Raw genomic sequence first — 72,089 nt, 5'->3', positions numbered from 1 at the left:
TAGTGTAAATTTTTTACACATGCAAGGAAAAGATTTTCAACAGTTTGAAAAAGAAAGGGAAGATTTATATTTTCATATTACAAAAGTTCTTACAATAATAATATGTCAAAATTTCAGCCTCTAGAGTCATGAATTTGGATTTTCCTTTTCCTTTTTTTAACTTTCCATTGAATTCTTTGCGGATTTCACATCATGCATCAAATCCTTTTCATCTCCCCATCCCTTTGTGTCTACCATCTGCCTTTGCTACCTCCCCTTAAAAGAAAAGAAAATTTAAAAGAAAGAAAAATCTCATCGTGGAACTTCTTCTATGGTGACACAGTCACACAATGTGCCCTTTAGTCCATTCATCTTTATGTGCAAGTGTTCATTTCAATGAATCATTGGTCTGGTTTGGGGCCTCTGGCTTCTGCGCCACAACCGATAATGGTCCCTCCCTGGGACTCCTCTTGGATATCCTGTTGTTGCCCTGTGTCATGGAGAACCTGAAGCTTTGGGTCTGTAGGGCCAGCCAATACTTGTGATCCAGCAATTCATTGATGGGCTGATGTTTGTGTTGACCAACTCATAGTCCTGCTGCTGGCCTGAGTGGTGGCTGGTTTAGTCAGCCCACCATCTTTCCCCAATCCTCACTACCAGTACTGGATTTTTTAAAAAAACTTTATTTATTTATTTTGTATACAGCATGTATGACTACAGGTCTTAAGAGGGCACCAGATCCCATGGCAGATGGTTGTGAGCCACAAATACAAGAATAAAGAGCTTGCTTCAAAGTAGTAGAAAATGCTGTTTTCAAAGCAGGCAAAAGTTGATATTCAAATCACTCACAGTTTTAAAGAGCTGGAGTAAACACAGATGAAGCAATCTAATGGTAGTATCTACGAGAGTTATAATTAGATATGCTCCATACAGGACCATGCTCTGAACCTTGTTCCCAGACCCGTGACTATTTTGGGAGGCCATGCAACCTTTAAGAGGCAGTTGGGTTGGTAGAAAGGGTTTTCAAAGAGTAAACTGTAGAAAGTTACAGTTCAGTTCTAGTGATCTAGAGTGATCTCCACTTCTTGCACTGATATGGTGTGATCGGAGTCTGCCCGTAGCCCAAAGCCTGGAAATGTACCTCACTGGGCATGCCCTGCCATGATTATAGGTAACCTTCTGACAACAGTGAGAAAACATAAATGCTTCCTCTGTTAGCATGGTCCCATTAATGCAAATATAACTAACATGATGTCTAAGTAATAACAGGACCTAAGTATGAAGCAGAAATATAATGCAAGCCTGGCACATTACAGATGTTCAGAGCATGGGGTAGAAAGAAGAATATTCAGAAGAAAGTGCATTTCCTTAAATCAAACATGAAGACTTCAAAGTCAAAAATAAAAGTAAACAAAGCCCAGTGGTTTAAGTTTAAAATGAAGTTTTTTGTTGTTGTTGTTGTTTTGTTTTGTTTTGTTTTGTTTTTTGGTTTTTAGAGACAGGGTTTCCCTGTATAGCTTTGCTTTGCACCTTTCCTGGAACTCACTTGGTTGCCCAGACTGGCCTCAAACTCAGAGATCTGCCTGGCTCTGCCTCCCATGTGCTGGGATAAAGGCATTGCACCACCACTGCCCGGCTTTTTTTTTTTTTTTTTTTCTGAGACAGGGTTTCTCTGTGTAGTTTTGGTGTCCATCTTGGATCTCTCTACATAGACCTGGCTGGCCTTGAACTCACAGAGATCTGCCGAGATTTGCCTCCTAAGTGCTGGGATTAAAGGCGTGTGTGCCACCACTGCACTGTAAAGGTGTGTCTTAATAATGGGAGTGGGGTGAGAAAAAGGTACTTTAAATTTATATTTTCCACCCAAATCAGTGATTAGAATGCAGAGAGAACAACTTAGTCAAGAAAGCATATTCTGTGCAAGTATATGAGGACCTCAGCTCAATTCCCAGTACTCAAAGGGAGAAATAGCAGAGCATAATAGTGCATGCTTGTAATCCTAGTATTGAGAAACAGAAAAAAGTGAACCCCTGAAGCTTGACTGACAGGCAGTCTAGCCTATTTAGTGAGCCCACAAACAATGAGAGACCCCATCTCCAAGCAGTAGGTTGCTAGGAGAGGGAGAGTCGATTTTCATCCCAGTGGTTAAGCCTCTAAGAGGCCATGCACTAAACGATTATCTTATGCACTATAAAGTAGCACTAAGAGAACTCAATACATCACATGAAGCTGGGAGGAAAGTGGGGGATAGAGAAGGAACTAGAGGAGAGGAAATGGGGTGCATCTTATCAAAACATATTACATATGCATGCACATACATACACACACATACACACATGCACACTCACATACACACATACACACATGCACACACACACATAGCAAATGTGTGTACTCATAGCAAACTATGCATGTGAATCTGCAAATGTACTGGACATACACACACACACACACACACACACACACACACACACACACACATGTATATACAAAGAATTAGAAAAGAGAATATTTTTATTTAGGAAATCAAAATTATAGGATACGTATTTAGACAAATAAAATGGGATAAAATAAAAACTAATAAAATAATAAATAATAAATTACATGTTTACTATTGAGATCACTTTTTCCCTTTTGTGCTTTTTCAATCTATGATGCATTTTTCTCTTTTGTGTGTGTGTTTATATGTATGTGTGTATGTGGGGGTTTCTCATTTGTAAATCCATGTATGAGTGAGGCTGCACAGGCATGTATGTCCACATGCTTATGGAGACAAAAATTTTATTCCAGGTCTCCCACATAAACACACTGCCTACTTTCTATGGTTGTGTCTACAGGCAGATGGGTATGTTGTGTCTTTGCATCTGAAGAACAAGGGTTGATATAAGGGTACCTTCCTCTATCACTTCATATTTTATTTTACTTTTGAAAGAAGGTCCCACAACACATCCCTGGCTACCCTGGAAACTTGCTGTGTACACCAGACGGGCCTTAGACTCACAAAGATCAGCCTTCCTATGCTGGACCAGTCTGACTCACTACACGTTTTTGTTTGTTTGTTTTTTATTGAGGTACTCTCATCTAATCTGTACTCACTTTTTTGTGTAGTCTTGCTGGTCAGTAAGCCCAAGGATATATTCCTTTCCTTTGTCAAGCGCTGGCCTTGTACCATAGCTTTTTTTTTTTTTTTTTTTTTTTTTTTTTTACTTGGGTCTTGGGCACCTAAACTGTGGTCATCATGTGTGTGCAGTAGGCGCTTTAATCCACTGAGCAAACTCCCTAGCACCTTTCAGGATTTTGTTATCTATTATGTACACATATTATTTTTTGAAACTATTTAGGATATATGTTATATGCTATGTGTAATATAGCAAGCGAGCTCTAGAAAATACAATAACAAAATATTTGTTGTATACTTAGGCATGTATATGTGCAAAAAGGACTTAAATAGTTATGGTGAAATAGCCACATGACTATAAGAACTGTAGATATTTATGTTTCAACAACTAGAGTATAACAGTTTGTGAATAAATATAAACAGAGTATATAAACACTGCCTCCCTCCTTGTGCTTGTTCACTAGTCTTACTGACATGCTATGTAAGTGTTTGCCTTTTGATCACCAAGACCAAGCTCACAAACAGAAACAAGTTCACTACTAGTGAGAAAAAAATGCTTAGTGACTTGAAAACTTAGGTAAAAATCTTGGTGATACCATTAGAAAACACTTAAGAATTGAAGCAAAAGTGTGATACATGTTAGGCAAGAACTGCACCGTTTTACTGAAATCCTAGTAACCATGGATATGGAGTTGTAATTTTGCATAACTGTATTCTGGCCTCATTTTTCTTGTAAGAAATTTCTTGATTGTTTTCCTTCCCGTGTGATTCCCGGGTAACAGTGTGGGTCCTAGCTGTTGGGCTTGGGTTTTCTTCTGTGGTGTAACCACTAACAGCTGCTCATCTTCTAACATCTGACTCATGCTCATGTGACAACATCGATTACACTATTTATTTGTCCACCCTAACAGAAAACAGGAAAGCGGAAGTGGAAAGAATAGTTGTTGTGAAATGAAACTGGGAGTGGGAAGGCAGAAGTCAGATAAATTGAATAAAAGTATATACATAAGTGAAAAGGTCACAACGAAACCTTTATGTATAGTTCACATCTGCAATTATATTTTAAAAGAAAATTCAGATGTTCATATTCACTTTATGCAGAGAACAGGAAGAACTGTATTTCTCTAAGTTCTGCATAAATCGTTTCTATCCAATTTCTTCTCCAGTTATATAAGCATCTGCTGTTCTCCATATTTAACGCAATCAGTTTCTAAAAGCATTCCTGTTTCACTCCATTGAAACCACAAGTGAACAGAGACTGAGAGGATGACTCTTATACATCAAAACTTGCCAACACCTGCCACCAACCTTCAGTAAAGGGTCTAAAAACAGTCCTGGACAAAGTGAGAGTTGCTGTGGATATCGCTCTGTGTAAATAAAGTTCTGATTGGCCAGTGGACAGGCAGGAAGTATAGGCGGGACAAGAGAGAAGAGAATTCTGGGAAGTATAAGGCTGGGGAGACCCCGCCAGCTGCCGCCATGAGAAGCAACATGTAAAGACACTGGTAAGCCACAAGCCATGTGGCAAAGTATAGACTAACAGAAATGGGTTAATTATAGATAGAAGAAGTAGATGACAAGAAGCCTGCCACGGCCATACAGTTTCTAAACAATGTAAGTTTCTGTGTGCTTTCTTGGTTGGGTCTGAGTGACTGTGGGACTGGCGGGTAAGAGAGATTTGTCCTGACTGGGCCAGGCAGGGAAACTCTAACTACAAATGGTGACCAACGTGTTTGCAAGAGTTTCCACCTAAAACCTGAGAAAAAAGATTCTAAGACGGAGCTAAAAACAGCTTCCTAATTGTCTCTCTCAAGTTAGTGGCAGCCTGCTGGTTTGAGCTACTATGGCGGGTTCCTGGCATGTGCGTCTCACCTGCAGTGTGGCGGGAATGAGGAGTCTACAAGCAGCACTTTACTCTGCTGCTTGGTAGATTTAGCCTTTGCTAGTTTAAAAAAAGAAAAAAAGTTTCTGGGCTATGCACTGCTTTGATAGAACTGCTTCTGATAGTTGATGGTACACATGGCTCCAGACTTAGAGCTGGCGGTAAACTGTACTACCGCCATGTTGGGAAACTGAGGTGGGTGGAGCCAGCAGCCACAGTGGCATTTCAGTCTTACAAAGATGGATATTACACAGAGAATCTGGTTTGTCTTGTCTTTGGGATTTTTAACCACAGAAAAAGATTTGATCATAAAAGCTGTTGAGTTAAACAAATACGTAAATTTTAAAGGTACCTTGACTTCAAAATTTGGATATAAGGATATGTTGCTTTGGAAAGGAGTCTCTGCTTTTGTTTCCACAGAAAGCCAGAGGCTGTGGATTTGTTCCAGATTAAGATATATCAGGTTTGATCAGCCAAGACCACCTGAAAGGTCTCCTATGACACAATGGCCCAGATGATCCAATATCCAGAATGGTTTCAAGGCAACTGGCTCAGAGGTTCACCCTAATGGACTACTCCATAATCCTAAAATTTTCTTTGTGTCCCCATAAGATACAGCGCCCCCATCCAGCAGGAAGTAGTAAGAGAAACTACCCCCACATTCCCAAAATTATCTAGCTGGCTTTGGAGATGGAATTGGCTCACTCCTTCTCTAAACCCAGACATATTGCTAAAAGAAAAGGTTAAGAGATTCTTGTGTCCCAAATCAGAAGAGCCTTCTGGTGTGGGACAGAGAAAAACCAATATTTTTCTTTAAAGCAGGTTGATTATAAATGTGATCTCTTTCTAAAGAAAAAGAGGGGATATGATACAGATATAATAGGATGAAAGGGTAGATTAATGAACTTACTTCTAAAGAGCAACAACTTGTTTAAAATGTCTTACATTGGTTTAGATTTTAGTCTATTGATACAAACTTAGTTAATTTTGTTATATTGTGTGTATATTTCTACTCTTATTTAAGGTATTATGTTTATATAGCTCATTTAAAATTGTAATGGATAATTAAAAATAGATTAATAACTGGTCATCTATGATAATCATACTCATAGCCATGTTAGTTAAGTCTTCTAGGTATACACAGAGATATTTCAGATAGACAGGTAATCTTCAAACACTTCAAAGGTCTACAGAATATGGCATTTAAAATATTTTTAAAATTTAGACTTTCTGGACAGTGAGACATGTCTGCTCTTGGCAACACCGATTTACTTCAGAGAGGAGAATGGGCATTGAAGACACTTCATATCTTATCTTCACCTTGGCAAAAATAGCCATTTGGGCAAGAAACTGTTCTTGCCTAGACTGCTTGATCGACTGGACATGCATGACCCATAGAAAGGTGACCACTAAAATTTGTTTGACAAAATGGTCCTTCAGGTTCCTGCTTCGCAGAGGAAACTGCCAGACATTCTACAGGACACTGAGAGAAGTGACCGAGAGACTCTAGCCCTGTGGGTTGAGGACAAATGCCCCAACTTTACAAAGGAACATTAGGTGACTGTCCAGGCTGCCAGCTGTCTCTGTCTACTCTGGCAAGACTCCTGAAAAATGCTTACATCCTTCACCCGGTTCTCAGGTAATATATCCGTCTGAGGTCTTTGATGTGGTTGAAGACTAGATAGTTATAATTTCCTCAGTTATGATAAAAGATAAGTTAGATATAAAACCTTAGACTCACAAATATAAGATAGATAGGATATCTTCTTTAATATTGTAACTGTAATTCTTGCTTGATGATTGTTTTGTTATATGTAATTTTAAGTTAAAACCTTCCTTAAAAAAAAAGAAAAGGGGAAGTGCTGTGGATATCGCTCTGTGTAAATAAAGTTCTGATTGGCCAGTGGCCAGGCAGGAAGTATAGGCGGGACAAGAGAGAAGAGAATTCTGGGAAGTAGAAGGCTGGGAGGAGACCCCGCCAGCTGCTGCCATGAGAAGCAACCTGTAAAGACACTGGTAAGCCACAAGCCACGTGGCAAAGAATAGATTAACAGAAATGGGTTAATTTAAGATAGAAGAAGCAGATAACAAGAAGCCTGCCACGGCCATACAGTTTCTAAACAATGTAAGTTTCTGTGTGCTTTCTTGGTTAGGTCTGAGAGACTATGGGACTGGCGGGTGAGAGAGATTTGTCCTGACTGGGCCAGGCAGGAAAACTCTAACTACAGAGATTGGATGGATTTTTATCAAAATTTTGAAGCTTTGAGAAAAATCACTAGAAGGAATTCCTTCACCACCTCTCCATTTTCTTATAACAGACTGTGACTAACATGAACACAGGTACAAATGCACTTGTTATTTACAAAACCAACCTTTGACTTCTGTTCACTTCATCGTCAGGAAACAGTGGTGTAGGTAACAATTTTCCTTATGTGTGAACAGTTGCATTAGCATCCACCATATTTCTTTTTGCTATGATCTGGAAGAATGGGATAATGATGAGCATGACTCAGGGAAGGAGAATGCACTTCAGTTAGGAGCATTTTATGCAGTTCCTATAATTGGAGTAGCAAATGACAACTCCTTTAGATGATCCTGAGATAAGTACATGACATCTACCTTCCATTTCCTAAGACCATTTGGGAAAGGAAATGTTAGAATGTGAAAAAAAAGTGAAAATGCTTTGGGATCATTTAGATCTTATAGTGCTGCCTCATTCTATTCCCTGGAAATCACAGTTTCATCTTTTTATCTTGAGGTATCTTATCTTGACCTTCTACTGTGATTCAATCCCATATTTCTTTATTTGAAAACCCAGATGAAAAACTACGTTGCTTAGGAACTCACAGAGACTGAAGCTGCAAACACAAGGCCAGTGTAGCAGGAACATTAAAAGTTCTTATTAATAAAAACAAACCCAGAGCCAGATATTGGGGTGAACGCAGAATGATCAGAGAAGCAGAACAAGCCACAGCCACCTCACCTTGCCAGTTCCTTAGCTGATCCTGTTTCCTCAGACTGAACTGTGCTGCTCAAAATCCTAAAAGCTTAAACAGCTCTAGTTCCTTTTCCTCAGGCATTAAATACCTTTCTGCTTTCTGCTATCAATTCCTGGGATTAAAGGCTCTTTTTACCAGTCTGGCTGTTTCCAGTGTGGCCTTGAACTCACAGAGATCTGTACCTCTGGAATGCTAGGATTAAAGGTGTGTGTATGTGCCACCATTTTCTGGCCTCTATATTTAGTGGCTGTTCTGTTCTCTGACCCCAGATAAGTTTATTAAGGTGCACAATATTTTGGGGAAACACAATATTACCACAGGCCAACATGGGTCTAGACCAGAACCTCTCTATATATAATATAACTATTAGCTTAATATTGCTATGGAACTCCTGAGTGTGAGAATAAGTGGGTCTCTGACTTTTTTTTTTTTTTTTGCCATCTTTGGGACTATTTTCCTCCTGTTGAGTTGCCTGTCAAACTTTGATATGATAGTTTTTGCCTCATCCATTATATTTTATATCATCATGTCCCATTGTTGTCTCTTGGAAGCCCATTATTATCTAATGATTGACAGAAAGGGAATGATTATTTAAAGCAGCTGAACTGCCTCTGCATGTGCTACACATACACACTCTGCCATTTAATTTGTAAGACTGTCTAGATTAAACTAAGGAGAGCACTTGCCTTTGAGTTTCCAATTTGGTTTTTTCAATGAGAAATCATGTCAGGACATCCATGGTGGATAGTGGAGTAAGTTATCTTTTGTCTTCTCTTTCTTGGATTTCCTGTCACAATCATGCAAAGGGATCATTCTATGGATAGTTCTTTGTATATTGAGATTCAGTGATCATTTCCCCCCTCTCTTTGTGTGTGTATACATCTGTGTGAACTTTGTTACTGTGTGTATGTTATGTGCAGGAGCATTCCATGTATACATCTATATTGGTCAGAGTTGAAAATTATATTTCTTCCTCTAATATGTGTCATCTTGTTTTTTAAAGCTGTAGCTGACTGTTTGGCTATGATGTCTTGAGAGAACATTCTGTCTCTTCCTTCCAGTGTGAAGAATAAAGAAACACCTTTCCATGCCTGTTTTTTTTTTTAATTTTTATTTTACAAAAGCCTGTTTGAAAGAAATGTTTGTTAGCCACTGAGCCACCTCTCTATCCTCTCAATTACAACCTCTTGGCTCTTTGTCAGGAATACTAGAATACACAGCCTTGATGTGTATTTCCCTGGCTTCACTAACAACATTTTAAAACATTTCTATACAATTCTCTCATAATTGATTATTTTGAGTTTCATTGGCTTAGTGCTATGGTCTTGAGTGAGACTGGGACCATAGCAACTAAAACCTTTGTGGGAAGATTAACCTGACAGTGGTAAATAAAGGAGGTAGAGAGCAGAGGATGAGCATGTGATCTGAATGTAATTATTAGATATGCAATAGAAGGTTGGGATGGGAATATTATAAACATTAGAAAGGAAATGAAACAGAAATGTAATGAGTATAATGCAGAAACTCAATACATGTGGAGGATGAAGGAGAAAAGAATGTAAGCAGTACAGGAATTAAAGCTGCTAATAAACAAAATTGCCATCCCATTAGTGAAAACACGAAGTTAAATTTAGGATCCGTTACTAGGGAACAAGATGAAGTAACTTAGGTGAGCTCTAAAACTGTAGTGAGTTTATAAGAGTTATTGTGTTTGGCAAAAATAAAAAAAAAAAACAGCAACTGATGTAGCTAAAGAACAACTTAAGCTCCCCATGCACAGTAAAAATACAATGAGAAATTTTGAGACAGAGACAGGGAATATGAGAAATGTTATAATAAGTATAATTATAAAATAAAAATATTATAAGATTAAAATTATACAATAATCTCCTGAGTAATGGAATGTTAAATTAATGTCCATCTTAATATCTGCTTGGAAGTAGTTCAAAGTAATTGACACAATATCATCCACAGCCATCAATCTGTATGTAAGAAGTTATTTATTTTACCATTTAACTACTAGCCTCAGTATATTTCCTATATTTGAATTTTGGACATAGTGTCAAATATCCCATATTTTTTCCACTACAGTACCTAAAAAATCAAATAACAAAAACAAAGAAAAACAAGATTATTTATAATACCGTATAGTAAAGCAAGCTAGGTTACAGGGATATTGTAGTGGATGATGAGTTTAGAGAAAGCCAACACATTAACAACCTATGAAAAGACTGTTTTAGTAGAAACACACAAAAAAATTAACAATTCTCAAAATTGAAGACTGAAAGCAAAGATGGAAAATAAGAGAGATGAGGAAGTTGGCTTAGGGCAACACAAATGAAGATTGTTTTTGAAGAACAGGAAAGAGGTCAGGACAGAATAAAAGCACAATTACATCAAGAAAATGACCTCTTTGGCCACTCAGCTTTCAAATACTAGTACTAGGGAAACTGAAGAGCACATCTAGGAAAATAAAATAAAATCAAAGGAGTGAGATCAATGAAATTACTAACTTATATGCTCATTAATGAAAGTCATGTCATATTAAGTACTATAAAATGGTTATATAATTTTCAGCGGAATTATTTCCTTTTATCTTTCTTCTCCATTTTTCTCATTGTTCTATAAAAGGTTCTTCAAAAGACAGAATATTATCGAAAAGTGCAGTTTAATTCTTGATTTTGGTTGGCAAGAAACATTTGATGATGCTTTGTCAAATCAAAAATTTGAAATGTGTAAGGATTGATTTTTTTTTGTGTGTGACTCAATTGAAATTTTGATGGTTTTGATTTCCTTTTTCTTGTGTTTTAAAACCGTTAAAATGTGAGCCAAGCAGTAGTGGCACACACCTTTAATCCCTGCCCTTGGGAGGCAGAAGCAGGCACATCTCTGTGAGTTTGAAGCCAGCCTGGTCTACAGAGCAAGTTCCAGGACAGGAACCAAAGCTACATGGAGAAACCCTGTCTAAGAAAACAAAAAACAAAAACAAAAACAAAAAGCAAAAAACAAAAAACTGTTAAAGTGTGTACTTGTGATCCAGAAAGCCAGCTCATACACCAGGGATAGATCCTAATGGGGATGGAGGGTGGGTCGGGGGGTGAGGGGGCAGGAGGAGGGATGAGAGGGGGATCTGTGGTTGATACGTAAAACGAATAAAAAAATTAATATGAAAGAAAGTAATGTGTACTTTTAGTGTTTAACATTATATATAATATAAATATGTAGTTATATCAAAATATCAAGAAAATATACAAAATTTTGATTGCTATTAATCCTTTGTCCACAGTAGAGGGTCCATATGGCTTTGATTATAATCTGCATTTTTTTTACTATTGATTCAAATATCAGTGGCTCACTGAAATAAAATTTCTATGGGTAGAAATATAAAGATTTTTCAAATATTTTGTTCAATTCTCCTTTTACTAATGGAAAAATAACTTGTGAACTGTCAATATGTTTCTTGACTAAAACTGGAAAGGGAGAAAATGAAAACTGGAAGGCTAACAGGATTTAGAGATTTTACAATGAAGTTCGTTAGCCAGATGTATTCAGACCTGAAAAGAGCCTTCAGTGCTTTTAATATACCACATACATTGATAATAATGTAAAAATAGAGAAATGTCAGGCTCTCTATGTAATAAATATAATTGTCACATTAAGCAGTACTGTTCTGAGATTGTCATGTATAATAGGAACTTTGGGTACTAAATTCATGTAATCATTGAACAGCAGTAAAATATAGCATTTTAAAATGAGCACTTAAAATACAATGTTTTTAAATGAGCACTTAAATGCAGCTAAAGTATTAGGAAATACATGATGAGAGTGTTTACAATGGTGACTGTAACTGCAGATCTCAGGAAGTAGAGGCATGAGGACTCTGAGATACAGGTCATTCTGGTAGTATCCAGTATAGCACCAGCTTCTGTCACAAAAAAAAAGAAAAATATTGTGTATTATCTATAAATAAATTCTGAATGATACTTATATGTAGCTATTACTTACTTCCTCAGTCAAAGTAAGGCAAATGATAAGCATGTATTTATGTTTTCAAAATAAACGTAAGAGATTTCCATTAGTTAAGATATCACAAGATACAGCAAAAAATTTAAAATCAAAACAGAGCATATATCAGAGGCTACTTAATTTTGAAATTCACAATATTTAAGAAAATATTTAAGTATTCCACCCATGACAATGTATGTCAACATATGAAATTCAATACCTATAAGAATGTGTTATTTCCAAGGTGACTTATGTACCTGTTTACTCTATCAATAAATCCTGGCTCTGATGTTCACTAGAAAACTACATGCACAACTTACTAAATGTGGAGAGGTCAAGCTGGTGCCTATGCAACACTTTCACTCCTATATTCTAATGTCTATGACATAGAAAAATACTCTGCAAACTACCAAAAGTAAAAAGTGAACACCAATTCAGCCATAAAACCTTTGATCTATAATTTGTCCAGCCTAAAAATATGTTAGGGCAATGATGGTACAAACATTTAGGAGTAACCAACAATGTATGATTTACCTAAGGCCCATTCCATGAGATAGAGCCCATACCCGAAATTGCTTGGGTGAGCAAAAACCAGAGTCCAGATAGCCCAGGAACCTAGGGTAAAATCAAATAAAAAAATAGTAACAAAAAAGAAGACTTCTAATGGTATTCTGTTATACTCCTAAATTGGTGCCTTATCCATTCATCGTCAAAGAGGCGTCCTTCTACAGCGGGTGGGAACTAATACAGAGGCCCAGAACAGGATATTGTGAATAGAGAAAGAGAAACCGTGGAATACATAGCTCTGAATGAAATGTCTTCATCAATCTCTCCCCTCAGAGATGCGGGAACCCTGAAGAAGAGGAGGCAGACGGAGCAAAGGAAACAGAGGGAATGGAGGACACCAGCAGAACAAGGCCTTCTAAAATAACTGAACTCACAGAGATGGAAGCAGCATGCACAGGGCCTACATTAGCCTGCACCAGATCCTCTGCATATGTGCTATAGCTTTCAATTTAGTAAACTGGTCTTCTGAATTATGAAGGAGTGGGTCTCTGATTATTGTCCTTTCAACTGGGTTTTATTTTTCTACTGGCTTGGCTTGTCCAACTTCACTGATGGTTTTCATTTTATCTTATTATATTTTATTTTGTTATATTTTTTAAAAAATAAGGTTATCAGGCATAGTGGAATACCACTTCCTTTTAATTAAAAAATTATTTAGAAAACAAAACCCAAAATGAAAACTTGAATGGTTTTTCATTTAAATTTTAAATGGCTTTATCCTTATTGTCTAATCAACCTTTGTTGTTTTATGTTTGCTAAGATGTATTGCAAAATAAAATTTGAATTGTTCATCAAATTATATTTTTGAAGAGCTTAAAAGGTAGATATAATATTTTGTATATTCTGAAGCATAAAATGATTCTATTTAAGTATAAATTAATTGATTTATTAGTAGATAACAGACATGGTAAATTACATATAAATAGTCTTGTAAATTAGAAGTGAATAGACACACAGAAAACAAATTGTAGAAGCTTTGTGTGGTTCCATCAATACATTCTCTATGATTTAAAATTTTTAATGAAAAACTTTGATCGACTGATATAAATTAATTTCTCCTGTGTTCTATAAACTTTACCCCTTAGAGATGAAAATAAAAGTCTATTCCTCTTTAATTCATCTGTATTATGTGTCTGTGCCAGCTTGACCCACACTGACCTATAGCTGTGAGCTCATGTGACATGTTTATATATATAATAAAACTGTCAAATCTGTTGTTCAGTATGCCTTTTCAAGTGTATTAAATCAATATTCAGAACTGGAAGTAATAAAAGAGATCAGTTTGGCTAGCTATGAAGTCTTGATTTCTTATGGCTACTGTTCCAACATTTAAAAGCACCCCTTCCTCCTACAGAGTTATTGATGGCACTATAGGGGGACACCATCTAGGAAACACATTGTCATTAAGGTAGTCTCAGTGAGTAAATTAATTTTTCTAGGAATTCTTGAATTTTAAGGAGCAGAGTGTTCTCATTGTTATAATGCTTATCAGATAGTTTGCTTCTTGATTTGAAGAAATATGGATTCTAAACCTAGATTAATTAGGCATTATGAATGATTCAGATAAGTTCCTAAGAGTTTGCTTCCTATTAAAGGAGAAGATATTGCTTCATATAATAGATGCCAGGATAAAATAATATTCATACAAATTACTTAGAACAGTCTATCTCAAAAATGCATATTTTATCATTTTGAGTTAGGATATGAGTACGATTAACTAAAAGTTGTCCTTATTAAAAATAAATGTGCAGTGCATAAAACAATAATTTATCCACACCATTGAAAGTATATGTAGACGTTATGATTAAGTGAATAGTTGTAATATTATGTATAACTGTTTATTTAAAAGTGTGCTTATTTATGTATGCATCTAATTCCCACATCCTTCTTAGAATAATAAAGCAAAGATCACCCTGAGTTTATACAGTTCTTTTTTTTACATTCATTTGCTTGAGTATTCTTTGTGATGTAAGTGAGTGAATCCTGGTTAGCCCAAACTCAACTACCCCTAGATCCTCCCCACCTCTTAACTGAATCAACTCTATAAGTTTTATTTATCTCTCTTTAGAAAACAAACAAGCAAAAATTATAATAAATAAAAACAAAGAAAAAGAAAAATAACACAGAGAACACACACACACACACACACACACACACACACATTCATAAAATCACAACACCAGAAACTATAATACAAAAGCAAAAGATCAATAAAACCAAAAAATTGCCAAAGCCAAGCAATATGAAACAAAATGTATATAAAAATATCATTGAGTTCATTGTGTTAGCAGCCATCTACCGCTGAGCATGAGGCCTGCACTTAAGTGTATTTAATAGACCCAATGAGATCCCATTTGAGAAAATAACAAACAAACAAACAAACATACAAAATAATATTTCTTACATTAGGGGTTATCTATTGGAGATAGCTTCTTGGTTAGGGATGGCTAGAGCCTATGTCCACTTCCCTAACCCTGCACTGAGACCCCATCCTGACTAAGCCTCTGAAGGCTCTGTTTGTGCTGCCACAGTATCTGTGAGTTTATATTCACATCAGTCCCATTTTATCTAGAAAACACTCTTCTTATAGTGTGAACCATCACGTCTGGCTCTTATAATCTTTCTGTCTCCTCTGCCACATAGTTTCCTGAACCCAGAAGAGAGGGATTTGATGAAGATAACTCATTTAGGACTGAGAATTCCAAAATCTCTCACTGCATATTGTCCAGCTGTGTGCCTAACAATCTCTCCCTAGTTTCCATGAGAATCCCTAAGACTTGGAAGAAGGGAATGTAGTATAGATGTCCCATTTAGGGCTGAGCATAGTTCTGTCTCTTTGTCTCTACACTTTGACCACTGGTGATATCTGTGTTAATTGTCATCTACCCTTAAAAAAATAAGGAAGATTATCTGAGGAGAGTTGATAGATATACTAATTTATGGATGTAACTGAATCACTAGAGGTTGGTGTAATATTATTTTCATTTAATATGACCCTATTCATAGATTTTCTCCTGACACTTAGAACATCCCTGGTCACATGTTCTTGCCTCCTTTAAAGGTGCCAAGTATGAGCTTAAATTTGTGAAGTAGACATTAAATCCAATCAAAGAGTTGTTACTCATATGATGTTCTTGTGACTGATGCACCATTGGACATGATTTGCCTGGGGACTTGCTATTATAGATTTTAGGATACACAGCTGGGTAAGCTTCGTGATTATTTTTCTTCTCTGGTAATGTGCATAGCAGCTTCCAGCATTATGAATACTAGTAAATGTGGATGTAGTTTCCAGATGAGTATTAATTTGATTTCTCCATTTTCTGTGTTTCAACTGTGTGGTATATTCAGCAGAAGAGTCTTATGGTCGAATTCTGGAGTTTAACCTATAACGCTGGCTAAAGACTATAATGTTTAGAGGTTGACTGGACTTCAATGACCAACATGCAAATGAGGTAAGCAACTTCTGCCACTGGGATTTTATTTTACTTTTTCTTTTTGGTCTGTTCTAGCTAGTAGGGGCATTGTTGTCCCAGTATAAAATGATTTCATTAAAACTCCTTTTATACATGTGTATGTATATATTTCAGGAAGCTTCTACAATAGTAGGCTTCACATGACTTTCACTAAAGGGCCTTGGTGTTAGTCATCATTCCCCATACTTCCTCCTCTACTTTTGGAACCTACATGCTCTAGTCACCTGTCAGAGACTTACCATCTCTGCTATACATATTGATCATTTTATAAATTCTTTACAGTTCACAAAGTTAAGTTATGACTTCTCTAGTAACTCAGTTTTAAAAAATCTCAAAAACACCATTTACTGAGCCCCAAATATATGTAACATTTTTATGTAAATACATTTGTAACAATCAGAATAATACAAAATACGGAAATTTCAATAAATATTGTAAGCTATTGACACTTTGAAGAACATTTTTTTCTGCCCAGCTGTACCATTTCACGTCTTGTCTGTACTGACCTCCAGACCTTTATGGTTAACTAATATTGGAATTAAAGGCATCTTCTACCATGCCTGGCCCTGTTCCTAGAGTGGCCTTGAAATCACAGAGATCAGGGTGGATCTTTGCCTCCCAAGTGCTAGGATTAAAGGTGTGTGTTACCATTTCATGACATCTTTGTCTAATATAGTGGCTGGCTCCTTCCTCTGATCCTCAGATAAGCTTTATTAGGGTACATGTTATATTGGGGGACACAACATATCACCACATTTTCCCTTTTTGTCTAAAATAAAAAATAAAAATGTTATAAATAATATAAGATAAACTATATGCAATAAGTACAATAACTATATAAAATATATAAAAGTAATAAATACATCAACAATGTCTAGTCCATTTGCATTTGACAAATTCAGAAAAAAAATACTTCATTATCTATCCTATCTTGGTGAGTCCAAAATGTACCTAATTCACTTTCTGTCCTAACTTGTATTATCAACCCCAAACTATCTTTTGATATCTTTCAAACTTATACACTGTACACCTCTTAGTGAGTTTCTTTTCTGAATTTGTTAACAAGGAAAACTATAAACTTCAACTGTCTTAGAGACCTAAGAAGGAAATAATATTACCTAGTTAAACAGGAAGTACAAACAAGCAACTTCCAAAAAATGTGAGTTATGACAGAAGTAGCCAGCTGCAATAGACAGTCATCTGACATTTCTCTACAATGTTGGGGCATCTAAATGTGGTGTTATATTGTGTCCCCCAATATATTATGCACTCTAATAAAGCTTATCTGAGGATCAGAGGAAGAAGCCAGCCACTATATTAAACATAGATGTCAGGGAATGGTAGCACATGCCTTTAATCCTAGCGTTTGAGAGGAAGAGATCCATCAGGATCTCTGTGACTTCAAGGCCACACTGGAAACAGAGCCAGGCATGGTGACACACTCCTTACATTCCAGCACTAGTTAAGGTAAGGTGAGGTTGGCTGTGGCTTGTCCTATACCTCTGATCTCTCAGTTTTAGCCCTAACATCTGAATTTTTTTTATTAATAGGACTGGTTAGCAATTCATCTTAAAGGAGACAGTGAAGTTAATGTACAAAAGTAATCACTAAGGCATACAAGAGAAATATTTCGTTACATAGAAACCAGTTAGAGCTTGAGGATTCTCATAAGGAAAGTATATAGACTTGTTTTAAAAGTGAAACAGGAGTTCATTCATTAAAGGTCAACCTTGCAGACTGGGATATTTATAAATACCTTGGTACATATACATCATAAATATTCAATACTTACTGGTAAGAAAGAAGTTTTGCCCAAATACTGCACAAATCATTTTCTGAGTTTTTGTTTCTATGAATATGCTTTGGCTAGTATGGAAAAATCTCATTCTGCAGCTATAGAGCTGTGAGCTAAAATGTGTGCTGCTAAAGAACAATGCAAAGGAAGAAAGTAAATTATTTGTTCTCTTGGAATTGTCATTTTTGAAGTTTTTCATTTCTGTTTTAAATGACTTTGCATCGTGAAGGATCTATTTGTGTCACTTTGTCTGTTGTCCAGTTCCTATTTCTTCTAGTGGAGTCTGGACTTTGCACCATGGCTCTTATTGTGTGTGAGGCACATTTGCATGTTGTAGTGGATAGGCATCCCAGCATTGGCCTGGAAGTTCCAACCCCCACTGAGGCTTCGGTAATGGTCACACCCACAAGGCGGGGCAGAGGAGGAAGCGGAAGACGAAGGATCGGGAAGGACTGGCTCTCTTGGTTCCGGGACGCAGGACGCGAGAGGTGGACCGAGCAGAGTTCTCCAGTGAACGCCGCCGGACTACCCTATACCTTTGCCAGACTCTGCGACCTACCCCTTCATTTGTAAGTTACCCCACAAAATAAACTTCCCTTTTAACTACGTGGAGTGGCCTTAATAATTTCACCAATAGCATGTGTATGCGTATATATGGGACTCAACAAAGAGCAAATCTTACCCATTACATGAGGAAGTTACAGGTGTGTTAAAGGACTCTTTTTTTTTCACATCCTGATGACAGCTTTCCCTCCCTCTGCTCCTCCCTGTCCCTTCTCCTCCCTCACTTCTGCTCCCCCTAATCCACCCATACTCCTTTTCTCTACAGAAATGGGCAATCGTCCCATGGATATCAACCACACATGGCTTATCCTATTGTAGTAAGACTAATGAACTCTCTTTGTATTAAGGCTAGAATAAATAATGCTATAGAACAAAAAGGTTCCTAAACTCCAGCAAAAGAGTTAGATGCAGACCTTTCTCCCACTGAAGGAGTCCCATAAGAAAACCAAGCTACAGAACAGTGACATATATAAGGAAAGCCTATTTCAGTCCTATACAGGCTCTTTGGTGGTTGGTTCGGTCTCTGTGGGCCTCTATTGTCCTAGGTTAGTTGATTCTATGAGTTTTCTTGTGGTGTTCTTGACGTCTCTGGATCCTAAAATCTCCTCACTCTCTTCCACAGGATTTCTGAGCTTTGCCTAATCCTTGCCTGTGGATCTGTGCCTCTCTTTTCCTTCAGTTGCTGAATGAAGCATTTCTGATGACAATAGGTTTATGTATATTTCTATGAGTATAGCAAAATGTCATTAGGAGATATTTCATTGATATTTTTAGTGGTGAAGATAGACTTGAATGCATTCGAAGAGGAGACAACTTCCTGAAACAATGCTAATAATGTAGGCACTAAGACTGACAATTAAGAAATGGGTACTCATGTAACTGAAAAGCTTCTGTAAGGCAAAGGACACCATCCATAGTACAAAAAGGAAAAGATCCTCACCAACCCCACATCTGACAAAGGACTATTTCCCAAAATACATAAAGAAGCTGAGAAGTTAGCCATCGACAAAACAAAAATTTAAAAGATGGGCTGCAAATCTAAACAGAAAATTCTCAACAGAAGAATCTCAAATGGCAGAGATACACTGAAAGAATTGTTCAACCTCCTTAGCCATCAGGGAAATGCAAATTAAAATGTTCCTGAGATTCCATCTTCCACCTGTCAGAATGGTTAAGATCAAAAACACAAGTGACAGCTCATGCTGCTGAGGATGAGGAGCAAGAGGAGCACTCCCTCATTGCTGGTAGGTGTTCAAACTTTTACAGCCACTTTGGAAATTAGTATGATGGTTTCTCAGAAAATTAGGAGTCTATCTTCCTCAAGACTCACCTATACCACCCTTGGGCATATACCCAAAGGATGCTGCACCATTCCACAAGGACACTTGTTCAACTATGTTTATAGCAGCTTTAGACATAACAGCCAGAAACAGGAAACAGCCTAAATAAACTTCAATTGAATAATAGGTTAAAAAATGAGGTATATTTGCTCAATGGAGTATTACTCAGATGTTAAACAAAATAACATCAGGAACTTTGCAGGAAAGTGGATAGAACTAGAAAAAACATCATCTTGAGTGAGGTATCCCAGACCCAGAAAAACAAACATGATATGTGCTCACTTCTAAGTGGATATTATCAATAAAGTAAAGAATATCCATGCTACAATCTACAGACCCAGAGAAGTTAATTAACAAGGAGAGCTTGATGGGTTGGGCCATGAAGGGACAAAATAAATGATCCTGGGAATGGGAAATAGAATAGACATCATGGGTGGGTGGGTAGTGGAGGGGGATTGGGAACAGGAGAGGTTGAGTCTGTGGAGGATGGAGGGAGAAAATACTTGAAGAAATAATTGGAATGGAAGTATATCTTGCAATGAGCTAGAAACCCAGTGCAATGGAAAAATCTCAGGAATCTATGAGGGCAATCCTAGCTTAGACCCCTAGCAATGGGGAATATGGAGCCTGAACTCTTCTAACCAGGCAAGACTTCCCCAGGAGGGAGTGGGGTACTAACCGAGCCACAAAACCTTCAACTTACACTTTGTCTTGCCTACAAGATATGCTAGGGTAAAGATAGAGCAGAAATTGTGGGAGTGACCAACCAATGACTGGTTCACCTTGAGGACCTTGCCACAAGAGTAAGCCCACTGCTGACAGTAACTAGAGGCCCAGGACCTAGAGACTGGATAGCCCAGAGACCTATGATAAATGGCAAAAAAATAAAAAAAAAAAAACCACTCTTAAAGACAACAGAAGTGGAATATATGAGCATATGAATATATGGATGTTTTACTTTCAAAATGTTTAGTGTTTAAAATAATCTCTCTGATCCTCAGATGCATTTTTGATATTTGTACATAACATTGCAGTTGGCACAAAACTTGGTTAAACTTTTCGAACTCTTAAAATGTAATTGAGTTGCTAATCAACTACAAATCACACACACACACACACACACACACACACACACACACACACACACACGAGAAAAAATCTGATGCTGATTTGGCTTTACCTACTAAGGATTTCAAAGAACACTAACAGTTTTATTTGGCTCTCTCTATCAGGTGAATGATGCTCTGTGCTCAGTAATTATATTTTTAAATAATGGAGAAACCATACAAGCAACTGTGACAAATCTGTTTTGGAGACAGTGAGCTTTCATCTCAAGGTGTTCTCTCAAAATGTGTTGCACTGGTATAGTTATGCTCTTAGGTAAAAGAGACATAGCTCTAACTTACCTTAGATAATAAGGGAGAAAAACACTTCCCTTTAATTGTCCTCCAATTCTCTCCATAATATTATGAGGGGTTGCTCAGTTTGCTAGAGAGGAGTACTTATCATAGTCTTACTTTTGCTAACATCTTTTTTTTTTTTTTAATAGATGAGATTTGGGCCTTTATTTCAGAACGTGCTCCATGCAAATATAACTTGTGGGAAGTATACTTTTGTAATGTTTATTTAATGCTATTTTTATCTCCTTACAGTTTATAGGCAGCTGATTCCCATTTTTTATTGAAATAATAAAAATACTTAATTTCATTAATGTACTTTGAGAAAAAAAATAGGATTTAGAAGATATCCAAATGGGAATTCCAGATGCCTGTGATATTAAGATGTTTTCTGTCTTAGGCTGTTCCTTAAGAACAAACATTTCTAAAAAAAAAAAAATAAAATATAAACAAACAAATCAATGCAAGCACCCAGTCTTCAGTTTTGAAAATTTTGTGATGCTTTATACTGAAACTAATTTCCAGGAGTAGAAGAGAGAGAAGCTATGTTTCATTAAGGACTGTCAGGAAATTCGGGCCCCATTAGGTTATCCAACATCTAGCCTTGAAATCATATGTCCATGCAAGTAACAATATATAGAACAGGTAGCTTGTATTTATGGAAATATATATTTAAGTTGTCATAAATGTGAGGGAAAGAAAAGGGTTAGGTATACAGAATGGGTTGGAGAGGGTATCTGAGAGAAAATGAGGTAACTATATTAAAATTTAAAAAAATAAAAAGTAAATTAATTCAAGAAGTGAAAATTCCTTAATTTTTTAGTTAGGCAATTTGGAAAGCATGGCCTGCCAAATGTAATGAGCTCTGAAATTAGGATGCAGAAAATATTTATGGTTCAATTCAATAAACATTCCATATAATAATAGCATGCTAGTATAAAGTATAATGATTAAATAGACATCTCACCAAGAGGGGAAGAGTTATTTATGCAGAAATGCTGCTGGAAGGTACCACTTCTCAATCTTCTCCAAGGATGATGCTGTGGAATATTGCAGACTCAGATCCAAGTCTACTCTGAAGTCCTTCAGTTGGGCCAGGCTGGAAGGATTGCACTAACAGAGATAGAGAAGTCCTTGAGAGAACTGGTGGTCAATGACTAGGGCAGACAGGTGGTTATGATTCGGCCTAGGCACAATGCAGGGAGCCCAAAGATCACTGAAGCCAGGCCCATGCACAGAGTCTCATGTCGTCTCTCTGATGGGTATTAATCATCAGGCTAGAGAATCTGTGTCTTAGGAAAATGGTGGTGTGATCCTAGAGACCATTCCCAGATTTTCAATTTTTGTATCATTTCATTGTGCAGTAGCTTTGTATTACTGGGATTCACAACTTGACTCTGACCCATCAATGTTTCAATACCAATATGGTGTTGGCTCATTAGCATGTCAAGGCCTCTCCTGGTCTAGGCTCCTATCTGAACTTCTGAGCCAAGCTGACTGGGGGCTTGCTTCTGAGGCTCAGATCTCTTCTCTCTCTCTCTCTCTTAAAAATACATTTTTTCATACAATATATTCTGATCACAGTTTCTGCAGTTTCTGCTACCCCTAATCTTGCAGTTTCTCTCCATCTCTCCTTCCATCTGGATCCATATACTTTAGTCTCTCCTTAGAAAACAAATGTGCATCTAAAGAATAATGACAAAATAAAATAAGATTAAAAAATACTAAACATGACCAAAAAAAAAAAATAAGAAAACAAGCCAAAGCAAAAACACACACAAAAAAAATGCATATAGATGCAGGAACACACATGTTCACACACACATAAAAAGCATAAAACCCCAAAACTGGAAGCTATAATATATGTCCAAAGGTCCTCTAAAGTTAAATTAAAAAACAAAACAAAACTCAAATGCTCTGAAATAACATTAGGAGACAAAGAACTTTCAAAGACACTGTTGAGTTCATTTTGTGTGGAGCTGCCCATTATAGTGGTTTGTTTCCCTGGGGAGAGACTTCTTTGTAGAAACATAAAATTTCATTTGCAAGTGCTTATCCATTGAGGTTAGCTTCTGTGTTAGGTATGGATGCCTGAGTTTACATCTCTCATCTCTAGGACCCCACTAGACCCAGGTACTGCAGGCCTTGTGTGCGCTTAGTCAGTTGCTGGGAGTGAGGCCCTATGTGCCCTGTCCTGTTGTGTGCAGAGGCCTCGATTCCTTTGTGTTACCCATCTTTTCCAGCTCTTACACCTTTTTCTCCTGCTCGTCCACAGAGTTCTCTGAGCCCTGACAGGAAGTATTTGATGGAGATATCCCTTATCAGAGCAACCTGGTGGCAAATTCAGGCTTCATATTACTTCAATTCACGTAAAATGGCTTTTACATTTCACAAATCATTTCAGCTATGCTCCTAACAGCTACAATGAACAACAGATGTTACTAACAAGTCAAAGACTTGACAACAAGGAGTGAAATCACATGGATTTTTATTTGGACAGACAATTGTCCAACTGTTCCTTCTAAGTCAATGAATTTTTTTGTTTGTTTGTTTGTTTTTCATGACCGGGTTTCTCTGTGTAGCTTTTCGCCTTTCCTAGCTCTCGCTCTGTAAACAAGGCTGGCCTGGAACTCACAGAGATCCTCCTGTCTCTGTATCCTGAGAGCTGGAATTAAAATAAGGTCTTATATACTTCCCTGTGAAGTACCACTCAGGCTGTCTAACTCTGACAACTGATCTAGGCAAAGATTTATTGAAATAGATTTCCAGGAAAATAAACAATAGAAAACAAGTCAAAAATGAAAATATTTAGAAGGTAAAACACAGAAAATTATAGATTTCTTGATTTTATACTTTTTTGAATAGTGATCAAATGGAATAAATTTTTACTAATAAAGCAATTTCCATTTTAAAGGTATAGAACTTTTCTCTCAAAAGAATCACATGACTATCCCCAAGCATATATACATTTCCTTGCTCATAATTGGTATAAAGTTTTATTTTTAAGTGACTTCAATTCCTACAGGAATGATCCAAAAAAAGGGTAGATTATTGGATATACTTTTAAACTAAAAACCAAGTATTAATCCCAAATATTTTACATTAATATAGGTATTTTATATTGATACAAATTTAAGTTTATTTTTGTTATTATATATGTATATATACATATATATATATATATATGTATATATATATATATATATATATATTTCCACTCTTTTTATGAATACAGTTTAGTAGTTAGTCATCAATAACAAGCAAGCTTGTAGTTATGTTGTATGTGTGTTCCAGGTTAAACAGAGATATATTTTAGGTAGATATGTGGTCTTCAAACACTTTACACACCTTCCAAATATGACATTTAAGGTGTTTTAATAACATAAGGCTTTTCACAAAATTGTGACATATCTATCTGCTTCTGGAAGCACCAATTGACTTTAGTGAAGATTATGGGCATTGAAGAAGTTTCACATGGAGTTTGCTTTCATTTGTGGCAAAGTCAGCCCTTGGCAAGAAACTGCCCTTGCTTTGACTGTTGACAGTATGCTGCCCAAATGGGGCAAACAGAACACCAAAGAAGGGACTGCTTAACTTTGTCAAGAAAATGTAAGACAGTCCATCAAAGAATCCTGCTTCACAGAAAAATCTGTCAGATGTTCTATGTCTGTAGGCCAAAGACAGATGACCCAATTTTGCAGAGGAACCTTGGTTGACTGTCCAGGCAGACAGTTGCTTCTGTCATTGCTATAGTTTTGGAAGTTGTTTGCTCTGTAATTCCTGTTTACTCAGGTAATTTTTTATCCTTCTTTGGTGCCTGATGGGACTGAAGACTAGATAGTTATATAGTCTTCTTCTTCTTCTTCTTCTTCTTCTTCTTCTTCTTCTTCTTCTTCTTCTTCTTCTCCTTCTTCTTCTTCCTCTTCTTCTTCTCTTCCTCTTCTTCTTCTTCTTCTTCTTCTTCTTCTTCTTCTTCTTCTTCTTCTTCTTCTTCTTCTTCTTCTTCTACTACTACTACTACTACTACTACTACTACTACTACTACTTCTTCTTCTTTTTTTTTTTACCAAATTCAGAAAAAAAATCTTACAAAGAGATGTAAAGTTTATAAAGATTTAAAGACATAAAAGCTTAAGTTGTTCATCTAAGAAAATGCTTTTAGGTCTATAAAGATATTTTAGGTTGGGAATACAAGTAATGATAGGAAGAGATTTATTGATATAAATGTTTAGACTCATTATGATAGGATAGATAAAAAAGTAGAATGACGAAGAAATAGGCAGGAGAAAATAGGTGGCGCTTCTGGGGGAGAAGGAACAAGTCTGGGAAGAAGAGAGGTTGGAAGATGACAGACAGTGAAGAAGTTGGACAAATGGTACAGAGGAGAGGTGACTGAACCGCATGGCAGAATGTAGATTAATAGAAACAAGTCAATGTAAGTTATAAGATCTAGCTTGGAAAAAGCCTAACCAAAGCCAAGTTTTCATAATTAATAATAATTCTCTGTGTCATTAATGGGGATCTGGCTCTCCCACAAGAGAAAGTTTGACTACAAATTCCTGTGAATCAAAATTGAAAAAAATTCAATTTGTTGGTCCTCTACCATAATCCAACTATAAAATTGTAATATTATTTCCAACCATGAAAGAAGAGCTGGCACCAGATGGATCTACACATCAGATATTGACCAACCAGGACAAAATTCATGAACAAAAGTTTTTAATGTGCCCACAGCTCATATTTGAATTCCTTGATAAAACAAAAACACAGTACCACTGACATGGGATTTTGCCTTAGGACTCCCCAGGTATAGCTTTAATGGATCTGACCAAGACCAATGTATTCTTGCTGAACAAAGTGTTGCTGACTATTAATGGGCAAGCTCTCTTTAGGACAATTGCTCTGAAATTATCTGGAAACTGATAACCTAGGCAGGGATTCAAGACACGTATTTAACGAGGGCTGAATTCCTCATGCTTGGATTTTAATTCTAAGGTGTTTTGCAAAGGTAACCTGCTGCAGAACTGAAAGATGGATGAGGGTAGTAAAAGGTGGACCATGGGGGGACAGTTAGATTTATGATTCAACAAATGTGCAGAAACATGATTAAGTCCCCCAGTGTGCTACTATAAAGGACAGGCCTTTGATGTAAATGACACACCACAGAGTAATTGTTTCCATCTAAATCTATCATATAAACAAAGGAAAGTCTGACAAATCAAATAAGTCAGGTTTTACATAACTGAGGACTCAGCAGGAATTTCTTCTCATCATATGTAAAGTGTTCACCAAATGATAGTATATGTTAGTCTGATAAGTCTCAATAACCAAAATTATAGCTATATATTATATAAAATGTTATTTTCCCTAAATGAATACTTTCAATATCAATAGAACAGAAACAATATTTTTGCATATTTGGAAATGAAATAGTATATTAACCAACCCATTGTTGAAGTGGGAAATTAGAGAATATTTTAAAAATTGATGTTATAAATCCAAACTTAGGACTCAAAAGACATCTTAATCAGGAATCCCTTGTTAGGCAAGCATTAAGCACTGATCTAGCACCCAGTACCCAACTGAAAAACCCAGTTTTCAAGATTATATGTAATCCAAGTACATAGGAGTCGGGGAATTCCTGAGTTATTGATATTATTATTGCTACTACTATTTAGTTTTTCATACAGGGTTTCTGTGTATAGCAGTCTTGGCTATACTGGAACTCACTTTGGAGACCAGACTTCCCTCGGATTCACAGAGATCTACCTGCCCCACCTCCCAAGTGCTGGGGTTAAAAGAAAAGTGCTGCTACCACTGAGCCAATCTCTAAGTCTTATTGTCATGGCAGAATTGCCTAATGTTTAGCTCCAGGCCACAGAGAGACCCAGATTCAAAGAACAAAATGGATGTTGCCTTAAGAGCAAACCTTTATAAGCACATATACCTGTATGCTGACACACCTACACACATATGAAAATGCACACACACACACACACACACACACACACACACACACACATCATACATATAGGCACACAAAATCCCACATTTGTTCACACTTGGATTTTAACTTATACAGTACTGTGAAAGAAATTTACAGCTTTGAGGGTACAAAAGTTTACTTTTTTATCAGCGTAGAAATCTACAGATGAAAACGGAAAGAACTAAACTCATTGGGATGAAAAATACCAAGAGTCAACCATTAAAATCAGCTGGACCAAGTCTCACAAATGGTCTTCATTTGTTCAGATATAACTGTCCATATAATAAACTACCCAAAGGTAGGGTTGGAGGAGGTTTTTTGTTTATTTTGCTTTGTTTTTGGTGTTATTTGTTTTTTTGTCTTTTCAGGAGAGTGAAGACATCCAACTAAGGAATCTGAAGGTGACTGGACAAATGAGACATCTGAAGAAAAAGGATGAATCATCCAGAGAAAATGTCCCCTCACCCCCAAAAAGAGTAAATTGGCCTATTGGTATATCACATTGCCAACAGGATAGAATTTTATAAATCTTCCCAAATGCTTGCTTCTGATGTTCTCAACAGACACATCATTCAAATGGGCTTTTGTTGTACTCCAAGTTCAATTAAAAATTAAAATTGGCTTTGGAGTTGGAACATTGTTCTCTCCTTCTCTAAACCCGACCATGCTTGTTAAAGGAAAATATAAAATCTAAGCTGGACGGTGGTAGCACACCTTTAATCCCAGCACTGGAGAGACAGAGGCAGTTGGATCTCTGTGAGTTTGAGGCCAGCCTGGTCTACAAAGCGAGTTCCAGGAAAGGCACAAAACTACACAGAGAAACCCTGTCTCAAACAACAACAACAACAAGCTCTGTCTTATATCAGAAGGTACACCTGATATAAGACAAAAGTAAAACCAAAATTAAGAGACAATCTATTGCTGCTAAACTCATAATTCTCTGGTTTTATTCTGTCTAAAATTTTAATAAGGTATAAATCTTATCTCAAAATTTGTGAAATAAATATATATTTTATACTTTTTGTCATGATATTAATGGTCATATAAAGTTTCTAGAAAAAGGCTTAATCTAGCATCCTGTACATGATTTCAGGTTTGAGTCTCTATCAGGTAACTAAGAATTAAGTTTTTGTATTCTGGATGTACTTAACAAATTGTGGTCCTTTGACCTCACTGAGATCCCTGCATATGATATTTAAAATATGTAAGTTTTCTGCAATGAACCATGACAATTCCTAACAGAGACCTTTGAAGTCTCCAAAAGGAGGATGAGGCCCCACAATGATGATTCCACCTGGGTTGTGGTAATGTCACTAAACTGACAACCACCACCCAAAGCATGACATTGAACTACAAACTCCTCAGGACAATTTCAAGGTGGCTAGCTGAAATAATTCAGGCTCGTGTAATACTCCAGCAAGGACCTCAGATAAGCCTTACATTTTCTCATTACACAGAGACTGGCAATGATACAGCTAACTGTCCTAGGAATTGACCATTATTTCAATTTTATCATGGTCCCCTAAAGATTTGCATAAGATAGTTTCTTGTTCTCTTTTCTGCATAGAGGTGATTATAGTGAACATTTTTATTATTCAGTTTTACTAAAAATATAATCAGCTGTTCTTCAGGCCAATATTCCTAAAGAAAATATATTCAATTACAACCAATAAAATACTTGCAAACAGAATACAGACACTTATCAAAAATATTTTACACCATTATCAAGGTGGCTTTACCTGGTAAATGAAAGGATAGTTTGACATACACAAGTCAATAAATGGAAAAAAAAAAAACCACATAAATGGACTTAATGATGAAAATCAGATGATCATCTCAGTAGATGAAAAAAACAAAAGTCTTTAGCACAATTCAATGTGCCTTCAGTATAATAGACTTAAAGAATGTAGGGCCAAAGGAAACAACCCTCTACATAATAAATGTTGTATACAAGGAATCAAGATTCACTAGGCAGTTGTGAAGCATACCTTTAAACCCAGTACTCCACAAGCAGAGGTAGTCAGACCTCTGAATTCAAGACCAGCCTGGACTACAGTGCAAATTCCAGGACAACCAATGGAACTCCATCTTGGAAAGCTAAAAACAGGAAAAGAAAAATAAAAGAAGAAAGAAAAAGAAGTCCATAGTCAACATCATCCTAAATGAAGAAAGGCTTAAAGCAATGAAACTGAAGTCAGGAATGAGGAAGAGATGACCAGTATTCCCACTGCCTTTCAGCATTTTGCATAAAATACTAGTTGAAGCAATAATGCAGGAAAATGAAATTGAGGGGATACAAATAGGAAAGAAGTAAAACCATTCCTATTGGCAGATGATATGATACTATACAATAGAGAACCCCAAATTTGTACTGGAAACCTTTTAGAAATGATAGCTGAATTTAGCAATGTGACAGAATACAGAATCAATATACAGAAATCAATAGTTTTTCTATATACCAACAATAAACCTACAAAGGAGACCATGGACTCACCCCCATTCAGAGTAGCCACAAGGAAAATTGTATATCTATGAATAAACCTGACCATGGAAGTGAATTACCTCTATAAAGATAATTTTTAACATCTGAGGAATGAAATAATGGAAAGACACTAGAAAACAAAAAGTGATCCCATGCTCATACATTAGTAGAATGTTGTAAAACTCATCATTCTACCAAAAGCTATTTACAGATTTAATGCAATCTCAGCTGAAACCCTCATCTCTTTCTTTGCAGAAATAGACAGAAAAGCTATCCCAAATCCATACAGAATCACAAAAGACCCTGGAGAACCAAAACGATACTGAAAGAGGAAAAATGCTAGAGGGATTAAAATTCAATAGCTTAAGAGGTATTACAAATCCACCATAATAAAACCAATATGTTACTGGCACAAAAACAGACCTATAGAAAAATGGAACAAAATCAAAGGGCCCAACATGAACACATACATACAACTTCACTTCCCTAACATTTGATGAAAATACCAAAATCATACATCGGAAAAAAGTAAAACAATTTCAAAAATGGATCAGGGAAATCTAAATGTTAACATGCAGAAGACTGATCCATATCAATCACCTTCCACAAATATTAACTCTAAATGAATCAAATACCTAAATGTGAAACCCTGAAATATCTGAAGCAGTTAGAATAAATCATAGGCAGTACCTTACATGATAGTCATTATGGAGTGGAAAATTATCAAAAAGTTAAAAATAAGTCTACCATATGACACAACTACAATATCCTTGGCATAAGTCCAAAGGACTGTGACATCACATCCCAAAGATATTTGTCCAGGCATGTTCATTGCTAATTTATGCTGAGTAGCTAGGGAATAGATATAACCAAAATATCCTACGACCAGATGGCTAATGAAAACAGGATAAATATAAACTATGAAATGCTATTCTGCAGTGGGTATTTGTTCCAGCTTTGACATGGAAGTACTATCCCCATTGAGGCTTCTGGTAACTGTCATACCTACCTATGGCCTGCCCTGAGGCGGGGTTGAGAGAGATCCATTAAGACCTGAGATCCAGATGTGTCAGCTCTCTTGGTTCCTGGTAATCTTGGATGTTGGATGGTAGACAAAACAAAATTCTCCAGAGAAAGACATACTTAGTGGTGCATTAATGGGGCTATTATATTGGCGGTAACCACTAGCGGTCTAATTGGACTTGAATTCTATGAAATAAGAGGAAATTCATTCTCATACTATTAAATTCTCCATGCATGATAGATCATAGACTCTGGAGGAGTGACTACAATTTCCATTTTCCTAGCCAATACAGTTTCCAACTTTATTCTAAATATACATTTTGATGCACATGGATAATTATAGCTCTCATACTATATCAAAGATTCTTCAGCACATGGTGACTATTGTAGAGATTCATAACTGTTCAAAATACAAAGAATAAGTAACCACTTAATCTCTAACCACAACTGACTCATTTACAACAGAACCCCTACATCTAAGGCTCAGGGGAATATCAAAGAAGAGCTGATGGAAATATCATGAAAGTCTATGGTAGGGTCCTGTACTGTTCCTTTGGGGGAGTTGGTGAGTAGGTGTAGAGTCAATGGCACAGACTCTGGGAGGATGTTGAAACAACAAGCTCAGTTTATTCAGGAAGAGGCAAGCCTTACATACCCTCCACCTCACCCCAGGGGAAGATCTGATGAATATGCATCTACTGGTATGACATGTCTGCCTCTCATTGGTCCAGTTCATCTCATATCATGTCTCAGCTGTTGTTGCTAAGGCCCCTAGGCAGAACTAGGTTGGTTATCAGAAAGTATCCTATTACTGGTTTGGGCTGGCTACCCCTCAGGCTTGTTAGAGATGTGTCATCCCACAAAAGACAAAAAAGAAGAATATGCCTAATGATGAATTTATAACTATGAATTCTCACCAAAGTGTTGCCAAAACAAGATATGTATAATTAAACCAAAAGCTGACATACTAATAGAGACGGGATAATTTCAATGGGCCCCAACACTTAATGAAGTGATATAGATAATTAATAGATAGAGATAGATAAATAATTAATTTTTGTAAAAGGAAAAGCTTTCCCATAGGTTAGTCTGTATGTCTCTCTCTCTCTCTCTCTCTCTCTCTCTCTCTCTCTCTCTCTCACACACACACACACACACACACACATACTTACACACACACACATTCCTGTGCATGCACATATATAGACATATAAACATATCTGTGTGAATGTATGTATATACTCAAATAAATATTTACATATAATTGTCATTAAAGAAGAAGAGGTCATAAATTTAAGAAGTATTTGGAGAGCATGGGTGGTAGATAAAATGATAGAGAGTTCATCATAAAATTCTTCAAAATAAATTATGAAAAAAAGAATTAATGGAAACATTTAATGCCGTTTTCTTTAAACTCTAACATATTAAAAAATACTATATTTGAGGTAGCGGAATTTATAAGTAAGCAATAAAATCACAGTGAAACCAACAAAAATAGAAAAATATAATTATGGTAAAAATACAAATTGTAATAAGTGGAAATGCCATTTTAAGTTACTTCAAAAAGAAATACACATAGCTCTTACAAAATATACTATCTCAAAGGCAATATTAGTGCAATGTTTGTATCAGTTTCTAGGGACTGAATTCAGAGACTAATGATAAGGATATGCTTAGCTATTGTCCAGTTATATAAGTCTAAATATTGCACTTTAAAACAACAATTCTCTTACAGAAGACAGATTATAGATCAATGTCATATTTCTCTGAGTTTTTACAAATTTAAAAGCTAAGTCTTACCGGGTCTCTAAAAATTACTTTATCTGCCATCACTGTACCCACTAATGTTCAGGATAGTATTTTTTAATCTTTCAAATGAACTTTCATGTCAATCTCTGAATCTATGTCACATCAATTAGACTGATTGAATACAGTGTATTCTGCACACTATGTCTGGTATATTCCTTTTATTTAATACTAATGTAGTAGTAATAACATCACTGCTCAAATATCTCTAGTGTTGCATTCCCATGTTTAACTCTAGACTCTAGGAATGCAAAAATGCCTTTCATCTTTCATAAGTGCAAACCACAGGAGACATACCCTGCTCTCTCCACACCATTATGCCTGCTTTTTATTCTCCCATTTCAAATTATTGCCTTCCCTCTTTAGTCATCTTTGGATTCTTTCAGTTTTTAACCAGTCCTTACTGGCCCCTTGAAGAACATTTATGTCCTTGATCATTCTCAATTCTCACTGAACTGTTTGAGTTAGTTCATGGCTTTCTCTCTTCAAAAAGTCTTATAAAAATAATTCCCTTCAAAGTGCATAGATGGATTGACCAAAATGAACATTTATACCTTAAATAAGTGACATAAAGAAAAACTAGTCTTAACACAAGAACATCAAAATCGATTCCTACTTTTATTGATTTCAATAGTACTGATGCTATTTACGGAGTTGAATTCTACATCAAAAAACCCCTGATAATTAATAAAACTTGCCAACAAAATGAATTCAAATGGCAGCTTTAGTAATTCATTTTTTATTTAAATCTATCTACAAAAAATATTTTATGATATGTGATTTTTTTTGCTTTACTTTGAACACTTTTGTTCCTTAGCAGTTGATAGTTAAAACATATATTATGAGATTTTAATTTTCTCCTAAGCAAGAAATTGTTCTTCCTTAAAAAAAAAATCTGCTCTTCTGTATCTGTGTAGTCTTAATGGCCACTTGACAGTTTCTTTCTTAGTCTTGAAAAAACCTAAACCAATTAAAAAAATTACATTAACCTAGTCAAGGCTCTACTCATCCTCACAGCTCTTATCTCCAATGTAAAGCAAAAAATAATTTGCATTTCAAATGGAAACCAAGCTAACTGTGAAAAGAAGTATCCAATGAGGTGAGATCCTAGACCAAATAGAAAAGACAAAGCTAGTCCTGGTGTTAGAAATTCTCCAGGGTGCCACATTTTAAAACAAAGGAATTAGTGCAGCCCAGAGACAGATCTCCTGAACTGGCCTGCCCTACTAGGTATTTCTACAAGTGGGATGCAGTGAAGGTGTGAGATAATGGAATTGTAACCCTGCCCAGTCACCTTTTCCTGCCAACTACACATTTCTGCTTGTACGTTGTGTGTACTTTCTTCTGCTCTCTCCTATAATATAAAGCTACTAAACCATAGGCACTGAGGTCAATGGCATTATGCAGTGATCTTGCTGAGTCCTACCTGTGGAATAAATAAACTTTCTTATTCAGACTGACAATAACTAGGTAACTCTATTTCCCAGAGTTCCCCTCAACATGATCATGGTTAAATTTGGATTACGGAGTCTCAATAGGAATTGTCTAAATTAGGTTGGCCTAGAGGCATAGCTCTGAGAATAATCTTAACTGAGTGAATTGAAATAATAAAACTCAGTGAATGTGGACTTGAGCATTTCATGGCTAGGCCATAGACTGTCAAAATAGCCCTGAGCATTGGCATGCATGCACTAACTCCTTGTTTTGCTCTTCACTGTGGATATACTGTTACTCTTTAAATTCCATGCTACCTTGATTTATCCACAATAATGGACTACAATCTGGAAATTTTAGCCATAAATAAATGGTAGTTTAACACAACAGACACAAACCTAATTCATGAACTGAGTATCAGCATTCATTTCTGTCTTTCTTACTTTAGAAGCAATATAACCAGCTGCCTCAAATTGCTATGGCCACTTATTCCCCACTATGAAAGAGCACATCATTGAATTGTGAGTCAAAATACATTCCTCTTTTGTTAAGTTGCATTGGTCAGGCATTTCACTGCAGCAACAAGAAAATAAATTAACACATACCCACAAAATTCAGCATTTACCACAAATCTATTATTCTTTCTTTCTTTAAAACAAAATCATAATTACTGCTGTCAATAACTCTGATGTGTTCTATTTTGTATATTTATATCAATGACCCTAAATCTATTATCAAACTGAACTGTCTTTTCTTCCAGGCACTAACACATCATGTTCATATTCAAATAAGTTTGCTTTATTCCCAGAATTTCATCTTTCATATGGTGCCTGTGGCTTGAATCTTGAAAGTCAGAATCAGGGATGTCCTTGGCCATCCTGATACCACATGCTGAGAAATGCAGTGGATATCTGTCCTGTGCCTTGAAAATGGGTCAAAATTCTTCCACATTTAGTTATGCTTTCAACACTCTTGTCCTTTGCACTTTCAAGATGATGGTATCTTCAAAATACCGTTTTTAATGTGAAGACAATTATGAGCATTAGTTCTTTGAGGAAATACTTGTTGTTTTCAAAGCAATGTCTCTTGGTATGGAAGATGATCTTTACTGAGCTTTATTTGCATATCAAGTCTCTGAATTCAGCATATGCATGGTTATTCAGCTTTTTCTTGCATTTATTCATCTACATTTGATTCAAATACCATAGCTAACACTATCACATACCACTTTTTGTACTTGAAAAGTATTGGATAAAGTTCTTTTTGAATACTAAATGCCATATAGATTTGTCTGAATTACTGAGTAACAAATTACAATGGGAAATCATGCATTTTTCTTATTAAATGCACTTCTTTATATAGTTAATGATATAATTTTGATTAATGATTGATGTATAGACTGAACTAGTAGTAGTAAAAGTGAACTTTATATAATTCTCAGAACTATTTATCATAAACACATAAAGTAGTACAATATTCAATAACTATGATAAATAAATGGATTAGCAAAACAATGGAAATGAATCCCTTTTGTGCATTTATGGGTATATACACACTGTGTATCTCTGCCTTCTATCTGAATCTTTCTAATTATATATGATGTGTACCAAGAAGTCTGATTTAATAATAGAAAGAAAAAGTTACTCTTTTTCTCCAGTGGTTGGTCTGATTATGTAAGAAAATTTCAGATTACCAATTTTTGTTTTGACTACAGCAAAACTGGAAACAAACTATTTTATTTTTAGTTAGACATACTAAGTCATTTTTTAAGATATTAAGGTATTGAGAAAAGATGAAGAAGAAAAGTGTTTTATGCTGTGGAAATAGTTTGTGCTTCACATTTCATGTTCTTAACAAATATGTGGCAATATAATACTGTATATGGATTTCTAGATGTGTCCAGGCTATCTAGAATGGAGTGTCTACAAAAGAGATTTCATAGCCAGAAAAGCAAAAAAAGAACAAAGAAAAGAAAGAGAAAAAACAAAGGAAAAAACTTGCATCTTCTCTTTTAAAGAAGAAATGACCCATACTGTGTTTGAAAAAAAATAAATGGAGTATACCATATATAAATGCATAGATACATGCATACTTGGTTAAGTCTATTTAATCTTAATATATTCAGTGATTTGGAAAGCATATGTCTCATGTTGATGAAGTTTTTGATAAGTATTATTGTAGCTATGTATTATGATTATTCAGCTACATATTATATAATTAAACATTGAGGCTTTGCATTTTATCTTTTATATTATAACAAATATAGCTTATATGTCTTCTATAGTATGCCATTTCCTTTTAGCCTTATATATCTGTACATCTATCTTGTTTTGTAATTTCTATTTATTTAAGTCTTGATTCATTACTTTCAGTTAGTTATTAATTTGCTGGATCTGTTTTGTTCTCCAGAAGAGCAGATCCTACATAATAGTTCAAAAGAATTTATTATATTGGCTTAAATGATACTGTCAGGGGAGTTCAGTGATGACTGTGGAAGCTGAGAACCATGTAGCCGCTCAGTCAACATGGATGGATGTCTCAGTAGTCCCATCTGGGTCTGATGGCTTAGAGTATTCTTGGAGAGCAACTGGTCTTCAGTGCATGTTGGAAGGATAAAGAAGGTAGGTTTTGATGTCAGTGATAAATGCTAATAGCAGTTACGTAATACATGGACAGGGCAAAGGAGCTCAGAAGCATGAAGGGAAGGCAACAAAAGTAATACAGGTAAAAAATAATACTTTTCCACTTGGACCATCTTTTAGCTGGCTACCTTAGGAAGCCCACATTCAGGATGGGTCTTCACTTCATGTAACATGATGAAGAGAGGTCTTTACAGGTGTTCCCAATGGCTTATCTTTTAGGTGACACCAGATATAGTGAAGTTGATGACCAAGACTAAGCATTGCATATGGTTTATAAACTGCCTTTCTTCCTTCCTTCCTTCCTTCCTTCCTTCCTTCCTTCCTTCCTTCCTTCCTTTTTTCTTTCTTCCTTCCATTCTTTCTTTATTTATTCCTTTCTTTCCTTCCTTCCTTCTTTTGTCCTTCTTTTCTTCTTTCTTCTTTCTTCTTTCTTCTTCTTCTTCTTCTTCTTCTTCTTCTTCTTCTTCTTCTTCTTCTTCTTCTTCTTTCTCTCTTTCTCTCTCTCTCTCTCTCTCTCTCTCTCTCTCTCTCTCTCTCTCTCTCATGTTTTTGACAGGGTTTCTCTAAGTAGCCCTGGCTCTCTGAGAACTCTCTCTGTACACCAGGCTTTTTTTTTTTTAAACTTACAGAGATCCACCGACTTCTGCCTACCTAATTTTGGGATTAAAGGCATGTGTCCTTTCCCCAGCTCTGTCTTCATTTATTAACATCATATGGCTATTTGCTTTCTTTAATTAGACTAAATTTATAAATTGTTCAACACAGTTTCATAAAATTAGCTATTCACAAGAAACTTCTTCAGCAGCTAGCATTTCTGTGGGTTATGCCTTCAGGTTAACATGACTAAGCTCTCTGATTAGGGTCTCACAAGATTGAAAGGAACTGCTGGCTGGTTTATGATTCCCTGTGGACATGGGGTCCCCTTTAAAAGCACATTCTTTGTTACAGTAGAATTTGGTTCTTTTTTAAAAACATCAAATTCCAATTTCTAGAGCTTATCAATTGACTCCAACTTCACATCTGGAAATGTGAAAACCCCATGTAAAGAAAAATAAAAAATTACACATTGATACATACTGTAGGAAAACAAAACAAACAAACAAAACAAACCCATGAGGCTAAGCATTAAAAAATGGAAAGGTCAGTTGATATTCCCTTTCCATTTTCATGTCACTGGAGAGGAAAGCTTGAGACCATCCTAGCAGTATGCTCATATTCATTTGAGTTGGAAAAGTCAACTGTAGAGTAGATATTAAGGAATTTTTAGCCATCTTTACATATCACATGCAGCATATTAATCTCTTCCATTTTTCTCTCCTTTGTGCTTATTTATTTTACACATTTTGCCATATTGTCTGAGTTATTACCTAGTAATTATCAGATATTTCTTGCTTCCTTTCAACAATAAAATTATTTTATACACATATGAGCAAAAATAAAGTTAAGGCTGCATTTTTGTTTTCAAATTATGTCAAGTTTGAGTCTTAAGAATGCAAAACCAACAATAGGAAGAGCGAAATATTTGTATGTTTTAATGTACTTCCAAAACAATTTTAGAATACATGTGTAAATAAATATTATCTCATGTTACTTTTCAAACAATTGCTTATATTCTTTCTAATATTTTTCTTTCTGTGAATTTTTATGAAACTAAATACTCTAAAAATCTACATAAGTTCTTTCATAACTTTAGCATAAAATCTAATTATTATTAACCTTACACCAGTATTAAGCAAAGCTATTTTTAATGACCCATTAACTTACCATTCTTACTAGGGAATAAAGACACGCATCACTTTTTTTTTTACTGCAATTCAACAGTTAACTGCTCTGTGTCTTACAGTGGTGAGATAATGGAAGAATATCACAAACCTAATAAGTGTAAAAAAAAAAGATTTTAATGGTACTTGTCTCTAGCACAGCCCATCACTTTAATGTAAGATTAGCCTTATCCTGCTGTGCTGGACAAGAAAATCCTTCTCTTGGGTCAACAGTGGTTCAGTGACCTGCTGTGATTTCCCCAAGTCAATAGCTATCAGCTAGTCCGCTGACTATCATTTGAGATAATAAATCTTGATCTTCACCATCATTGAAGTCAATATCCACTTAAGTTTAGAAATCCACAGTGTTTTCTTTTTATTGTAAAACAAGAATTGCCCAGACCTTGCTCAACCTAATCAAGTAATCTATTTACTCTCATTCATCCCCTTCTGAAGTGTCTTAAATGGCTGGAAAAATGCTATAGACAATCACTAAAATGTCAGGGTTCAGTGATTTACCTCCAAAAACGATTTTCTTATTTATGTGTTGAAATTGCTTCAATAAAAGTTATAAAATTTGGTTTTGTGGTTTTACCATTGCTAGTGACTTGTATGAGAGAAAATTATTCATATATTTGCTAATATTTTAACTTTTTTCAAAAACTGCAGTTGCTCTTAAATATCATTTGGTAATTGTAGCACCATCTAATACTTAATCAGATGAATCTTGTTTAAAATCAAAGTTTTCTGAGTAGTAATATCTAATTTGCAAATTGGTTTTATAAATTATGTAGTTATTCTAAAATGTAAATGTTATACTACCTCAAAATAACTCTGTAATATAACTAGCTAAAGGCAAATACAAATTACTGAAAATTTTATGTAGTTTAAATTTCTATTAATTTATTATATACAAATAATGTTGAGATATAATTTTGTTATTTAATCTTCTTTATAACTAGATATCCAGTAGGATATCATATCAGAAGATTTTATTACCCTTAATAGCTAATTTATTTGGTTCTACAGAGAAAGTACAAGTGAAGCCTGGTAAGAAAGTAAAGAAGCTGATACTACATGATGATACACAGTTGGCTCATAGAGGCTTATGTATTTTGAGTGTGCTTATATTCCCATTCTAATATTCCTATATGTTTAGTGATGTTATATACTAAATTTAGAAGCATCTATATTAAGAATATTTGCACCACATAAATTTTTATCAAATCCACATTTCCTTTACTGTTTGGTTTGATTTTTTGTTTCTGATGATTGAATTATAATTATCCCATGTTAGGCAAGTGCTCAATGATTTGCCCCTCCCCCAGGTTCCTGTCATTTTTCTTATAGGCAAATTCACATATATTATTGAGATTTTACAAATATAAATATATAAGCATCACTCATTTATTCTTAAAGTGTGCATGGCTGGAAATGATTTGCCATTCAAAAGAAATAGAAAAGTGAGTTGTTTACAATGGTAGAGCAAATTGGCTACCCAATCCAAGGACCACTATCCCATCTTGAGGACAACCCTCCACCACACACACACACACACACACAGAAAGCAGCACACTGCAATGAAATCAAGCAAATGGAATAGATATATGTGACTATAAAACATGTACATAAATGAATAAACAGAAAAATATTTGAAGGATTCAGGAAAGCACATGCCCTTGTAGCAGGAAATGATAAAAGCAGAATGGAAACAGAAAAATCACTTCCTAGATTCTGTACTATAAAGTTCATTCTGGAGATGCCTTCAGTGATGCTGTGGTTTGTGGGGAGGAGGTTAGCAAAAAAAAACATATTTTATATTCTAAAAATATCTCCATATAAATGACCTGTAAATAGCAAAGAGAAGGTACTCACTATGTAGAAAAATACTTGATTAAAATGACTATTTATATGCATGGAAAAACAAAACAAACTCTCATTTCCTCATGCTAGAATCAACAAGAAAAACATAGCTTTACATAGGTGCCATTCAAATCACCCTGACACTCTTAGTAGATCATTGCATTGAATCTCTTAAACATTTGTTTCAATGTCAAAGTTATAGAGATAGATTTCTATATAAAATTTCATGTGATGAAGACATCCTTCTTACTAGAAATTAAAGCATATTAGTGAAACATGTCAACTAAGTGTGTCATGTAATATGAGATCTTGCTTTGGAAATTTTATGAGTTTTCTTTTTCTATGAAGACCCTTGTTATCACAAATGTTACTATTTTCTTATAATCTGGAAATAGATCATCACATAGCAACAGATCAGTAATTTTTTTAAAGATTTATTTATTTATTTACTTATTTACTTATTTATTATGTATACAGATGAGGGTGCCAGATCTCATTACAGATGGTTGTGAGCCACCGTGTGGGTGCTGGGAATTGAATTCAGGACCTCTGGAAGAGCAGCTGGTGCTCTTAACCTCTGAGCCATCTCTCCAGCCCCAGATCAGTAATTTTTGACTGTTATATACCTATGTGTAAGACTATCTCCTTGCTCCAGTAAAATGCCCTGAACCTTTTGGAATAAAGCACTTCGAGCTTATGTAGGAAGAATTATGAATCAGATTAGCAATTGTTAGTGGTTAAGGAATCATAATAAATGTTATATATGTACTCTGTTAATATTATCTTTTGAAAATATTAATATATAAGGATGTTTAATGTCTCAATTTCATAAAATTTAGGATACATAAAAAGAATTTTGCCTAAAATGAATATTGATATATAAGTAAGAATATTTATAATTGTACAATACCTATATATATTTCTTGTGTGTACAAAAGCATTTGCATGAAATACATGCCTAAGAGACAGAGGAATCTAATGTGGACAAGTATAGAACAGTACTGAACCTGAGTAATTTTTTAGCTCTAAATGTCTTTTGCGACAGTCTAGATGTCACAGTGGATAAAGCTACTTGCCTCACAAGCCTGGGGAGGTGAACTTGATTTCAATAATCTACCTAAAGTTAGAAGGACAGAATTGACTCCACAAAGTTGTTCTCCAATGTTTCACAGATACACATAATGTACTCAAACACACAATAAAAATTTATATTTAAAAATTTTAAGTCTATTACAATCAATGATTAAATAAATGAAATGCTTAAATGTAGGGTGTGCTCATAATTCCTTTATCAGCTCACTATGATCTCAAGATATTCAAATTATCCATATAATACTACCTGCCACTCTAATTTCAGACAAGAAATTGTGTTTGTACTCTGTTGTGAAATTAATTATCTGCCTGTTGGCATGGTTCATTAATATTGTTCTTTTCTGTGTCGTTTCTTCCTATGGTGAGGGTGTATACAAATGCACAGGCATGCAAGCACAAGCAAGGCAAAACGTGTATATAGAGGTAAGAAAACAGACTTTGGTATTGGGCTTAGACCTTGTTTATTGCAAGACATCACCATTGCTCAATGCTCAACTGCTGATGATACCCAGCTAGTTGGTACACGAAATTCCATACATTATCCTGTCTCCCCTTCCGCCTCTCCATAGAAGGAGTGACATTATATAGATGCATGCTATTGTGCCAAATTGTATAAGGCTTTTGGGGATTCAAACATGGGTCTTCATGTTTGTGAGGCATGTGCTTTAGCTGCTGAGCCATCTCCCCAGTAGCAGAATTTGAGTAAATTATTAATGGATAAATGGATAGAAAGATAGATGCATGAAGGATAGTGGTTAAATGGGGGCATATTGATACATATATAGACAGACAAGTGCAAGGTTAAATAGAGAAATTGATTTTCAGCTATATATCTCTTAATAACATTAAACTACCTAAGTTTTAGAGCTATGCATTTATGATGTATTGTTAAATGCTATACTAAGATCAAGAGCTGTTTAGTAAATAATGCTATGGATAAAAATGCTATATAGTACATGTGTGTACATATCACTCAATACATATGTGATTAGAAAATGAGAATTTGCTAGAATAATTTTGATAGGGACTTTCATAGATACATCTCAGCTATCATTTAAAACAAAACATTAGAGAGTAAAGTTTAGAAGGTTAATATAATTTCTATATACTTGACCAAACTTTTATATGACATTATATTATGTAATTTTTTTTTTTTTGTGTGTGTGTGTGTGTGTGTGTGTGTGTGTGTGTGTATGTACACATTCGTACTAGCCATAGTGTACATGTGGTAGCCAGTGGACCACTTGCTAGAATCAGTTCTCTCCTTCTACAATATAAGCTGTAAGGATCTAACTCAGATCATCTTGCTTATTGTCAATTACCTTTATCCTGTGAGCCATGTATCCTTGACTCCTTAGATAATATTTGTGAAATACTTATATTAAGAGCTATTTTACATTAACATTTCTAATGAAAAATAATTTTAGAAAAAAATTGCCATAACTAATTCAAATATTTTTTCTCATATACTTTTGATGGTGGTTGGAATTTTGTTGTGTGTTGTTTTGTGATTTTGGTTCTTTTATTGTGTTTTTTGAGATTATAATTTAATTACAAGGCTTCTCACTTCTCTTTCCTCCACCCTAACTCCATCGTATACTTTTCTCACTCTCCTTCAAGTCCACAGCCTCTGTTTTCTATTAATTGTTACTACATGCTCATAAGTATATGCATATACATACATTTATAAATATGTCATTCTCAGTCTGTATGATGTTACTGGCATGTATGCTTTCAAGAATGATTATTTGACACTAGACAACAAGTTGTTTTGCTCTTCTCTGGAGAAGCATGTTTATCCATTTCCCAACATTCCTAAATTACCTGTAGAATTTTTTTGGTGTGTGTGTATGTGTGTAGGGTTAGGTCTCATGGGTTTTTCCCCATCCAGTTTGGAATGTTCGTTGGTGTCATAATCATTCAGCTCACATTTAGGCAACAGTACAGTAAGACTTTATGGGTTAAGTTCTGACATTACTAGGAAACATTATCGCAAAAAATTTCATGATCTTCTGGTTCTTTCAATATGATTCTGATTGAGTCCTTTTTTATATCAACTTTCTTTTTTCAAATATTATATTTGTGTTTTAATTTTACCTATCAGCCATGGGTTCCTCTGTCCTCCCCCCTCCCGCCCCCACCCTGCCTTCCTCCCAGCCCCTCCCCTCCATTCCCATCTCCTCCAGGGCCAAGACTCCCCTGGAGATTCAATTCAATGTGGTGGATTCAGTACAGGCAGGTCCAGTCCCCTCCTTCCAAGCTGAGCAAAGTGTTCCTGTGTAAGCCCAAGGTTCCAAACAGCCAGACCATGCACTAAGGACAGGTCTGGGTCCCATTGCCTGGGCACCTACCAAACAGTTCAAGCTATTCAGTTAGCTCACTTATCCAGAGGGCTTGATCCAGTTGGGGGTTCCACAGCTTTTGGTTCATAATTCATGTGTTTCCATTAATTTGGCTATTTGTCCCTATGCTTTTTCCAGTCTTGGTCTCAACAATTCACACTCTTACAGTCCCTCCTCTAGACTGCTACTCGCAACTCCAGGGAGGCTACCTAAAAAGCAGGACCCTAAGAAAGACACAGGGATCGCCCAATGACAGAGAAATGGATGAGATCTACATGAACAACCTGGATGACAGTGGGAGTAATGAAGGGCAAGATTCGAGAGAAAGAGAGCTTAGGGGAGCAAGAGATCCCAACTGGATTAAGAACAGAAAGGGAGAACAAGGAATAACAAACCATGATAAATGAAGAACACATGAGAACAGGAAGAAGCAAAGTGCTAGAGAGGTTCCCAGAAATCCACAATGATACAACCACTGTAGACTACTGGCAATGGTCGAGAGAAAGCCTGATCTTACCTAGTCTCGTGATCAGATGGCCAAACTCCCTAACTGTTGTGCTGGAACTCTCATGTAATAACTGTTGGAAGTGGATGCAGAGATCCTCGTCAGACCCCAGGTGGAGCTCCAGGACTCTAATAGTCAAGAAAGAGGAGGGACTATATCAACTTTTTTTAAGTAACCCATTTGAAAATAAAATTTTGTATTCACAATTGTAACCCACAAAATCAAGTCTCAATTTTGAAGTACTAATTAGAACCCAAATCTAGGGAGTAACTTTCCTAAGACTTGAAAATATAGGATACAAGATATGAAAAGATTTCTGACAAAATCAAATCAACTAATCCAGCAGTGTCTGCTAGGACAGCAGTGCTGTAGGATGTCATTCTGTATGCTGTGATTATGTGTTGCTGTGAATGATTGATAATTAAAATGCTGATTGGTCAGTAGTCAGGCAGAAAGTATAGGTGGGGCAACCAGAGAAGAGAATACTGGGAAGAGGAAGGCTTTTTCAAGAGTCACCAGCCAGACACACAGAGGAAGCAAGATGACAAGTCAGAACTGAGAAAAGGCACCAAGCCACATGGCTAAACATAGAAAAGATTTATAGGTCAATTTAAGTATAAGAGCTAGTCAGTAATAAGCCGGATCAAATAGCAAAGCAGTTATAATTAATATAAGTCTCTGTGTGTTTACTTGGGTGTGTGAGCAGGAGAGGTTTGTCCTGACCACTGGCAGGCTGTGACACGGGAAAATGTCCAATTACACATTAGAGAACCAATACAACTGATAATTCACAGAACATAGGGAATGCAATTCTAAAAAATCATTCTAAGCATCAGAGTACTTACTAGAAGTGCTTAGACATTCTACAATACTTGCAGGCAAGATACACATGTATTATTTCAGAGCACTTGTACTGAGAAGAGGACAGTCATTAGATTTCAGTAGAAATTAGAAAAGTTTCTGGAGAAATCAAAGAATATAGAGCAAAAAATCCAACTTATGACTATAATGGTTTATGTGTCAATAAACTACTTCAGTGTCAATAAAGTATCCCAGTGTTTGATAAAAACAATGGGCAATGATACACAGTGCACATAGTTAAAAAAGAATAAAAATTGTTTGATGTGAATAATATGAATTAATAAATGGTTCAATAGGGAAATAATTTATTTATTAAATATACTAAAATACCCTTTGTGTCACATAAATATGTATTTAAAAATACATTGTCACTCTATTAGTCAATGTTCTAGAGCCATAATAGAGTACCTGAGAAAATAAAAAAAAAAATCTATTTTTTTGTTTACAAGTTTCAGAGGTTTCACCTTCTGAAACTGATCACATGATTTCATTATTTTCTGTCCTTGGTGGAACAGAAGAACAAGATTAAAGGGCTGCTAAAGGAAATCCATGGTAGGAAGAAGAAGAGGAAGAAGAGAGGAGAACTGGGAAGACAAGGAAGAAAGCAAAGACCATCACAAAATGCAGCAGTATGGAGTGATTCCTGCAGGGGATTCTAAACCGTATGTATATACCTCAAAAAAGCCATTATTCTTGGTTTCCTGTTCATTAATTATAGTTACTAAGTTTACAGACATTAAAGTAATTGAATATGCTACTTTTCAACAGCAGTAAATTTTAATATGTATTATATATATTTGTATACACATATGTAATATAATGCATATATTACATATGCATATATATTCATGTATATGATATAATGCTGATATGTCCTACTAAAATTACCATTATTAAATTTAACAAAAAAGTTTGCAAGAAGAGAATGAAATGCAATTTAATTCTGGCATGTGAACCATGAGATGTTTTACTTCAAGGATCAGTAGTAATTACTAAAATATTTTGGAAATTGGATGACCTTTGGATTGTTCTTGTTAAAGACCCCAATTTCTTTTAGGTAGTCATCTGTACAAATTGAGTTCAAGTCTCCAGGTGCATTTAAGCATCATATGCAATTATTTGTCTGTTTATATAATTACTAAAAAAGAAATAAATACAGGAAGCAACCTAAAACTCCAAAGATGCAGATATTTTAATACTTTTAAGGAATAAACCATAGTAACATTACTTATAAATGTGATGAATATATTTGCAACAGCCAAAGCTATCAAAATGAAGTTATAATATAGAATTTAAGAGCTTGTTTGAAAATCTTACAAACCAAATTATAGATAGATAGATAGATAGATAGATAGATAGATAGATAGATAGTCTTACAACCTGACCTGAAAAGAACATTTCACACTAGCATTGCTTCCAAGATGAGGATATCCATCTAACTGGACAAACAACTCCAGAAATCAATGGGATTACAAGTTGTAGCTAAATTGCCCACAGATAGCAAGGCTAGAGTGCTAAAGGCTCAGAGATGTGCAAGGTGAGGTGACAGTAAAGATAAGGCTTTGATTGAAGTCACACGTTAGAAGAAGTGTCATTAGATTGTCCTCCAAAATGCCACATTACACAATGTGAGATCTCACTTCATCAGAGCAAAGTGGCAGGTATCAATGGAATCATTCTCCTTGTCTGCCACCATAAAGACTGCAGTCAACTTGAAAATTTACTGTTCATAAAGAAAATGAAAATCTGTTTATATAGATTAGACATTAATTGATGTACTACCATTGCCTAGTATTAGATATGATTCTGTTTTTCTTCTTTCCCTCTTACTCTATCTACTCATACTATCTTTCTATTTTTTTCATAGTATATATTTAATGTGGTGGTATTGTGTTCCCAAAATACTGTACACCTTAATAAACTCATCTGGGGTCAGAGAAGGGAACAGCCATTAGACAGACATAGAGGCCAGAAAATTGTGGCACTCACACCTTTAATCCTAGCATTCCAGGGCCAGACATCCCTCTGGATCTCTGAGTTCAAGGCCACATTAGAAATAGCCAAGCATGGTGACTCATGCCTTTAATCTCAGGGAGTGATGGTAGAAAACAGAAAGGTATATAAGGCATGAGGACCAGAAACTAGAAGCTTTTGGCTGGTTAAGCTTTTAGCTTCTAACAGCACAGTGCAGCTAAGAGGCATCCAGTCTGAGGAAATAGGATCAGCTGAGGAATTGGCAAGGTGAGGTGGTTGTGGCTTGTTCTGCTTCTCTGATCTTCCAGAATTCACCCCAATACCTGGCTCCAGGTTTGTTTTTATTAATAAGACCTGGTAAGATTCATGCTACACCTTTGATCATTCTCTTTTCATGTCACAATTTCTCTTATATTCACCCACCTATCCACTAACAGCAACTATCATTCCTCTATGAAAAATGAAAATCAAACAAAAAATTACCCAATAGCAGAAATTAAAAAAAAAAACACAACTAATATATAACAAAAAAAACATGTAATCTATTTTGTGTTGGACAACTAACTACTCTGGGGCTTGGGATTGTCCTAACTAGTAAATTTATCTAGTGACATATGATTAAGGAAAACTAATTTTACTTTTATCAGAGTGTATTAATTATAAATCTGTAATAAACTAACTGCAAGCAGAAATTGCTCAAAGTGTCCATTATTCACAGAAAATCCTTTAACTTTTCCAAGTAATAGCTTTTGAGATAGTAGCTGAATTCTATTAATTTTTCCTGATGCTTGCAGCACTCATCTACAGCTCCAATGCCAAGTCTATCTGCTTCCAGTTATGATGGTCATGGACCAATTAACTAAGACTGTTAACAAGTTCATAATTAAATGCTTTCTTTCGTAAGAGTTGTCTTGGTCATAGGGCCTCTTCATGTGAATAGTACAGTAACTAAGAGAGAAATTGGTACCAGGGACTAGAGTTTTGCTGTGATAAACTTAACCATGCTGTTTGTTGAAGAAATATTGATGACTTTGGGATTTTGGACTAGAAAAGCAGCTGAAGAATTTAGGTGGAACTGAATGGGCAGTATTAGTAAGAGTGTGCAAAACAGTAGTTCTGAGGGTGCTATTAATTATGAGACTGCTCAAGAGGTTTCAGAGGGGAAAACATTAGCAACTACTGTACAAAACATGTTTCTGTCATTTTGACAAAGCATGTGGCTGCTTGTTGCTCTTGTCCTAGTATTTTGGGTTAATGTCCCTGGCAGGGAACATATCAAGACACCCTAGTGTTGTATGTGCATGTAATTATTGGAGTCAAGTCTTATGCAGGTATACAATGAAAAGGAGAAAGAGACTCAAAGAAAAATATCAATTGTATACTTTGAGGAGAAAAAGAACACCAGGAAATGAAACAGTGGAGCCACAACTTGTGATCAAGAAATCTAAAAGTTTAAAGAAAGGGCTGATGCCAAATGGAATAAAGAGAATGGTATTCTCAGAGCAAGACCCCACACAGCTATGTTTCCAATTTGTGAAAAGTAATTAAAGGAAAGCTTAATATGAAAAGGAAGACATCCACAATAGAAAGTTTACTCAAATGTAATTAAAGAGGGGACCAGGTTCCATTCCTTGCAAGCTGAAGAAGTTGGCAGCTTCAACCACATGCTTACGGATTCAGAATCAAGATGGATATAGGAACGGGATGATGGAATGCTCCTCCATGATAAAGAAAACCTGCTGGGGCCAGGCACCTGGCAAGGTAATTTTGGCATCGAGGCCTGGAGAGGCCATGGCATGAGCTATGAAGCTGAATTGCACTGTGTACTGCTAATACTGGAGATACCAGAGCCCTAGGATACTTGCCAAGGAGAGTTGATAACAGGGTCTGGAACCAGCCCAAAAGAGAAAAATTGTGTTGTAGTCAGCATAATTTTAAGGGTAGTGTTAAGTAACCCTTTGAACATCAGATACAGAGCTGCAGTATTTGGAGTTTGTACTGCTATGTTTCTCTCCTGCTTTGGTCCAGTATGTACTTAATATACGCCCATTCCTCCCATTTGGAATGTTAATATATATTTTGTGCCCTTGTCATTTGAAAGTATGGAATTTGTTTTTGCTTCTGTATTCACATGGGAGTACAATTAGGAGATTTCCTGTATTATTAGGTACTTCAGACTGTTAAATAGTCTTCAGACTGAAAGACTGTGGGGATTTTTGAAGCTGGACTTCATGCACTTTTGCATTGTGATGTAGCTAGATGCTAATGAGGGCCAGGGAGTAGAAAGTGGTGGTTTGAATCAGAGTGACCCCTATAGGCTCTGATTTTGATTGCTTCTTCAATTAGTGGAACTCTTTGGGAAGTAGCAGGAGGTGTAACCTGGTTGGAAGATGTGAGTCAATGGGATGGGCTTTGAAGTTTAAAAAAAAAATTTTTTTTTCATTCCAGACCCAATGTTTCTTCCTCTGCCTGTTGCCTGTGAGTCAGGATGCAAAGCTCTAGAAGTAGAATAACAACTGAGACAGAATTTTTAAACTAAAGATAAATTAGGAAAGATATATGAGGTAGGCAAGACTTTAACAGTTTGTTCAGACAGTCATCATTACTTAAGGAATTTGCTATTTAAAATTTTTATTAGGAATACAGGACTTCCAAGAATCATGAAAGCAGCTGGTTGTTTAGATGAAAGGGAAGATTCAGATTTTTTCTTTGTTTATGAACATTTGGTTCTAGATTCTGTTCAATATATAATATTATGTCAAAACAGAAGTATGAGTTGTAGTATATGTTCATGTCTTCTTTATTAGAATGTATATTCAAACATTGTATCACACTTATATAGAGATCAAAGAAATAAATGAGTTGAAGCAACAGAGACAGTTGGAATAAACTGAAGACAACACATGTAAGGATAAAGAAATACCAGAAAAAAGAAATTTTCCATGGTTTTTGTCTCCTAAATGTGGTAACAGAAAACAGTACAAATGCACATATTACCTTATAGAAACTGTAGCACCCTAAACAAGGCAAGCATAGGTTAAACATGACAGCATCACAGTACTGAGAATGGAAAGTGAGCATGGGTTCCCATTCCTAAAAAAAAGGGAATCTAAAATTGGCATCCACTTGCAAAGCAAAATTAATTTTTATCAGTGGAATCCAATGGGGTTCCATTGGGTTTGGACCTTTCTAGGTCCTATGAATAACGTCACACTCTATGACTTTGTATTTGCATCAGTCCTGTTGAGTCTGGAAGACAATCTTTCCTTGGTACCATTCATTTCCCTCTGGCTATTATTTTATTTCTAATAATCAGATCTGAATTTAATTTGAGTTCACAACTCATTCTTGGTCATTTATAGATACAGCTTAACATAAAATGATTTTACCAAACCAAAGTAGAGATGTTATGTATCATTGACAGGAATATCAGAGATAATGAAGTTGTTTCACAACATCAGTGATGAACTTCAAAAGTTGTAATAATTATTCTCAGCAAAGAACTCCAGATTATGTAATTTTAATATAGTTTTTAGAAAAAGCTAGGACAAGGCCAGAATAACAGTATTTTAGGTACCTTGTCACAGTTCAAAGAAGTCTGGTGTTTCATGACCTCTTCTTCCTCAAGTCAGAGGACTGCAGAGATGTTGCTTCTTCCTGTTAAAAAATAGTTCTCACCTTATTGCCTGAGAAAGGTTTGCAGAGACACCTGGGCCTTTCTGTTAAGAACTCTTCTGTACGCAGTCACTTCAGTGCCCTCCACTCTTAGAGCCTGTGGTCATCATGTGGGACAATACTATAGGAAACATGGTAGGCTTGTTCCCAGAGGCTAAGGAGAACAAAATTAGTCACCGCCACACAAACAGCAGCTGTGGTTAAAGACCAGGATGGGTCTCATATGACAAAAATAGATTCTGGATTAAGCCAATCAAAGCAGAGAATTTCTGTCTCTAGTTTTTCTTCTACATTTTTGTGTTAGTGGGTTTTCTCAGTGCTGTGAGCAAACACCTGACAGGAATCAATTTAAAGAAAGAAGGATTTAGAAGGAATTTTTTGGCTAGCAGTTCCAGGGAGGTAGAGTTCACCATCATAAAGAAGGTCTGCTGGCTAGAGTAGGGGGACTCATCTTATAACATTGTATCAGCAGTCAGGAAGCCAAGAACAAACAGGAAGGGTGACTCAGCTAGACAACCTCAAGGTATTTCCTAGTGGGCCACATCTTCCCTCAATGTTCTGTCTCTTAAAGGTTTCACATCCTTCCCAAATGGTGCTAATATCTGGAGACCAATTGTTTAAACACATGAGCATATGAGGGACGGTTCACGTTTAAAGCACTGCTTTCTCACCCTTCCTCATAGCACCTCTTCTAAAGCAGTGCTTCTCAACCTTCTTATTGGCTGTGACCCTTTAATACTGTTCCTCACGTTGTAGTGACTGTTAGGGTCTGTAGATCACCCCACAAAAGACTGCCACTCATGTATGCAAAAGCAAGAGTGTTTATTTCTCAAGAGAAGAATTCCTACATGCAGGTTTCAGCCACACAACAAAGTGGTGACAACCAGCAAAGCTCATGGGCTCCTTTTATAGACAGTCAGAAGAGGATGAGGTCATCCTAAATATGATTGGCCAAGCAAGCAATAGCCACACTAATATGTTTCCAATTGGCTGAGGCTGGAAGTGCTGAATCATGCCTGGTATACAATATCTCACTCACCTGCTTTATTAGAAACCAAACCTGAAACAGAAACTGAGACCTAAACAGAAAATGAAACTTAAATAAAATTCAGGCCTAGTAGAGGTTGGGGCCAGAAGAAGCCCACCATGGTCCCATCATGAACTCTCAGTAACTGCTTTCACAGCTACATCATAACTGTGATTTTGTTCCTGTTAAAATCATCAAGTATCTGTTCTGTCTGATGGTCTTAGGTAAGCCCTGTGAAAGGGTCATTCAACCCTTAAAGAGGTTGCAATTCACAGGCTGAGAACCTCTGATGTAAACCATTCAAGGATACCTATTTAGTTCAAGAATCTACTTAGAAAATCACGTGAAATAGCATAGACATGTGGCAAAGCTGTGTAATATAGCTGAAAATATATCAGATGCATGCTTTTTCTGTCTCACACTACTTTGTGTCTTATATTTTTATTCTGTTACCAGTGTTTTTGACAGTAAAAATATTTATGTATTCTTATTAATCAAATTTATTTTTATAAAATGTACTTCTTGTCCCATAAATAAGAGCTCTGACTGAATAGCAACCACAGTAGTTTTACATCAGGTTCTAACTTATTTGTTATTATATAATTTATATTTGATTCTGACATACTTTGTTTCATTTTATATAAGGTATCAAATTTAGGTTGAGATTATTACTTCCATGCACATAAACAGTTGCAAATATACTTAGTTTCAAATTAATTTTTTCATGATTCTTAAATTAAAAAAAAAGCTTTATGTTTCAATTTCTAAGCCGCTATTTCAATCTTATTGACTAATATGTCTATTTCTTTACATATAATTTAATTTAAGATATGGTGTTGATTCCAAGAAGCCAATTTTCTCAAAAATCTCACTTTTATCAAATTATTTTAACTCTCTTTGTATTTGTACATTGTATGAATATGTTCTTGTTGTTGTATGCATATGTGTGTGCTGAATGCATGTCATATATGTGTGCTTGTGGAATCTAGAGGTTCACTAAAGATATCTTCTGCCTCTCTCCTGTTTAGTTTTTGAACTAGGTCTCTCAAAGAACTGTAATGGTATTACATGGACTGAACAGGCTATATTTAGGAATATATATATATATATATATATATATATATATATATATATATATACACACACACACACACATATGCATATACATATAGGCATGCAATAATAATTATTGCAAAAAGAGGCCATGAATTGGAAAGAGTGCAGGGAGGCATATATATGTGAGTATTTGGAAGAAGGAAGGGAAGGGAGAAAAGTTGTAATTAAAATATAATCTCAAAAACAAACTAAAATAAACAGGAATACATCAGTATAGGACAGGAAGCAACTGCTGATTAGTAAGCCTTTGGTATCTATTTTCCTGTCTTTTCCTTCCATGGTCTAGGAATACCTGCAGGTACCACCACAGGTTTTATGGGTTTGTTGATTTCTGAACCTCAGTCTTTATGCTTGCTCAATGGTTATTTGCCTGCTGAGCTACCTCCTTTACTTCACTATTTACTATAGGATTTATCAACAGCTTACAAATGCATTCAAAAAGGCCTACTGTAATTATGATTGAACTTGTGCATAATTTTTTTTATTAATTTGGTTGTGGTAACCATTTGCTATTTAAGTCATCTAATCTGTGGACACATTAAAGTTAATGTTTAAAATGAACTGAGTTTTATCACTTAAACACCTGAATTAAATTAGTAGAAATGAGAGATAGTGCTATTTATGTGGGGCACATTAATAATGCCATAGGAATTTATATGTAATTCAAAATGTTATGTATTAATAATGGGAATGTAGTATACATTCTACAAATAATTGAAAATACTTCATAGTGACTTAATGTTTTTTAAATGTAACCAAAATAATTAAAAATAAAACAAAATAATCTAACTATGCTCCAGTGAGTGTCCCAACACCCCAGGAGAACAGTACAAAGTAGACACATGAAGTTAGAGGGACATTCCCAGGAGGAAGTAAGAGGCAATGTGGATAGTGGATATGACCAAAATGCTTTACAAATATGTGGGAAATGCTCAAAGACTTAATAAACTATATTTATAATAAATCTGATAACCTCCAAAATCTCTGAATATTGTAAAAAATATGAAAACTAGAAAATTAAGGACATACAGAACTGAATCAAGCATAGTTAATATAAAAGTGCTCTAGGCATAATTACTCACTAAGATAATATAAACAGAGAATATTTATTATTTTAGGAGTCAAAGATATTTTAGTGTAAATTCTTTAAATGTACCCTTACAGCAGAAAAAAAATACAGATTTGTCTACGTTCATAGAATTTTTCTGTGGCTGTAACTGTCTTCTGATTTTAATGACTAGTTTATTTTTACTATAACTTAATCTTTGCTATAAATTAGACTGTCTAGAAAGAGAAGTTACAAGCAAAATAATTATTTTAGAGCTTTCATGAAGTGGACACTGTTCAAATTTAATCAAATTCGGTCATACTAATTTTAAAGTCATTTTAAAGATGTTTTGTGAAAACAGAAGTAATATTCTAAACTATAAAATTGCTTAATTTGTTGTACACAATAGAAATAGCCATTGCAGTTAAACTATTTAGTCTTTATAAAGATAAATGAGATGTACATTTTTTTCCTAGATTGCCATGGGGCAAGGAAAATTAAAGTTACCTTCTGTGCACCAACATAGCTTTTCCATTTTGGAAAATGTAAGCTTCTTTTCAAATTAAATATAGTAGTTTTAATCTGCAGTTGGCTCATTTCCATATGTATCCTAGTTTAAGTAACCTTTTAGTGTTTAGAAGGTTGTAGAAACTTCAAAGGCAAAATGCAAAGTGCTTAAAAATAGGGACTACTCAAACAGTGAGTTCATATTCCTTTACACTTTCTTCATTTTGTGGAATATCAGCAATGTTCCTGTGCTATTGAATTATGACTACTTTACAACAGACATTTCATTCTGGAGAGTCAACATGGCTTTTGTAAGCAATTCTTCCATCAGCCATGACTGCACCAAGTCATCCCTGACTGTCCTAGAAAGCCTCCTCTGGCCTGGGAAAGAGCATTCTGACCCTCCTCTGCTGGGAATCTGAGCTCTGAGATCCTCCATAGAAATCATGAAATCTATGTATTTATTTTACTTCTGTGGAGAGTTAAAAACAAACTTTTGTGTTTAGGTTGTCTTTATGTTTCATATTTTTTCAAAAGTATTTATTTATTTTATGAGTGAGTGTATATATTCACTGTATGTATGTTCTTCATGACAGTTCAGGTGCCTGGGGAGGAAGTCAAGTTTCCTGAAATTTTAGGTAGAAGTCATTGTTTGAAGTCCTATATAGGTGTTTGGAAACAAACCTGGGTTCTCTCTAAAAGCAACAAGTGTTTATAAGAAAACAGTTACTTGCCCCTGCCAGCAGGGTTTCAATGGGGGCGACCCACCTGTGGGAGCAAGTGAAAGAAACAGGAGACACAAGAGACAGCAGCAAGATAGTATTCTGATCAAGACACCAAACATTATTTTCCTCCACATGGCTTATATAGCATAGGAGGGGAAGGGGCAGGAAGGAGGGAAGGAGAAGGGACTTGGAAGGCGTGCAACTGCAAGAAGTCTGTTAATATGACTGGTCAGGGGCCATTTGTTCTGTTGCTAGGCTACCTGACCATGGAATGCTCATTACATTCAGTTGCCATGGCACCTGACTGTGGAATGTTCTTATCTTTGGGAGCCTCCAGTTAGCAAACAGGTGTTACTGCTCTAAGGGAGGGCGGTTGCCTTATGACTTGTTCTCTGGCTTAGCTAGGACTTCCCATGGTTCATGTTTGGTTCCTGAAATCTTGGTCCCTAACAGTTACTGTTTTGTGGGAGCACTCCAACTGAAGAATGATACTTTCTTTTCTCTGGATTCTGCATCTCAATTTCTGTTAACAAGAAATCTCAAAATTCTTACAATTTGGGTTTAATTATGTGAACTTTCCTAATTCGTTCTACCTCTTTTTTAGAAACAATCAGGAAAAAACAAAACAAACAAAAATATACCAGGATAACTAAAAAATAAAACAAAAACAAAAACAAGAAGCCCGCATATACATAAAGATACACAGACATACACAAAAACCTAACCCATGCAGATTCAAAATTGTAAATCACAGTATATAAGCAAAGGATGGATAAGACAGAACATGTCCAATAAAGCAATATGAAACAAAACACTGACATAAATACCACTCAGTTTATTTTATGCTAGCCATTTACTGCTGAGCACGGGACTTATAAAATGTGATTAATATACTCTGTGAAAGTTCATTGAAAGAAAAATTATTTTCCCTTGCAAATGGATGCCAAATGGAGATGGCTTCTTGGCTAAGGATGGGAGCCTATGTCCACTTACTCCATGCCGAGCTGTGACCCCATCAGTCTTTAATGTGTGTATGTTCTATGTATTGCATTCCTTAATAATTTCTAAAAGTAGATTGACATGTTACTCAATGATTGATGTAAGAGTATTAAAACCTGTGCTGATTAGAGTAACTTAAAATTGCACTTATACACTGAAAATTATAGCTAATTAGACACTACTTTTGTATTTTCATATATATTAATGATTGAGTTTTTCTAGCCTTCTCTCTTCCATTCATGAAATGTCATATATATATTCATAAATTACTATACTACATCTTAATTTTATTGATGATTAAAAATGATGTTTTTGAAATTTCATCATACAAATTAAATTCTTTGCTGGTTAAAAGCACACTTTGTTCTATAGTTATCATTTCTGTGAATCTACATGAATATATCTAAGTCATCATGACAGATACATGCACAGGTAGCTTATTCCAGCATTATTCGGAACAGACATGCAATTGAATCAGACCTCCAGTCTATGACTGGATTCATGTGAATTTGTATATTATGAAGTTATTTAACCATAAAACAAAGGTAAAATTTTGTTCTTGTCAAGAAAAAGAGAGGACTGTAGATCATCATAGCAAGTAAAATTAGGAAACTAAGAAAGACAAACATTGCATGTTTTCTTTCATGTTTTTTTTTTTCTTTTTTCCTTTTAGGTTTTATATCTTATTCCTTTGGGTAAATATTTTTATTATATATTGAAAATTTGAAAATTATATGTGGTGATATGTTGTGTGCCCCAATAAAGCCTGCCTGGGGATCAGAAGACAAAGCCAGCACTATATTAGACATAGAGGTCAGGCAGTGGTGGCACACACCTTAATCCCCTCACTGAGATATCTGCCTGGATCTCTATGAGTTCAAGGCCGCACTGGGAAGAGATGCAGGTAGTAGTGGTGCACACCTTTAGTCCCACCACTGGGAAGCACACATGCCTTTTATCTCAGGAAGTGACAGCAGGGCAGAGAAAGGTATGAGGCATGAGGAAGCAGGATCTCACGCATCAGTGCAGCTGAGACGCTATGTGGTGAGGACTTACAGGCTTCCAGTCTGAGGACACCTGGAGCTGGGAGGTAATAGGTGGTGGTGGTGGCTTGCTCTGCTTCTCTGATCTTTTAACTTTCACTCCAATATCCGGCTCTGAGTTTTTTATTCAAAGGCCATCTATGATTTGAATAACAATTATATTTCTAGCTGCTTTATCTCTTTTATAAACGCTCACATAGAATTGTTAATTTTCAGTTCTTTTAACTACACTTCTGAAAACTCTTTCTCATTTTTGTTTCTACCTAGGTTCTTTCAGCAGCCCCACACACGAATTTTTAGTCAGAAAATGTTTGATGAACAATGATTATCCAGTGTTGGACACATACATATATTGGATGCTACAGTGGTACTTACTATATTCTGAAATTTGCTCTTTCTTATGTGCCCTACTTTCTCACCGTGTGGCACTTAAAAAACTAATAGGGCTAATAGATCTGTCACATACAATGTACAACACTGACTTAAATGTAAATTTTAGACATAGGACAAACATTTCTCAAAAAAACTCTTCTATAGACCTAAAATGCTTTTTTCTTGATATCTAAAATTGAATTTTAACTGACAGTGGACTTTTACTTCCCACATTGGCAATTCTACAACAGGAAAAGGCCATTTTATAGTAGTGAATCTTGAGGCCATTAGTATGTGTAATACAGTTAATCATTGCTGCAAAACAGGTGCACTATGCAGGTGAAAGAGTATGTGTTGAAGATGATACTTAAAACTTAAAAGGCACTAAAAGTAGGAGGAAGTCAGATAATCAGAAGTAGAAAATAGGCCTTAGGAAAATAGTGAGAGACACTAAACTTTTCATTTAGATGTTTTAAAACTTAAATCTGAGTATCAAAAATTAGTAACTACAAATAAAAAAGTACATATTTTAGCTCAAAATATTTTAATGATCACATTTGCATATCATTTTATTATTAATATATTACTTACCACAAATTATAATTAAGAGTGGAACACATTAATTAAGTCCTTTAATATTCATAATTTCTAAATGATACATACACTTTTGTGTATCAAATAAACCTGCACAAAGTATTTGCACTATATCATTAATAACTATATGAGATATACTATTCAACTTTACACGAATTAGGAAGACCTGCTTTTGCTGCCTTGTACAGAGTAAAATGATTATTGCTCTACTAAATTTTCTTGAGGGATAGTAAAGCACACATTTGAAAAGAGAAGGAAAGAGATGTGAGTAGCAATTAATTTACTATATCACCAGCAAATATCTTCAATGCATGTTTTTGCACTTGATAGAAAGAGAATTGGGAAACATCACATTTGATTGATGGCCTTGCTACCAAAGTCTTGAGTGGTGCTAAATAATTTAAACTGTTTATAGAGTACCACAGGTGAACAACAATAAACAAATAAAACATTGGTTAAAATAATTCCCCTAAGATAAAAAAAAAATGGCCTGCAATTTCAAACCAGGGAATTTTTGGTCATGATAATAGAACACAAATTTTTGTGGGGCTCATTGGATGGTGTCTCATGTGGTAGTCTGCTAAATGGCAATGCAGAAGACAGGAGGTGGCTTACCTGTGGTGGGGATTTCAATCATGGCACTATTGACAGCCTGATAATAGATCAAGGTTATAAAGTTGTGTTTTGCTGTTAAATAGTTTAATGAACACATGTTTATTTTATGATTGAACTCTGTTACTATGGTTTTTATTTGTGCTCCTTGTTTTTTTTTTCAAAATATGAAGATTTGAATGCAAAAGATAAAATATATTTTCCTCAAAGGCATTATAAAATTTATAGCTTAAGGTAGAAAATACAAAACTGCTTCTCCTCAATGGAGTAGTAGCTAGAGGCCTTCTCCTAATACCCTTCCAACCACTTTGTATGTATGAAAAGTCAATACATATTTAATGGTGATAGAAAATTTAAATTTATGGTTCTTTTCTTTATGAATAAAATAGTTCTTATAATATTCAAACTTTAACAATAAATTGCACTTTATTTGGATTTTGTTTTTATGTTGTTTATCAGTTAATGAACTAAGTACAAGAAAGATAACAATCATTTACAGCAAAAGTATCAAATTCGATGTTAGAGGAACAGCAAAAAAAGAACAAAAAGACAAGGGAGGCCAATAAAGAATGTTGAGCAAGAGATCTCCAATCCATGATTGGAAAAAGTACAGAGACAACTAGCCAAATTAGTGGAAACACATGAACTGTGGACCAATAGCACAGGAGCCCCATGGTACTATGCAAGGCCTCTGGATAAGTGAGACAATTGTTTAACTAGAACTGTTTAGAGGCCCCCAGGAAGTGGGACCAGGACCTGTTCCTAGTACATGAGCCGGCTTTTTGGAATCTAGTGCCTATGGTGAGACACTTTGTGAGCTTGGACCTGCCTCAACTGAATGTATGAGGCTCTGCTGACTGCCCATGGGAGACCTCGCCTTGGAGGAGGCAGGGAAGGAGGATGAGTTGGGGAGGCTGGCGGGCAGGACGAGGGAGGACAGGAGAATCTGTGGTTGGTATGTAAAATGAATAGAAAAATATAATAATAATAATAATAATAATAATAATAATAATAATAAAGAATGTTAACACTGGGTGGCAGTGGCACACATCTTTAATCCCCAGCACTCTGGAGGCAGAGCCAGGCAGATCACTGTGAGTTCGAGGCCAGCCTGGTCCACAGAGCAAGATCCAGGAGAGGCACCAAAACTACACAGAGAAACCCTGTCTCAAAAAATAAAAACAAACAAACAAACAAAAAATGACACAAAATGAAAGTCATTGTTTTTTTATCTCCATTCTCCTGTCTGGGACATTTCCTTACTTCTGAACCAGCCTTTGAATTTTTTCAGTTCTTCTCAACATCTCTCATATTTAGGGATGATTATAGGAATCCAAAACAAAACCTAAGTACCAAGCCAAATATCCCAGGAAAATGTTACTATTTACAAAGTTTGGTTAAGTGGCTTGTTATATTGGGATTAATTAAATAATGTCAAAGAACAGCCTATGGTCACTCTGTTGAAGGCAGAGGGACAGCTGTAGTTGCCAAGAGGATTGGGTGGAAATTCGAGCACTCTCTTTGGTTTTTACTTCCATAACTATGTAAATATATGTAATCTCTCTAACTGGTCTTCATCTTCTATGCCATTATTCTAATCAATTCTCACAAAGCCTAAATTCTCACCTGATACTGATTTCCAGATGTTTGCTAAATAGAAATATAATGAACAGATCTTATTACTTGATTACTTATTGAGGGGTATTTTTCTCAGTACTCCAACAATGTAAATTCTTTTCAATTTTAAATTAGATTGACAGGACTTGATGAAGAAAACCATTTAAGTTTTCAAATTTGATCAACATTTATAGCGTGTGTGTGTGTGTGTGTGTGTGTGTGTGTGTGAAGAAAAAGAGGAAGGAGAGGAAGGGACACCAAATAATATTAACAATATGTTAAATGCAACATTATTCAAGTGTGATAGAAATCAGAGCCACTATTCACTATCAGCAGAAAAGTATAGCTATTGTGTTACAGTCAGTTATGAAGTATTGCTCCTGGTACAAAAGAATATATTTCAAGTTTACAAAAACAGCAACAAATCTCAGAAGCCTATAAAAAACTTGAGGTATGAAAACAGTCATGTTTTTCATAAAGTGTAAATTTGTATAAAGGAAGAAAACTTAACATCTCAGATGTTAAATTCAGTATGGTAGGTTCAATCTAGGAATGATGGATAGAATTATTAATCAAGGCTCATGAAAAGCATATGGCACAAAAGCATTTACTTGTATAATACTTTATGAAAATATCATTTCCCTATGTTCCATTCTCTATACTTCAAGAAAATCAATTAATATTAATAATATGTGAAGGTTATGTAACAAAAATATTAGAAACTCATGATGAATGAAAACTATAAAAATGAAAACAGTACAACTCTTTTAGCACAGTATTCATTGTGAAGATCTTCATAGTCATTAACAATATGAGAGACAAAAATCAATGTCAAGATAATACCATTTCAACTGCTGTATGGCCAAAAGGTAAAGTCTAGTGGCCCACATTGTGGTTGAGAATAGAGAGAAATGGGAGTATTTGCTTACAATTCATGGGAGCCAAATCACCACCAGCCTATGGGCAACTTGGAAATCTATAACAATAATATTCAGATGTATATTTTTAGTGTTCATGTGTGTGTATGTTCATGTGCATTCACATATGCTTGTAAGTATGCATGTGCGATACCACATGGAAGCCAAATCTCAACCTCAAGTATAATTCCCTAGGAATTATTTTTTGGTTTTGTTTTGTTTTGTTTTGTTTTTAAGGGAACAGACCTCTCTTTGGTCAGAAGATAGAGTAGTAGGCTAACTATTTAGAGATCCTTTCTCTTTTAACTAGTGCTTGGGTTCAAGCAAGTGCTATATGAAAAGCTCTTCTGTTGTTGCTGTTCTTCTTCTTCCTCTTCTCCTTGTTCTTCTTCATCTTGTTCTTCTTGTTCTTGTTCTTGTTGTTCTTGTCCTTCTTCTTCTTCTTCTTCTTCTTCTTCTTCTTCTTCTTCTTCTTCTTCTTCTTCTTCTTCTTCTTGTTTTTCTTGTTCTTGGTCTTGTTTTTGTTGTTGTTGTTCTTCTTGTTCTTCATCTTCATCTTGGTCTTCTTGTCTTTTTTTAATGGATTTTCTGACAAATTCAAACTCTCATAGTTGAAAAGGAAGCACTTAACTGAGATACCTCCTCAGGAACCAAACATATTTTTATTTTTTATTTTTTTACTTTAACAAACTTAGATAGCTTACTTAGATTACTTTCTATCATATTACATGGAAGTCTCAAATGTGCTTCTATGTTCTGATGTAAATATCAGGTCCCCAATAGTTATTTGGTATCCCACACATTGTCTTTTATTGCAATTTGCTGTTCAGTTTTGATTTGATTTTGAACTAACCTAACAGTTCAGTTTCAACTGAAGTTGTGAAGTTATAGAACTAAGTTCAGAAATTACTCTGTAAAACTTTCATCCACTCCAAACATAGTTTTAAAGCTACATTTTAAGTCCCTACTATTTTGTTCCTAAACATAGTATTAAATCAAATCTGAGTGACTTAGCCTTACACCTCAGATTTGTACATATCTCATTTCTTGTCAGAGAAGCTTTTATTTGAAGCAGACACCAACTACACAGACACTGACATCTGGACAAAATGCAGAGAATAAGTGACTGTGTAAAGGTCTCTCTATATATTACACTTTTTCTCCTCTAAAGACCCAGGGATTATTGGTGGAACAGTGATCAGAAATCAGTAGTACTGAGCCAAAGAAGAAGAAAGTGGCCCAACAATCAGGTGTGTGTGTGTGTGTGTGTGTGTGTGTGTGTGTGTGTTCAAACTATGTGCAGCTGCCATATTTTCTGGGTTGGCATCAAACTTTCATGATTATGAACAACCCAACTTGATAAGAAACTCTGATGACTGCATGACCATTAGGAAATACTATTGATCCCCAATACCTATTTTTGTCACTAAATTTACATTCCCTTAAACACTATTAATATATTTGTTGCTTTACTTTTTCCTAAATGTTTAACATGTATTTAAAAATTCTGTTCATGGTCATACTGTATTTTTTGTGAAATTTATGGCAAACATACAGCATGTGTCTAAGGAAACTCATTAGTGCATTGTATGCATTATTTTAATTTCCATCCCATAAAGAGTTTTTTTAACATCTAGGACTCTGTACCTCAGGAAGCTTTGGTATTTCCCAGTAATAAAGTGGCCAAGTTGTGAAAAATTCTTTGCTTGAAATTTGTCTATTGGGATTAATTTTTAAGTGGAATAAGATTTTAAATAAATAAAATTTGGATTTTATACTGAATTCACCAGGTCTAGAAAATATTTTTAGCTAATAAATACAAAAATATGGAATTGAATAAAACACAGTCATCTCCTTGATATAATACATTTAATTTAGAATTACATTTCAATACATCATTTATATTCATTATCATTTATATTTTTATCATGAGATCTTTGATAGCATATCTCTTTTACAAAACATGGACAAAAGTTAATTAATCAAGCAAATATCCTCAATTATGAAAATGAGTCAACACCAACAAAATGAAAATAAAGTCTTTAAATTTGCAATAAAGCTAAGCAGAAGGTTGCCTCACCCACAGACCCTAGGGAAATAAAGTTAAAATGTCAAAATGGTACATTCAGAACAGAAAAATTTTAATAAGGTCTGTAGTATGGAGATTTTTAAGTTTCTTACTAGAATACTAAACATTCTGCTTTTTCTATTTTCGATATTGGAGTTGTGTTTATGTATATAATATCTTTGTTATCAATTTCTGGTTAATGTGAAAAATCAAATCTTTTCTGAAGCAAGAATTTAGAATATTCCTTTCTTTATAGTTGTATACTCATAAAAGGAAGTAGAATTGTGGAAATAGAGGAAAACACTCAGTATCATTTCATTATGAATCTATTTCTCACATTTAAATGTTTAGAAGTAATACAACCTGAAATTCCAAAATAGCTATAGGTCACATAGTATTTCATATTTACTTGGTTGTCTTGAATTCATGCATCTTAGAAAGCATAGTGTAAGATTACTGTATATGGAAAAACAAATATGTTCAAAAGATGTACAGCAATAATAGTGATGTATTTTATGGTCCTTATTCCAACATAATCCTTCTGCTTCATAGGTCTGAGGAGTTCCGTGAAAGATTGACACCTTGCAGGAAAGAAGAGTTGCTTCTAGTGCAGCCACACACAATCATCAACAAAAAGGGGAGAGTGGGAAATCCTGATGGGGATGTGTTCAGACTCCAATCAAGTCATTTAAACATTATCTGTGATTTATGTTTATTTTTACTCTCATAAAACAAGCCTAACACAAAATATGTTGGTTTTGATGTAGTATCTTTTATTTATTCTTGGAAAGTTTTATACATTTATGCAATGTTTTTGATCATATGTAACCTATACTTCCCCATACAAACTCCTAAGAGTTTTCTTACAAACTCACTCTCTCTCTTTCTTTCTCTCTCTCTCAGATAGATAGATAGATAGATAGATAGATAGATAGGTAGATAGATAGATAGATAGATAGATAGATAGATAGATAGATGATAGATAGATAGATATAGATATAGATTTTTGATAGCTCATTGAGTAAAATTGTTGTCTAAATACAAATATTTAAATAAATTAGGGTCCATACACTTGAGCAAAGTCAACCTTCTTTGGACCACACCCATAAAGAACTCACTCTCTTTCTTCTCACAAAGTACAACTGTCTAACAGTTAAATGTTTAGGTGCCTATATTTTTCCCCTATATATGATGGTATATTGATTGGCTTATCTAATTATGTCTTATGCAGACAAATTCAATTGTCAGGATTTCATGTGTAATTTTTTTTTTGTCATGTCCAGAAAGCACTGATTTTTTTCAGTCTTCCTGAATCATTATATCTTGCTCAGGTGTTTTAAGGAGACAGAGCATAGAAAGGTATTTTGCTGCATAATTTCTAACATTTAATATCTTAGTTTATGTATGCTGCTGTACCAGAATACCTGAAAAAAAGTAAATGAGGAAGTAAAAGGATTTATTTCTTGTGGTACTAAAAACTGGAGAATTGAAGGTCAGTGGGTCTTTTTGTGACCAGTACTTCCTTTCTACATCACGAATTAATGAAATATGGAGGGGTAAGAAATCACAAACAATCCAGGCAGTAGCGGTGCACACCTTTAATCCCCGCACTCGGGAGGCAGGTTTCTGTGAGTGTGAGGCCAGCCTGGTCTACAGAGTGAGTTCCCGGACAGGCTTCAAAGCTAGAGAGAAACCCTGTCTTGGAAAAAAAAAAAATCACAAACCTACAAAACATCAGAGAAAGTCAAAATTTGTCATTAGTGAGAACCAATATTGAGATAACTAATCTGCAATATAAGTCCTAAAAGTCAGGCTCCTATAATCTAATCACCTTGTTAAATTCTTGTATCTATTCTCTAAAGTTGAGAATTAAGTTTACAACATATAAAATTCAGTGAGCATAGTCAAGCCAGAATACTTAGTAAAAGAAATTCACAGGAAAAGCCTCTGATCTTAGTTCTCTCAGATATATTTTAACATCACACTTTAAGAAGAGACATCTTCTGTTCTCTATACCTTGTATAAATCCATGCAATGATTGTGTATATTCTTCTACGTTTTTTAAAATTTTCATATTTAAATTAACTTTGGTAAACTCTCAATATTTATTATCCTTTGCAACCTCTCAATTTCATCCAGATAAGAAATGCAAAATAATTTTAGCGGCTTCAGCTAATCTTAGATATATTCCTACAAATTACATTAGACGAAATACAAAGGTGCATCTCTATCTTGAACTCTGACACATTTGTAGCCTAATCAGTATATAAGTCTTACCAAATATGACTTAGCACTCTCCTTACAGAAATTGAACTATTGTTTGACAAGAAGTTTAAGCTTACATATTTTGAAATATACTACAGTCAATAGTTGACTACAGTTAACTATGGTAGTTAGTGTACTAATAGTATTATATTGCCTGTCTAGGTTATGAAGTATGTTCCCAATTTCTCAAATCATCATAATTTTAGTTGTCCTACATTGTAATACTTTTTTGTTCAGAAAAACTCACTAAGAGCTGTAAGTGTATAAATTTGAAAGATGTTATAAGACAGTTCCATTGGTAATATAAGTTAGGATAAAAAGTGAATCAGGTACATTCTGAACTTACCAAAATAGGATAGATAATGGAATTATTTCCTCTGAATTTGTCAAATACAAATGGACTAGACATTGTTTAGGTATTTATTGTTTGTATATATGGTATATATAGTTATTGTACTTTTGTATATAGTTTTTCTTATATTAGTTATAATTTTTTCCTTTTTTTCTTTTTATTAAAATAGAAAAGGGGAAATATAGTGATATTTTATTTGTAGGCCAGCTCAGGCACTCTCTAGACTATTAACAGTAGTCTATGTTCAAGTCATCCTTGTGGTTTCCTGAGGACCTCCCTAGCACTCTGCTTCTCCCTATTCCCATGGTGCCTTCATTTATCATGTCATCTCTTTCCTTGCTCCCCTATTCTATTCCTGTTGCAGCTTGAACCTCCCGCTCCCCTAAGCTCTCATCCCCTATCCCTTACCATCCACTACTGTGCCCCTAACCCCCAGTTTGCCCATGTAGATCTCATCCATTTCTCCATTGCTGGGTGATCCCTGTGTCTTTCCTGGGGTTCTCCTTACTAGTTAGCCTCCCTGAAGCTGTGGGTTGCAGTCTGGTTATTCTTTGCTTTATATCTAGTATCCACTTATGAGTGAGTATATACCATGTTTGTCTTTCTGAGTCTGGGTTATGTCACTCAGGATGATTTTTTCTAGATCCATTCATTTGCCTGCAAACCTCACAATGTCATTGTTTTTCTCTGCTGAGTAGTACTCCATTGTGTATATGTACCACATTTTCTTATCCATTCTTCAGTTGAAGGGCATCTATGTTGTTTACAGGTTCTGGCTATTACAAATAATGCTGCTATGAACATCATTGAGCATGTGTCCTTCTGGTATGATTGAGCATTCCTTGGGTGTATACCCAAGAGTGGTATAATTTTTTAATTTAAACATTTTTGTTGCTATTTTGTTTTTGTTTTTGTTTTTTTGAGACAGGGTTTCTCTGTGTAGGTTTGCACCTTTCCTTAACTCACTCTGTAAACCAAGATAGCCTCAAACTCACAGAGATGTGCCTAACTCTGCCTCCCATTGCTGGGATTAAAGGCATGCACCACCACCACCCAGCTTATTTTACACAACTTTGTATATGAAATATTAGATAATCCATATCATACCTTAAGGCTATTACAGGGTTTATTATATTTTAAATTTGCATTATTAATATAAATGCAGTATTGGCATTAAATGGAGAATTATATTTCTTTGAATCTCCATGATTTGGATATATTGTGTAAAACTCTGGAAAACAATATATATTATTATCCAGAAATATAATTTGAATTTGCTTTTCACAATCATATTTGATGTTTTCATTATGCATATAAATATATAATCAAAGTTTTCTGTTGATATTAAACTAGTTTGTTTTATTTGTGTGTATATGTGTTTGTAAAATTAGTCCTCTTTTTCTTCTGACTTCATTAGCTTTCCTTGCCTACATGTATGATACGTAGTGATGATTATTCATCTATTCTGAAGCCTTTGGACATTTTTCATGTAACTTACATAGATAGTAAAAAGAAAACTGCATGATAAAGTAATGTTAACACAGTAGAGTTCCATCATAATATTTGATATGAGAATCATCAGTAAGAGTATACAGAGCAAAGGTCATGGTGGGTTATAGTGATATTTTATTTGTATTGAAATGTGATTTTATGTGTATGTCAATAAAGTTGCCTTGAGGTCAGAGCAAGCCAGAGCAGAAGCCGAGCAGTAGTGGGGCATGCCTTTAATCCCAGCACTTGGGAGGCAGAGCTAGACGGATCTCTGTGTGTTCAAGGACACAGCCAGCATGGCAGACACATGCCTTTAATCTCAATACCAACCATAGACGACCTGGAGGTCTGTACAAACAGGCAGTGACAAGAAGGTCATGTGGCTGGGTTTACAACCAATGAGAAAACAGAACAGAATGTCTTTAAATAGACAGGACGCACAGAAGTAGGTCTCTTGCGGAGAGGAGGAACCGCAGAAGTAGTGAAGGGTAAGGTTTTCCGCTTTTGCTCTGACCTCATGGTTTTTAACTCTGCAATCGGTTCTGTGTTTCTTATTTAACAAGCAGGATACATCTACAGTGGGTGATGTGGAAACCAACCTGAGTGATAATTAATTCCTCACATTGCAAGTCATTTAAGATTGTATTCATTTCAGTTTCAAAGTATCGATTTAAAGTATTTCTTTCTAAGTTATATATTGATGGTATCTTCTAAATATTCACCTGTATTTATGTGTATTTTTATGTGTGTGTAGGGATGAATGGAGGCTGATGCCCTCAGAAGCCAGAAATGGGGCTGGATCAATGGTAGCTGCAGTTATTGTATCTTGTATTGAAAGCTGGGACTCATTTATGTTCTCTGCAAGAGCACCAAGAGCTCTTGCTGCTGAGCCATTTCTCCAGATTGTTTAAATCTTTAAATTCTTTCAGATACTTGGGGTAGAAACTATTTGGTGGTAATTTTCTCTCCTTTTACTTAGTGTGCTATAGGGAAATTAAGGATTCTTTTTCAGTATACATTGATAGCCACATACTTCCTCATATAATATATGGAATAGAATTATGATTATCTTACTCTCCTATAAATATTTATTAAAGTCTTGGCTTGAGCCTACAACAAAACTAATAGCTGAAAAATTGCCAAAATTTAAAAGATACTACAGACGTCAAATATTACCAATGTAGTATGGTGCTGACATGTACTAACACATGATGCATTATATCTAGAAAATCCAGGATGCTCTGAGATGTATGAACTGAAAGGGGATGGGCATGGATGAAACTGAGTCATGGCAACTGAAGTGGAAAGCATGGTAGATGAGGGTGAAACTGACATCTGATACTTCTTTTCCAGAATGTTGTCTTATTGGCCTTTTTCTACTTTTATTAAAAATAGATATTTTTACCAGCGTACTCCTGTTTATTGTGCCATATTATACAGGTGATAATATATCAATGTCAAGTTATGTACTCATGAATAGAATTATAGAAAAAGAAAATGAGTGTATTTACAGTGGGATATTAGCAACAATCAAGAAAGGAATCTTTTACATCTGTAGGAAAATAGAGCAAAACAAAGAATATTATTTTAGTTGATAAAAAAGAGACACAAAAAGACACTCACAAGTACCACTCACATACTCTGTACTACATGTGGACACGAAAAAGAAGTAAACATGGGTTTGTACTAGTAATGTGTGGGTGGTGAGAATGTTTGGGGAATAGAAGTATTAACAGAGAGGGACTGAATTTGATTATGGTACACTGTATAAATGTGTTTAAAGTCATAATAACTTTCTTCAGAATAAAATCTCATGAAAAGTTCATGAGTTATGAAATATTATTATATCTACAGTTACATATCTATTCATAATCCATATATATGGCACTACATGTCAAACATTGCTTATAAAAAACTAAAATTGTCAATATTTGATTATTTGATACTATGAAAAAATGAACAACCTGGGCAACAGTGGGAGTAATGAAGGGCAAGATTTGAGGGAAAGAAAGCTTAGGGGGGCAGGAGATCCCAGCTGGATCAAGAACAGAAAGGGAGAACAAGGAATAACAGACCATGATAAATGAAGACGACATGAGAACAGGAATAGGCAGAGTACTGGAGAGCTCCCCTTAAATCCACAATGATACATCCTCTGTAGACTGCTGGCAATGGTCCAGAGAAAGGCTGATCTGACCTAGTCTGGTGATCAGATGGCCAAACACCCTACCAGTCAAGCTGGAACTCTCACCCAATAACTGATGGAAGTTGATGCAGAGATCCTCAGCCAGGCCCCTGGTGGAGCTCCAGGTGTCCAATTGTTGAGGAAGAGGAGGGAGTGTAAGAGCATGAATTGTTGAGCCCCAGATTGGAAAAAGCACAGGGACAAATAGCCAAAGGAATGGAAACACATGAATTATGAACCAAAGGCTGTGGAGCCTCCAGCTGGATCAGGCCCTCTGGATAAGTGAGACAATTGTATATCTTGAACTGCTTGGGAGGCATCCAGGCTGTGGGACCGGTACCTGTCCTTAGTGCATGAGCTGGCTGTTTAGAACCTTGGGCTTACACAGGGACACTTTGCTCAGCCTGGAAAAAGGGGACTGGACCTGCCTGTACTGAATCCTCCAGGTTTAAATGAATCCCCAGGGGAGTCTTGGCCCTGGAGGAGATGGGAATAGATGAAGGGGATGGGGGGAAGCTGAGGATGGGGGCAGGAGAGGGAGGACAGGGGAACCCATGTCTGATGTGTAAAATTAAAACACAAATATAATAATAAAAATAAATAAATAAATACAAAAGAAAAAGAAAAAATGACAAGCCTTACAATTCATGGATTTATACTTCATTTTCACTCAGAAATTATTTACCAATAAAACAGCAGACATTATTATTACATTTGTATCCTACCTTGATTCTATGAGCAAGCATCAACGAGATCATGATGGGGAAACCTATAGTGACAACTGAGTCATATTAGTGAGAATTCATAAACTTTAGACCAACACCTGTGGAGCCTGCATGGGACTGGACTAGGCCCTCTGCATAAGTGAGACAATTGTGCAGCTTGATCTGCTTAAAGAGGCCCCCTGGTAGTTGGATCAAGATCCATCCCTGATGCATGAACAGGCTTTTTGGAGCCCACAACCTATGGTGGGACACCTTGCATAACTTTGAGGCAGTGAGAGGGGCCTGGACCTGCCTCTACTGAGTGTACCAGGCTCTGCTGAATCCCATGGGAGGCCTTAACTTCTTGTAGGAGGGAATAGAGGATGGGTTGAGGGGGGAGGCTTGATTGGCAGGAAGAAAGAAAAGGGGGATCTGTGATTGGTATGTAAAATGAATAAAAAGAAATTTAATAAAAATTATATATCCTACTTAACAGAAGACTCAGTAGTCATCATACAATCAGAACAGTGAGACAAGGGGATCAGGGTACACTTCTGGGTAACTTTGATGTGACCAATTTTGTTTGATCTTATTATACTTTATTTTGTTAAAAAAAAAAAAGAAAATGAAAGGACTAATTCATATTTCTTGCCATGATTAAAATTCTAACAACAACAGAAGTTATTCCTATCCAGTTGTCCCATGGATTCAGGCTTATCCTTGCCCCAAATATAAAGACCAAGACTTATTTTCTATACAAATATTTTTAGTGAGTGATATATTAACAGCACTAAACTTTGAGGGTGGAATGAAGAGTAAAAGAAGACTATCCTGAAAAAGTAAGGGTACATCATTTGAATTAGCATTTCATTACACTTATAAAAACATTTGCTAAAATTGTACCATATGTACTTTCTAGATAAAATGTACCCTCATTCCTTGCTCATTAACCCCCCATTTCCTTTCTTAAAGATTATAATTCTTGTATTTTTTTTTCGTTTGGAAACTACCAATCTTCTTGGATCGATCCTTATTAACTGGTTAATTACTGTGTCTTAGGGAAAATAGATTTTAAAAGTATAATATATCTTGATTACAGTTTCTCCTCCCTCCACTACTCCCAGTTCCTCTTGGCCTTCCCTCTCATCACGTTAGAATGCAAACAGGCTTCAAAGGGAGTGATACTAAATAAAATATAATATAATTAGAACAAAAACTAGCACATTGAAATACAACAAATCAAACAAACAGAAACGTGCCCAAGGAAAGGCATGAGAAACAGATAGAGCTGCAGAGGCTCACTCATTTGCACACTTGGAAATCATTTAGAAATACCATGATCTGAAGGGTAAAAAGAAAGAAAAATGTATAAATAAAATGAAAATGAAAATGAGATTAAAAACAATAGCGCTGTTATGACATTGCAAAGAAAGGAACCTCCAAGAACACCTTTAAGCTTATTTTCTGTTGTTGCCCCAGTGAGACTCTCTTAGAGGAAACTATTTATTTGCTAATGCTAAGAAATTGGAGGTAGCTTTAGAGTTAAGGACGGGGGCATATGTTCACTTCTTTTTTCAGCTCTAGGTGCAGAATAGTGAAGGCCCTTGTACCTGCTGCCTCATCTACATGAGTCCTTATGTGCATCAGTCCTGTTGACAGAGGTCCTTGGTTTCCATCATCCCCTCCAGCCTCTCTGTTTCCTCTTCCTCAGGATTCCCTGATCCCTGAGAGGAATGATTGGATAAATGATAAGTTTAGGCCTCCTGAAGGCCTGACTCACTGCAATCGCAACAAACTGAATCAGAGCAAATCAGGAAAAGCACAGGTTTAATGGGTGAAGTTTTCCAGGGAGATTCCCTGCCCCACAGACAGAAGATAGG

This window comes from Onychomys torridus, chromosome 6 (assembly GCF_903995425.1).
Source record: "Onychomys torridus chromosome 6, mOncTor1.1, whole genome shotgun sequence".
In the NCBI taxonomy this organism is placed as follows: Eukaryota; Metazoa; Chordata; class Mammalia; order Rodentia; family Cricetidae; genus Onychomys; species Onychomys torridus.
This window is presented reverse-complemented; position numbering follows the sequence as displayed.